Source organism: Pinus tabuliformis, chromosome 6 (assembly GCF_031772625.1).
Source record: "Pinus tabuliformis cultivar Carrire ecotype Pingquan chromosome 6, CPIR1, whole genome shotgun sequence".
NCBI classification, from domain to species: Eukaryota; Viridiplantae; Streptophyta; class Pinopsida; order Pinales; family Pinaceae; genus Pinus; species Pinus tabuliformis.
The window spans coordinates 1785510554-1785582642 of NC_142292.1; positions in this window are offsets into that span (position 1 = coordinate 1785510554).

Genomic DNA, 72089 nt, shown 5'->3' on the forward strand with positions numbered 1-72089 from the left:
AATTAGTTATGATAACATAAAGTTATTTGACATTATATATATATATATATATATATATATATATAAAACATAGTGTGACATATACATTGTGCATAATTATAACATAATATAACTATAACATTTAACATAGCATAATTATTTAAAACATTATATGTGTATGTGTGTTTTTTAATATTTCAACAATGCTTCATTCATAGATACATTAAGTATTTCGTGACAAGTGCATTTGGTCTAGTGAGTAAAAGCATTTACACTCTCTACTAATTTGTACCATATTGTTTCATTATTTAGTGTGTTGAACAAGAAACATTGTCTTCATGTGCTTGAACCTAGTACATGTGATGTGTCAAAGTCAAACATTAAGAACGTAAAGTTTATTGTAGTATTTGGTTGGCATGAAATTTTATTAGTTTTATAAATAGGTTTATTTCAATCTTTTACATATATATTTACATATTTATGTACTATGAATAAAATGCATTATTTAGAAATGAGAAAAAATGTGTGGGAAGATTTGATTACTTCTTTTGATTGTGTTTACATGGAACTCAATGTACTTTGATTGATAAATTATCAAAAAATGGACTCTAAAGTTTATGACTTTAGTTTAGATTATTTTGCTTGAGTTTAAAAATATTTTTTTTGTCAACATTTTTTTTCTTGGATTAGTTTATATGTATTATATGTAATATGCTGAGGCATTCCATATATGTGACCCAACTGTAGGCCATCGTAGTGAGAGAGGTTTTGTTATACGTGGTTTGGCTCATGATAGATCATGTAGCCCACCGAGAGTTCATGTTCCCTTCATAGATCCTGCCTCTGACACTAGTCAGAGTGTCAAACCCAGTGTTTTTGTCTTTTTTGTCTCTGTTGATGACCATGCTACATCTAGTGGACCTTATTTGCCCATTTCAAGCACACTTCCTCCACTTTTAAATCCTCTTTAAACTTTATGTGTTTATGTATTGAAATTGTCTTTATTTTTAAATTATCTTCAATTAATGAATTTGAATATAATGTATATGTTATTATTCTTATAGTTTGTTAATTATATATATGTTAAATTATATTTATGATTTACAAGCCCTCAACAGGTCGAAGTTGAGGATCAGAGTGCAACATCGATCCCTCTATGGGATGATGCTACATCTCAGATCACATTAGAGGATGTTACAACCCTTCATACATGGATTACAACAGAGATAGAGAAGATCCATGCCAATTCACCGACACATCTTGCATTGTCTTTAATGTTTTTCCCAATGGAAAAATCGTAATATTATTCATATTGAGTAAAATTACATATTGTAGAGTCTTTGATGTTGAATAACATCAATAGGTTAATCGAGACATACCAGAGGTCGAGTTCACATATATTACAGTCCATACAAAGGTTTAAGAGGCATGAGGTTAGAGGCCTAGATTCTTGGGAGGTGGTGAAAGAGGCCACCAAGGACATTGATGTTCATGGGGAGTTTCTTGACATCCCTCCAGATTTCCCTGCTAGATATAGAGCTCTAATTCCACTGAAATACTTTAGGAATGTTAATGCAGCCCTTTTGTCTATGATAGATTCATTGGAGTTTGGGGCCAATTCATCCACCATAACTAGGTCGCTATTTATTTTGCCAAGCATTTATATTCAGAGTTCGTGTTACATATGAGGTAGGATTACACTGATACCGGATCTCATTTTTATGGACTCGACATGGGACATACCTATGAGTGTGAGGGGGCTCGTAGGGACCCTGGGCATGTACCACCACCTCTGAGATTCTTTCCACTACCGTCTTAGAGCTTGGTATTACCAAAAGAGCTAGAGGAGTTGTCACAACTCAGTGGTGAGACTCGGGAGACTATTGCAGATAACATGTAGACGTTATTGGCTAGTGTGTGTGTTGCATTAGATGGAGAGATTAGGATACCACCACCATTCCTCGTGACCTGCCAGTGCCCTTATATGATGATGCATTTCTCGCAAGTTTACCCTTTGACTAACTTTTGACATATGCATATATGTATCATGATGCCATTCATGAGACTTGGAGGGTGCATTGCCTACGTGACACAAACCAGGTATATATATATATATATATATATATATATATAGATATACAAAGCTTTTGACTCTTATTTTCAAATTATGAATAATTATTTATATTAAAATTTCTAGTTCGTATTAGATTTCATTTATATTAATGAGTTCATAATAACATGTAGACATGTCTCGGCTACATGGATGAGTTTATGAGGTCATCCAAGGGGGCAGTTACTCGCCTAGGCCATACTTGACTAGAGCATGTTTCCATGTGTTAGGGTCCCACCCTAACCCCCTTATTTATGTATGGGATCGAGTCTTCTTCAAGAGTCAATAAAGCCCATATTAATAATTGTAAGTGGTTAACCCGCAATTAATGACGGGACCACAGTTAGTTGCAAATGGGTCGTAGTATTAGATAGATGGTATTAATAAAACCCATGGTATTGATCCTTGGTATTGCATGTATGAGTCATATATAAAGGATAGAGACTCCCTGCGAGGAGCATCATGTCTTATTTTTGTATCGAGCTCTGCTCTATTGGAGGTTGCCCCCTCGAAGAGGCCAGTGAACATTGCTTTCTGAATAATAAAATATTTGTTGTTGTCTCTCACTGTTCTATGTTCTGGGTATCTTTCTTCGCATATTCTGTATTTGGGTATCTTTTTGCAGGTTAAGAGCATAACAAGTGGTATCAGAGCACTTTCCAGGGTCAGTGGGATCTTCATTTCGTAGCAATTTTTTTTTTTGGCTAGAGACGTGTTCCGGTGTCTTTAAACCACGGGATCTGTCGTTAAGCGCATAAACCTGCGGATTTGGGGAGGCATGCACGCAGGAAATACAAGAGGTGGTCACGCTTGTTGGACTCCCTTGTAACCCCTGTGGGTACCCCTTCGAGTAGTAGCGCATTAGACAGAACCGCGTACGGACTATCTTCCAAGTACCTTATGGGTATATCGGAAGCCCCTTAGCTCCTCTGCAACCTCGCCATAGATAAACCTTCGGCCGTCTTGCTGCTACAGTACACCGAGAACAGCACTCGGAGATATTACTCGCCCGTACGATAGGGTAGTCGGGTTGTAAGGCTAAGGGTACGGTTGATCCTCCTTAGTTAGAGCCCTGAAACATTGGGCTGAGTACTACTGTCAGACCCTTATGTATATTGTGATTTGTAGCACCTGACACTCCTCGAGACCATAGTTCCCTTTTCTATCTGGGGATCACGCATCATATCTGCCAGATCAGCGCGCAAAGAGGTGCAGCAGCAGCAGACATCAGTCCCGCAATTCTGAGTTAGCAGACCAGCCATTCCGATCTATTAGATCCATCAGATCCGCAGCAGCAGTCTGTTCCGCCGCCCAGAGCTATCCGATCTGCCATTCAGATCTCTCAGATCCACCAGATCTGAATAGTTGTGTGGGGTTCGTATACCGGGGTATAATTTTCGCAGGACTTTTGGCCGCATTGACATTTTGAGGATTTGGCAACTGCAGTACTCATAAGGAAGGAGTAAAACTCCATTAGGAGTTTTCAAGAAAAAAAGAAGAAGAAGAAGAAGAAGAAGTCTGAGATATTCCGGGGCGCTTATTGGTGATCTAGCCCATCAGAATCAGGACGACGAGCTAAGCACGGTGATACCATTCAATTCTTAGTGAATTTTTTTTTTAAGCGGTCCCAATTTTCAAAAACATCAGGTCGGTGCATGGTAGAAACTAGAGCTCAAGCTATGGCCAATGAAAAGATGGAAAAACTTGAAGAATCCTTGCAATCCCTCCACATTCAGCTTGACCGACTAAATAGCCTGATCCCAATCATAATCCCAAAGGGCAAGGAGGAAGACCACGAGGAGGCGTATAACGGCAATGGACACAGTGAGGGTGAGTCTAGCCACTCTCCTCACATTTGGTGCACCCACCAACAATCCCGTCAGCGACCTGCCAAGTTGGATATGCATAAATTTGACGGTTCTCACCCGGTAGCATGGATAGCACAAATGGAGCAGTATTTCAATCTGAATAACATCTTAGATGATGCGACTCAGCTTATGGTGGGGAGCATGTACTTGGACAATGAAAGGTGGCAATGGTGGGAATGGCATCAACGTTGCAATGGACCTTTTCTGGCTTGGACCAAATTCAAAAAAGCTCTTACAGACCGCTTTGACCAGGAATCTTCTTTTTTGGGTCGTCTTACTAAGCTCCGACAGACTGGCACAGTGGATGAATATATTACAGCTTTTGAAGCCTTAGCCTTCCGCACTTGGGGTCTCTCAGATGTGTTCTACACGGAATGTTTTATCAGCGGTCTTAAAGAAGCCATCAAAGCCCAAGTCCTACTACACCACCCTCCCACATGGATGGAGGCTTGCAAGGTAGCTCATAACGTGGAACGTGCATTAGCAGCCCAGTACAGTCACCCAAATTTCTCCGCTAAAGGTCGCCCCCCACAGGCTCACAACACGACTGAAACACTTAAGGTCCAAAAGGTGTCACCTACGAAAATGGCTGAAAGAAGAAAGCAAGGATTATGTTACTACTGTGATGAAAAATACTCCCCAGGTCATAAATGCAAGGAGCCCAAATTTTTTCAAATTGATGCCACTGACTACAGCTCAACAGAGGAAGATCCACCACTTGAGGAACATGAGGCTCTAGAAGAGGACAACCAAAAGGACAATGTCTCCGACGAACCAGTTATTTCGTTGCATGCTTTGGCAGGGATTTCTTCACCTCAAACTCTCAAAATCAGAGGTTTTATTAAACATCGCCCATTAGTAATCTTGATTGATAATGGAAGTACTCATAATTTCATCCATCAAAAAGTCGCAGAAGCAGTGCATTGTTTTGTATGAGCAGTTTCTAACTTCCAAGTCCAAATTATGGATGGGGGCACAATGAAATGTGAAGGCCGCTGTGAAAATGTCAAACTTCAAATGGGGGATTATTAGTTGAAAACCCACATGTTTGCCATACATATGGGAGGTTGCAACATTATCCTCGGCACTGAATGGCTCCGCACCCTTGGGCCAATCACAATGGATTTCCAGGAGTTATATATGAGTTTTAAGCAGAACAACTACACACATACCCTCCGTGGACTCCAGGCGGGAGCTCCCTCTATCATCAACTCGCATAGGAAGGAAAAATTGCTAAAAAAGGGCCATCATGGAGTTATAGCTCAATTTAATGCCATCCAGACAGTCGAAACCAAGTCCTGCCAATTCATCCTGAGATGCAACAGATTTTAAATAACCATCTGCCGGTCTTTGACAAGCCTCATGAGCTTCCACCCTCGAGAGGGGAACATGATCATAGCATCACCTTGGTTCCAGGGGCCCAACCCCCAAATGTGCCCCCATACCGATATCTGTTCACCCAAAAGAATGAAATAGAAAAAATAATCAAGGAACTTTTGGAAGCAAGTGTCATTCGTCCCAGCATTAGTCCTTATTCATCACCGGTGGTCATGGTGCTCAAGAAAGATGGGGAGTGGCGGATGTGTCCAGACTTCAGGGCCCTCAATAAGTTGACAGTCGAAGATAAATTTCCCATCCCGATGGTTGACGATTTGCTAGATGAACTCAATGGGGCTCAATTCTTCACTAAGCTAGATCTTCGATCAGGCTACCACCAAATTCGTATGAAGGAAGTCGACATTCCAAAGACTGCTTTCAGAACTCATGAAGGCCATTATGAGTTCCTGGTCATATCATTCAGTCTTTGGAATGCCCCCTCTACTTTTCAGAGCCTTATGAACCACATTCTCAAACCATGTCTCAGGAAATTTGTCCTTGTCTTCTTCGATGACATCCTCATCTATAGTTGCACTTGGGCCGCACATCTTCAACATGTAGATCTACTCTTGCAACTGCTCCGCAAGCATAAATTATTTGTCAAGATGTCCAAGTGTTCGTTTGGCATGGAAGAAGTTGAGTATTTGGGCCACATTGTGGGGCGTGAAGGTGTCAAGGTGGACCCCAAAAAGATCCAGGCAATGCAGGATTGGCCTCAACCTAAGACCTTGAAGAGCTTGAGAGGATTTTTGGGTCTCACAGGCTATTATCGTAAATTTGTCCACAACTATGGTCGCATAGCGAAGCCCCTCACTCAACTCCTAAAGAAAAATTCATTCTTCTGGAATGAGGAAGCACAACAGGCATTTACAGCTCTAAAAAATGCCATGTGTTCCACTCCAGTCTTAGCACTACCTGACTTCACCAAATATTTTGTCATTGAATGTGATGCTTCGGGTACAGGTATTGGGGCGGTCTTAATGCAGGAAGGGCGACCTTTGGCCTTCACAAGCCAACAACTAAGTGGGAAGAATCTGGGCCAATCTACCTACGAGAAGGAAATGATGGCCATCTTACATGCAGTAGAGACCTGGCGACCTTACTTATTGGGGCGACGTTTCCAAATCCGCACAGATCATCACAGTCTTAAATATTTTTTGGAGCAACGCCTATCCTCCCCACAACAAAATAAATGGCTCGCCAAAATGCTGGGATATGATTATGAGATCATTTACAAGAAAGGGAAAGACAATAGTGTAGTAGATGCATTATCTCGCCAATTTGAGGAGGAAAGTACTCTGCTAGAAATTTCCCTCCCCATTCCAGAATGGATTGAAGAGGCTCACAGGGAATGGTTTTCACATCCTGGGCTCTCCCAACTCATTTCTCAATTGCAGGTAGATCTAAATTCCACCAAGGGCTACTCGTGGCAGGATGATATTCTTCGATACAGGGACAGAGTCTTAATATCACCAACATCCACCCTCAAAAGTCGCATTTTGGCAGAATTGCACTCATCCCCCATTGCAGGACATTCAGGCTTTCAGAAGACGTATGCTCGCACCAGAAGATCATTTTTTTGGACAGGCATGAAAAAGGACATCTTTACTTTCGTAGCAGAATGCGATGTCTGTCAACACCACAAAGGGGAGACCGTCAACACACTAGGCACATTACAGCCATTGCCCATCCCGGCATCAATTTGGACAGAGGTTTCTATGGATTTCATTACAGGTCTTCCAAAGTCAGGAAACAAGTCAGTCATCATGGTGGTTATGGACAGACTTTCGAAGTATGCTCATTTCTGCGCCCTACCCCACCCGTTTACACCAAATTTGGTCGCTGAATCTTTCATGGATCAGATCTTCAGATTGCATGGCATGCCCACTTCTATTGTGTCCGATCGCGACCCGATCTTCACCAGTAATTTTTGGCAGGAACTCTTCAGGATACAAGGTACTCAACTACAACTCAGTACTTCCTATCATCCGCAAACGGATGGTCAAACTGAAGCCGTCAACACATGTCTGGAAACCTACCTTAGGTGTTTCACTTCAGAAAAGCAACATCTTTGGGTACAGTGGTTACCTCTGGCTGAATGGTGGTATAGCACCAACTATCATGCCACCACCAAAATGGCTCCCTATGAAGCAGTATATGGTCAACTCCCTCCTTCCCCTACTTCTTATCTCAAGGGGTGCTCAAAAGTACAAGCAGTGGATTAACTCCTACAACACCGCGCAACCATGCTCGCCCATCTTAGAGAGAATCTTCATCAAGCTCAAAATCGCATGAAGCAACAGGTAGACCAGCATCGCTCAGAGCGCCAATTTCAAGAAGGGGATCAGGTCTTTTTGACGCTGCAACCATATAAGAAAACATCACTCAAAGACAAGGGTTGTCAGAAACTATCTCCAAAATTCTACAGACCATATCAAGTACTTCAGCGCATTGGAGAAGTGGCTTACAAGTTGGCTTTGCCACCTACTGCAAAAATCCATCCAGTTTTCCATGTCTCATGCCTCAAGAAAGTGATTGGGAACAATTGCAGAATTCAAACCAGTCTACCTGAATTGGACGAAGAAGGGTGAATTTGCCTCCAACCTGAACAGGTCCTATACACACGAGACAGGCACTTGCGGGGCCGCATGATCAGGGAAGTCCTCGTCAAGTGGAAAGACACCTCTCCGGAAGATGCAACTTGGGAACCAACCACTATTCTTCAACAGTTTCCGCAGCTTCAGCCTTGAGGACAAGGCTAGTCTTAAGGGGGAGAGCATGTTAGGGTCCCACCCTAACCCCCTTATTTATGTAATGGGATCGAGTCTTAGTCAAGAGTCAATAAAGCCCATATTAATAATTGTAAGTGGTTAACCCGCAATTAATGACGGGACCACAGTTAGTTGCAAATGGGCCGTAGTATTAGATAGATGGTATAAATAAAACCCATGGTATTGATCCTTGGTATTGCATGTATGAGTCATATATAAAGGATAGAGACTCCCTGCGAGGAGCATCGTGTCTTATTTTTGTATCGAGCTCTGCTCTATTGGAGGTTGCCCCTCGAAGAGGCCAGTGAACATTGCTTTCTGAATAATAAAATATTTGCTGTTGTCTCTCACTGTTCTATGTTCTGGGTATCTTTCTTCGCATATTCTGTATTTGGGTATCTTTTTGCAGGTTAAGAGCATAACACCATGGATTCTCCTCCACCTTCACCTCCACCTTATATGTTCACTAATGTGTAGGAGAGTCAGTATGTACAACCACATGGACCAATAATTGAGGTAAACATTTTTATTCCTAATATTTTAACATTTTCTTTTTTTAAGTTACACAAATATGCTAATTAATTTGTAGACTATTATAATTTGTCCTTACCATTGTGTACACATGCCCATATACAAAGTGATGTTGATACCACTGTTACATGGAGACATGAATGGTCGATGTTGGGTTTAGAGGCACTAATGATGTGGGTCCATCGACGCAGGCCCAAATCATAAAGCCACAAGTAGGGGAGTACCAAACCCAAATTCATGATCAGACCCCCATCCTATCTGACTTGCATTTCGACTCAACTGAGGTTAGTATATTCATATATATGTAATTACAAATGTGGTTCAATATCATTTATTTGCATATTTTTTATTTTGTACAAATAATGATCTAATTAGTTTGAATTTAAATGTGTTATATTACAATACTAGCTTATGGACACTTACTTTGCGCGGTAGAATTCACATAGGAATTTTGGTGGTATTTAGAGTGTCATATTTTATATATTTTTAGGCTCATTTCATAGGGCATATTCACATGTGCGATACATACTTTGTATATTTTCATACTTAGACATCTTATTGATGTACATCATAGACATTATTTTAGTTTATGGATGCTTATTATTGCAGGTTACACATGTTCATGTGATATTTGTAATTTGTATAATATTTCATATGGATAATTTATTGATACATGTATTCACTATTTTAGTTTATATATTTGTATTAATCTTGCTTATGAATGCTCATTAAATTTTGAAGTTTATGGATATGTTAAAATTATTATTCTAATTTAATAATTTTGCTATATATTATATACGATAACTTTCATTAGTAAAATATATGTTCAATTTTGATTCCGAGTTTCATAGAATAAGAAAATAAGTACAATCTTAAGTTATGATGCAAGTCACTTTGATAACATGTATGTTATTACAATTCAATTTTAATAATAAATTATTTGAATTATAAAATCACACACACACACACACACACACATATATATATATATATATATATATATATATGAAAAATTTTGTGACCCGCCCATATACCATTGCATGGAAAACCTTTTTAAGCATTTCAATCAATTTCTTATCTCAAGCTTCAATTAAAAGACACAAATATGACTGAAATAAGTTTTATTCAATTTTAATATTAAAAGATGTCATGTAAACAACAAATAGGTTTTATTCAGCGTTATTTATTTTGATATTATCTACATGAGCTTAGTCATAACATGATATAAGTGAATCGTATTGAAATTTAATCTACAAGACAAACAACAATATATGACAACATTTCTATAATTTTATATAATGTTATCAACTTTCTTAAATTTACAAGTAGTTATCCAATTATTTCAATCAATTCCTTATGATGGAAATTTAAGTTTTATTCCATTTAAAAAAACTAAAATATGATTGAAATAAGTTATATATTCAATTTCAAAAAATGTGGAGATGTACAAGTTACAAATACAAGTTTTATTCGATTTTATTTTGTTTGAGGTTATCTACAAAAGCTTAGTCATAGTGCACATTGTCAATAATTTTTTTGTGCTTACACTGAAATCAATGCACAATGTTAAACTAATTACCTTGAAATTAATGCACACCATATATCTAGTTACATCTTTGATAAAAAATCAACCTCTTCGCTGAAATCGATGCATCTAATGCAAGCAATCAAATAGGATGAAAAATAACACATCTACACTAAAATCAATGCATCTAATGCAAACAATCAAATAGGATTAGAAATCAACATTTACACCAAAATTAATGCGTCTAATGCTGCAAGCAATCAAATAGGATTAGAAATCAACATCTACACTGAAATCATTACATATAGTGCTAGCAATAAAATAGGACTATGAATTAACATCTACACTAAAATCAATGCATCTAATGCAAGCTCAATCAAACAAGATTATACATTAACATTTTTAATGAAATGAATGCATATAATGTAAGCAATGAAATAAAATTAGAAATCAACATCTACACAAAAATATATAGATCTAATTTGCAAGAAATAAAATAGGATTAGAAATCAACATTTGTAATTGACATCAATGCATCTAGTGAAAGCAATGTTTTCCCCTTTCTCTCCCCCCTCCATCTACATCGATATCTCTCTCCATCTCTCCTTCTTTGTCTCTCTACCTCACCCCCAAGAAACACACACACACTCTCTCTCCATATCTATCTATCTCTCTCTCCCTCCCTCTATCTCTCTCTTCTTTCCTCTCTCCCCCTTCCATCTATATCTCTATCTCCCTCTATCTCTCCTTCTTCATCTCTCTATATCACCCCACAAACATACACATTGCTTCTCCATATCTATCTATATCTCCCTCCATCTCTCTCTCTCTCTCTCTTCCCCTTCTCTCCCTTTGTCTCCCCTTCTATCTCTCTTCCCTCCTACTCTCTCTCTCTCTCTCTCGCCACCCCCTCTCTCTCTCTCCACCTTTATCTCTCTATATTTATTTCTTCTTACCTCCCTCTCTCTCCCCATTCAACTCCATCTCTCTCTCTCCCTCCCTCTCAAGCCCTCTCTCTCTTCATTTCTCTCCCACCTCCCTCTCAAGCCCTCTCTTTCTTCCTTTCTCTCCCACCTCTCTCTGTCTCTCCCCCATGTCACTCACTCTCTCTCTCTCTCAAGCTTTATCCTGCAACTCTGTTGACTATCTCCCTCCCTCTCTGATTCTCTGTCCCCATTCTCTCTGTCTCTCCTCCTTTGTCTTTCTATCTCACCCCAAACATACACACTCTCTTTCCATCTCTCCCTTGTCACTCCCCCCCTCTCTCTTTTACCCTTCTCTCCCATTCTCTCTCACTCTATATTTCAAAAATTTTAAAATACTTTGATAATATATATATATATATCTATATCTATATATATATATATATATATAGATATTATTTTGATGACAAACAACAATTTAATTTTTTATATAATACATATTTAAAATGCAAGATTTCAAATATGTGTCAAGTACATTCACCTGAAGGGAAGATAATTTTCCATGGAAATGTTATCTAAAATTTTCCAAAATATTAAAGTTCCAGCTACCTCCATCAAAGATACATATTGCACTTCTTGTATTCCAATTGAAACTGTTTAGGTTTTATTTCTTTAAAGGTAGCTTTAGGTTATGATTAATTCAAGATTTTAAAAATATTATATATTTTCTTATGTTATATTTATAAATAAACAATTAATTTAAATAAAATTAACATATTGAGTCAATTTGTATGACTATTTTTGTGTTAATGACTCTTTTGTTGATGCCTATGGCTTATATCAACCACATTTATTAATATGATTGTGCCAGCATATATTATAATATAAGAATTTTTATATTATATTAAAGTCAATAATATTATATTAATCCAAAAATTAATAAATTTAATATTAACAAAAAAATATATTAATATTAATTTTTTATATTAATCTCATTTCATTATTTAATTTAATAATAATAATAATCTTTTAATATTAATATTTAGTGACATTGCCCTGGCCTTAAATTTGATCCAATTGTGTTGTGCTTAAGAAAGTATCTAACTTACAAAAAAAAAAAAAAAAACTCAATTGGTTGTAAAATATTAAACTTATATTTTGGATCAATCATGTCAAATAAAATACAATAATGAAAAACTTTAAAAAATCATGCACTATTTTTCCTCTATTGTTAGTTCTATGTTGGTTCTTGATAATATTATTTATATTATATATATTTCACAACTTTAAATATAAAAGTATTTTCATTTCTAATTTTATTAAAACTTTAATTTAACATTTATGAGAATATTTTTAGTAGTCTTTAGAGGGTTTAGATATATCTCAAAAATAATTATAACCTTTTTCCTTTTAGCTTCTATTAAAAAAATGCTATAAAATTAAAATAAAATAATTTTATTGTAAAATAAGTTACGGTTTTTTGGGTATGTGGCACTGATAAACCATGATATTGTAACAAAGCCTATTTACAAGTTAATAATATCCATGGTAAAGTGGGGGTGAATATCCATGGTTAATAATCTTGTCATATTTTTATAAAATATTTTGATTGTGAAATAAGTTGTGATTTTTTGGCATGTGGTATTGGCATTTGCTCATGGTATTGAAACAAAGCCTATTAACAAATTCATAATATCAATTGCAAAGTGGTGGTGAATATCCATAGTTAAGAATCTTATCATATTGTTATAAAATATTTTCATTGTGAAATAAGTTATGTTTTTTTGGCATGTGATATTGATAAGCCATGGTATTGGCCAATGGTATTGTAACAAAGCCTATTTACCAATTAATAATATATATGGTAAAGTGGGTATGAATTAAGAATATTTTCTTATTGTTATAAAATATTTTGATTATTAAATAAGTTATGTTTTCCTAGGCATGTGGTATTGATAAGTCATGATATTGGCTTATTGTATTGTAACAAAGCCTAGCTTTTACAAAGAAGATGAATAACCATGGTTAAGAATCTTGTCATATTTTTATAAAATATTTTGGTTGTGAAATAAATTATAGTTTTTGGGCATGTGGTATTGAGAAAACAGGGTATTTCAACAAAACCTATTCACAAATTAATAAATAAATCAAAATATAACAAATTAAATTTTTATTAATTTTATTGCTTTAACTTTTTATTATTAATTGAGCCAACATTTAAATGTTTACACTCATCTAGCTTTTAATTTTTTTTAATTAAACTTACATTTCAAATTATTTACATCCTTATATTTTGTCTAACCTCCCAATTTCAATATACAGAAATTTAACAACAAAACGCTAAATATGATTGATGCCTTTAGATACGTACAGTAGTACAACCAATATTGAAACATGTACTGCGTACAGTAGTACAAGCAATATTGAAACACGTACAGTACAGTACAAAATGAAGTGCCAGCTTGCAAGTATGCAAATATTTTAATGCGTAAAGCAACGATCCGTACGGAAAAGATATGGAAATATTTTAATGCGTGACGCAACGCCCCGTACGGAAAAGATACTGCAGTTGGCATTTAGTAATGTGAAAAAGAAATCGCCGACGTGATATTCCACTATGTACACGCAACCATAGTGTAATCTTCTTGGAATGGCAATCTTTAATCTATTTAATATGTAATTGTCCTAATTATAATTTTCTATTTATTTTTTATTTTTTTTATGATATTGAGTTTATTTATTCCCCAATGTGGTGTGTATACAGTGCTTAAAATTTTCTATTTATTTTTTATTTTTTTATGATATTGAATTTATTTATTCCCCCAATGTGGTGTGTATATAGTGCTTAATTTCAAAGTATATAGTGTTTAATTTTTTTTTAAATGTATATAGTGTTTAATTCTGGTTTAAATATGTGGATTAAATATATCAATTGTTTATTTATAGCTTTTATATATATGGTTACTCTAAGTCTTTCTAAGTCAATGTAACTAATATCTAGTCATATTAAATATAAGAAGGAAGAGGTGCGTTGTGGAGTCTTAAGGTTATTATTGGTATGTAGGTTTTTTAATTTTTAGAGAAGATGAATGGTGGTGATGTGTAGGGATTGGGTCTTTCTCTAGAGGCGTTAGGTTATAGTTGTTGTGCCTGTAGGGATCTCATTGATGAAAGGGTGTACTAGACAAAGAATGTCGGTCTCAGGATGTGTGCCTAGATATACACTTGTCCTTTCCAGGTTTGAGGGTGTTATAAAAACCCTTGGCTTAACCTACGTCATTCTCCTCAGTGCTTTAACTATAAATGTATGGGATAGGGTTCACGATGCTGGTGGTATGTTGTAAACTAGGGTGGTGGGGAGCAGGACTCCTCACCTTGTTGCCTATATTCTTCTAAGCTCGAATATTTGATAACTAGGGTTAATCTGTATCTTTGTGGTAGTAATTCTAGGCGTTCTTGGTGTTCTGAGGGAGACCCAAAATTGGTCCCACTATTTCCCATAGTTGCGAACATTTCACCACAGGGTCAATGTTTTTTATCTCGTTCCTCCATAATACTGCTACGGGGCCAGTGTTCAAGTTGGTTGTGCTTCTACCCACATCAATGCTCCATGGCATTGAATCTACAACTATTTCATACCTTCTCTTTCTTTTATTTATCTTTATAGTCTTGTTTTTAATTCCTCTCATGCTAATTTAACTTACTATTTTTAATTATTTATTTAACATAAAACTTTTATTTATTTATTAATAATTTTTAGCTAACTATTATCATTAAATTATTTTTATTTATTTTATTGCTCCCCCTAGGATAATTTTTAATTTTTTAATTTTAATTTTAATTTTTTAATTTTTATTTATTTATTTATTTTTTTCCATATATATAATTTTTAATTATTTATTTTAACTAATAAATTATTAATTTACATAACATTTCAACTATCATCATAATTTACATAACATTTCAACTATCATCATAAAATTATTGATAATTTTTACTAAATTAATAATTATTTATTAATAATTTTATTCATAAAATTATTTTTATTTAATTTATTTTAGGGATTGGTCCCCCTAGGGTAATTTTCTCCCTTAAATATAATTTTTAATTATTTATTTTAACTAACTATTATCATGAATTAATTATTTATTAATATTTTTAACTAACTATTATCATAATATTATTTTTATTTATTTTATTTTAAGGGATTGGTCCCCCTAGGGTAACTTTTTCCTTAAATTATTAAAAAATGGGTTTTTGATCCCGCTACCTAGTTCTAAGTAGCTGTTGGTCTTTTTAGCCGTTGAAGGCTCTGTTCCGTCTATTTAACTTGCTAAGCTGGATCTGTGTCGACAAATGATGTTTCATGTGATCTTCGCCAAAAAATCTTTTGTAAACTTATTTAAATACTTTTTTTTCCTAACGTCCCGACTCCAACATACACAAATTTAACAACAAAACCCTAAAATATGATTGATGCCTTTAGATACGTACATTAGTACAACCAATATTGAAACATGTGCAGTACAGTACAGAAAACGAAGTAAAGTAGAGTACCAAATGAAGTGCCAGCTTGCAAGTATGGAGAAATTTTAATGCGTCACGCAACTTTCCGTACGGAAAGATACTCCAGTTGGCATTTAGCGTACGGAAAGGTACTCCAGTTGGCATTTAGTAATGTGAAAAAGAACTTCCCTACGTGATATTCCACAACGTATACGCAGCCTTAGTGTAATTTTAACGTTTTTTATATTTTTTTTGTTGATTGATTTGTTCTAAAATCTTCTTGGAATGGCAATCTTTAATCTATTTAATATGTAATTGGCCTAATTATAATTTTCTATTTTTTTAATGATATTAAATTTATTTATTCCCCAATGTGGTGTGGTGTGTATATAGTGCTTAATTTTTGATGTATATAGTACTTAATTTTTGATGTATATAGGGTTTAATACACATTTCATTAAAATTGGAATTATATAATGGATCTAGAATTTTTTTTACTTTAACTAGATTGAGTTTTTCCAAAATGAGAAATTAGAAAATTGTTTAATTCACTACTTTGAAAGAATATATTCATTATTTTGTGATAAAATTATCATAATAAATTATATAACAGAGATTGACATAAACTTGGAGAATAAAATATTGCATGTCTTAATGAATAATAATAAGTTAATGTTAATTATTATTATTAACTATTAAAAACAATTTAGTAATTATTATTAAGTGATTTATAACTTAATAAATTATTATTAAATAACTAAGAAACTAATTTAATTAATTAATTAATAATTAAATAATGGGGTGATTTTGCACCTTATTGATAAACTAGAAATCAAATTTGGGGGGGGGGGCTTGGACAAAACAACTAATAATCAAGCAAAGGCTTACGACCTTTTGCAAGGCCTATCCCTTGGGACTCCAGTATTGTTTTCAATCATTTGATCCAAAATATCACCATGTGTTGTGATAAAATTGTGAGGATAAACTCCATGAAACAAATTTATATAAACTTATAGAAGCAAATCATTGATGTCTTAATCTTAGACTTGGTTATGGTTCATATTAAAAATTTGATTAATATTATTTGATGAAAATAATATTTTATATGTTAATATTATTAACCAATTTAATTATAATTTGATATAGTATATACCACACTATGTGTTGAGATACTATTCTAGTAGAAGGTTGACATAATTTTAAAGTGTCCATAAAATTTATTTAATGATAGAATTATACTAGTAATATGTTTGTTACTGTAATAATTTTAATTTTAGATACTGCTGTTAGTTAAAAAAATTGCATTGAGTACCACATTTTATTATATTAGGAGGTAGATAACATTTTATAATCGACAAGAGAAAATGTTATATAAGACTCATATTATGTTTAAATTTATTCTTTTAACAATCAAAACCAATTGTAAAATAGAAATTATAACAACATAATTTATGTCTATTAGTATTATTTATTGTTTTATATTAACTTAATGATCAAAGACTACATAAGCAATAAGTTTTTCAAAAAAGAATTTGCATATAAAGCTATATAATGACATTAATAATAATCGATACTATTATTAACCTATATTTTAGTTATCTTTTGATATTATGGTGATTATCCTATCTAGATTGACTTATTATAGTAAACCTAAGAGATGGTACTATTTTAGAGTGCTAGATTTATAAAACTATTAAATGGCATAATACCAATTTTTGTTATTGCTATAATTTACAACAATTTCAATTATTGTTATGGTAACTTATTTTGTTTATGTTGAGATTTAAGGAAATATGCCCTTAGTATCGTATTCTCTTCATTGAAGCATATCTTTCTCCCATTCGGTGCATGGCATCGATATCTTATGTATAAAAAGGTAAATAACATGGAAGACAAGATGTTTCCTAAAATTGCTTGTAACTCTAGCCAAAACCACCTTAAATTCAAGTGAGGGTGGCATAAGGATGAGCAAGTTTGGCTAGGCTATTGGGAGATAAATCTGGAGATCATTTGCAGAATAAAGATATTAATATTAAATATATTATTGCATCAAAGTTAAATTATTATTAAATAGAAGTGTGATAATGAGTTAGAGGGTAAAAAGAAACTAAGATATTATATTAAGGAGGTGATCAACCCAAACCTTGAAAGCTAGAAGTATCTAGACTTTGTTTTGAGTAGTGTAAAGAAGAAAATAAACATTCTTAAAATAAAAACAAACTCTCATGATCTCCATAGTGAAACTAAGCATAACTGGTAAATTTCAAAAACATCATGGGAGGAAAGTGTATGTCACCTTTGTAACACTAAGAGGGTTGAATATGAAAAACACTAAGTTCTATTAGATTTTCTAACTCATACTCACATTGCATCAACATTTTAAGATATATGTGATACTACCAACTTTCTTAACCTTTTAACTCAACAAAACTATGTTGATCTTGAAATACTTCTCTTAATTTTTTTCGAGCGTAGAAATAAAATTCTAAAAAAATATGAGTAATCACTTTATGACCTAGAAATGTCCAAGATACCATATTCACTCTTAGTGGATGTTAATCATCATCATCATCATCATCATTGCCATCATCATTATATATTATTATAAGAAATTTACACCACTTTATAAGTGACAATATAAAAATAAATTATGAATTGAAATAGTAACATTATTTATATTTTTGTGTTAAAAGCTAAGTTGATTGAGGCTTGTTTCATGAATAATAGATTAATGTGTGAGAAATCATTTACTTATAAAACTATTTAATGACAATGACATTAGTAATGTCCAATATCCATTATTAATGATTTTAACAATCACAATCAATTATAAATAAAAATAGCAATAGAGTAGCATAAATTGGTTTTTTCAGGGCCTGAAGTATGCCCTAAAACTGCTTCTGCTTGGCTAAGAGCTCGTCTTCCTCGGACGTAAGGAAATAGGTTAACGGCCCAAGACCCAGAGGCATCTGGCAGGAGTGATAGCCTGCTCCCTTACGGACCACCAGCGGGTTATTTCAGGTGGCGTGGTTTTCCTTGATAACAGTGATGTGTCAACTGACATTCGCGGATAGCAGCCAGAGATGGCTGTCCTCACTGTTGGTTTGACAAACTGAGTTTGATAGGTTTTTCCACCTTTTGAAAAAAAAAAAAGAAAAAAAAAAGAAAAAAAGAAAAAAAGAAAATTGGTTTTTTCTAATATTAGAGGAAAGAGGGTAAAATAACTAAACTAGTCATTGTAAGTGTTCAAATATATTATATCGAAAAAGGAAAAAAAAAACAATAATTGATATTCCTTGAAAAACTTAGATTGCTTACATTATTTCTATTATAATTAATATTTACATTTTTGTAATAAAACCAAGTTCATTAAGATCTACCTCATGTGTAATAGATTGCACATGAAATTTCTTACCTATTATATATTATTATAGGAAATTTGCACCACTTTATAGATGACAAGACATTTAAGAAAATAAAAATAAAAAATTATGAGTTGGAATAGCAACAATTTATTTTTATTATTTATATTTTGTGTTAAAAACTAAGTTGATTGAGGCTTACTTCATGAATAATAGAGTAATGTGTGAGAAATATCTCACTTATAAAGTTATTTAATGACAATGACATTAGTAATGTCCAATATCTATTATTAATCATTTTAACAATCAAAATCAATTATGAATAAAAATAGCAATGGTACATGGTATAGATTGATTTCTTTCAAATAGAAGAGGAAAGAGGATATAGTAACTAAACTTATTATTTTAAGTGGTCAACATTTATTCTTGAACTATTTGCATATGTTCAATTGAAAAGAACATATAACTCATATTCTTTAAAACTTAGATTGTTACATTATTTCAATTATAATTAATATTTATATTTCTGTATTAAAACCATGTTCATCAAACTTTAACTCATGAGTAGTAGATACATAAGAAATTTCTTACCTATAAAGCTATTTAACGACATAAATATTGTGTTTGTTACAATTATTAACTATTTTAATGTTGACACTAAGTAATTACTTTCTCTATGTTTAGTATAAGTATTATACTAGTACAATGTTGGCATGCCTTCAAAGTCTAGAAGAAAAAATATTTTGCAAGTCTACTTGTGTCATTTGATGATCAAAATTATCTTTTTATGAATTAGAATGTGATAGAATAGTATTATTTGATTTATATCAAATATGAGAAGAAATATTAAGGAAATCGCATTTCAAACTATATTTCAATTGTTTATCATTTATTCATCAAGTGTTTAAATGATTTATATGAAAATAGCTACTCCAATATTCTTTTAATATACCAAGTGTAAAAGTTATTGTTTTTAAGTGCATTATTAAATTTGATTATGTGCATTTGATATAGTCAGAAGTTTGTTAGGTTAAAAAAAATCTTTGAATGTAAAAATTGAATGAAAGTGCCATGTAATTTGCATAAAGTATGGTCACATGATTACATTGAAGTTGAACCAAAATTTGCATGTGTACTAAATAATACAAAAATCCTCAAAAAATAATAAAAATGGAATATTTGATATACAACAAACATTGAAAATTATTTTTGAAATATATTAATAGATCATTCAAAAGACAAAATTACATCATGAATCATCTCCACCTAATCTCAAGATATTTTCTCAAGTAGATCAAGAAATTTATTTATATTTGGAAATTAGTGTTTTTTGGAAGAGACTTTCTAGAAATTTACCAAAGATCTAATCAAGAAATATTTATACTTATTCCCAATCCTACATATTTGGCAATTTCTATCTCTTCCTTAGAAACACCAAATTCCATTTCACATAGTCTTTTACCCTCAACCATGTCATCCTCACGGACATTAAATATTGTTTCATTGGCAATGCACAAGCTTGTTCCTTTAAAATCATGTGTAAGATAAACCTTTGTGCATATGAAGGTAACCCTATCTTGGGGAAAATTTATGGCATGATCATGATAGTAAGGTTCCAACCTGATTCTAGCTAAATCTGATAAGATTCCAATACACCCCCTAGTGTATACTCAAATCCTGTTGGATGTGGTATAAACGCATCATGTTTTAACACCTCAATTCTAACCATTATGCATCATTTATTTAACATCTTCCATGCAATTTACACCCCATCTTTGTATTGAATATGGAGCCATGGCGCACTCTCACTCCATCTTTCTAATGATGTACGTTGCTTCCAAGAGAAAATGTAGAAGAACCATGTGCATCTGTAAAACAAAGTAAATAAGCTTAGTATTTTCTCAAACAAAACATTTAGTACTTTAGATAATACTTAACACATGCTTCAAGATTTTGATTTACCTATCTTGGGTCTCAAACCCATGATCTTCCATTGATGAATGTCTCCTTCGTCAACATCCTCCACGATCAAATGTGGTTGAGTAACATCAATTATCAACATTGTATCATAGTCTACATTAACCCTTTCTCATGCATAAAAAGTTCCAATTATGTAGATTCAACCCTTCCGAGCCTAATAACTTGACCACTAATTAAGATGTCAATGTATTCTCCTTTTTTCAAATTTACTTTTTCCATTGTAATTCTTACTAACTCTATAAAAAATCAATATTTTGTAATTTTGTCAAACCATGTAAAGTGTGATTTTTTATTTTAGTCAAAACACAACTTTCAAAAAAGAATATGGATGAAATAATTTAGGATATTATGGTAGCTATTTTGTATTTACTAAAACATTGTTCCCCGTGAAATAAATCTAGCACGTGTAAGATTTCCTTATAATGTATACTTAAATGCTATTGGGTGTGGTATAGACACATCATGTTTTAACACCTCAATTCTAACCATTATGCATCATTTATTTACCATCTTTCCATGCACTTTATACCCCATCTTTGTATTGACTATGGAGACCTGAACCACTTTCACTCCATCTTGCTAATGATCTACCTTGCTTCCAAGAGAAAATGTAGAAGCACCATTTGCACCTGTAAAACAAAGTAAATAAGCTTAGTATTTTCTCAAACAAAACATTTAGTATACTCTAGATAATAGTTAACACATGCTTCAAGATTTTGATTTACCTATCTTTGGTCTCAAACCCATGATCTTCCATTGATGAGTGTCCCCTTCGTCAACATCGTCCACAATCAAAATGTGGTTGAGTGACGTCAATTATCAACATTGTATCATAGTCTACATTAACCCTTTCACATGCATAAAAAGTTCCAAATTATGTAGATTCAACCATTCCAAGCCCAATAACTTGACCACTAATTAAGATGTCAATGTATTATCCTTTTGTCAAATTTACTTTTTCCATTGTAATTCTTACTCATTCTGTAAAAAATCAATAGTTTGTAATTAAGGTTAAACCATGTAAAGTGTTATTTTATATTTTAGTCAAAACACAACTTTCAAAAAAAGAATATGGATGAGATAATTTAGGATATTATGGTAGCTATTTTGTATTTACTAAAACATTGTTCCCCGTAATTTAGTGCTTGGTACCAAAATGTACTCTACATATGTGTGTTGTGTGTGTGAAGTCTTAACAATTAGATATCTAGGTAGCATTATAGAATGATAGATATTAACTCATATCAAAGTACCAAAGTTCCTATTTAACTTTGGAAATGGCACTTGTATTTTTGATGTATGTGTACAAATAATGTTCCTAAGAAAATTGTAGAACTTGTTGGAGAACTACAACATGGTCCTTTAGAACATCAAAGAATGTCCAAAATTGATGCTACTTAAGATTTTAAAAATACCTAAGTGAAGTAGAATTTGTATTTATATCTCACTTAGTGAGGATATTTGATGTATAAACTTGATATTTGGAAGTCATTCTAGAAGTTTTCTTCCAAATAAAAATTCTAGTACTAGATAATTATCATTTTTATTTTGAAAGTTTTGAAATTACATTTCAAAACATTAGTTCCAATGTTAGGACTTGCTACCATTACATAAATGAGGACATACTATTTAGGATGAATACATAGGGATGTTAACCTCTAGGTCCCCGAAAAGTGTAAATTTTAATTTTGTCAAATATGTGTGTTGATGAAGAAAAAAATGACCTTATGCATTTAGAAAATAGTGAAATTGATTTTGTAAGTTCATAGCTATATATTAGAGAGGAAAGAAAACTAATACATGTTGCTAAAAAGGTTGTGCTTGTCACTTTATAGTTGCATATTTGTGCATTGAAAGCAAAAGCACAACATACTTCAATAATATATTTATTCATAAACTCCAACATTGGACAAAGATTGTATTTTCTACATGGCATAGTCCCTATAATATGTGTTAAGTTTAATTCTATCACAAACATATTGCCAACAACAACATTATAGAGCAAAAGAAGTCCAACACATTGTAGATTTCCTTAGAGCAAAAGAAGTCCAAAACATTGTAGATTTCCTACTAAATCAAACACAAGCACATTGCCAATGACAACACTACAAGGTGAAATAAATCTAAAATGTGTAATATTTCCTTATAGCACAAACATAAGTAAATAACAATATTGTAGGGTGAAACAAATATAGTGAATGCCAAATTAACTTCTAGCACAAACACAAGCATGTTGTCAATAACAACATTCCAATGCAAAACTAATCCAGTGCATCCTAGATTTCCTTCCAGTAAAACAAAAGCAAAATGCAAGGTGAAATAAATCTAAAGCATACATTGTTCTTGTGTTTGTGCAAAAATAAAATCTAGTGGCATGCTCGATTTGTTTTACTTTGCAATACATGTGTTTATGCTGAAAGGAAATTTAACGCAAGTTAGATTTGTTTTACTTTGCAATGTTGGTGTTTGTGCTAGAAACAAATCTAGCACACACTATATTTGTTTTACCCTTCAATGCTTGTGTTTGTGATTTTGTTTTACCCTTCAATTATTTTGTATTTTCTTTACACTAGATTCGTTTTACCTTACGATTCTTGTGTTTGTGATAGAAACAAATATAGTGTGCACTAAATTTGTTTTACCATATAATGCTTTTGTTTGTGCTAGAAACAAATCTAATGCGTGTTGGATTTGTTTTACCATGCAATGTTTTGTTTGTGCTTTTGTTCTACCTAACATTGCTTTTGTTTGTGTTTTGCCTTACATTAGAGTTGTTTTACCTTACAATGACCAGGTCTATGTTAGAAACAAATCTAGCACAAGCTAGATTTGTTTTACCTTGAAATGTATGTGTTTACATTAGAAGGAAATTTAGTTCGTGTTAGATTTGTTTTACTTTGAAATGTTGGTGTTTGTGCTAGAAAGAAACATAGCGTGCACTAAATTTGATTTATTTTGCAATGCTTTTGTGTTTGTGCTAGACACAAACCTAACCCATGCTAAATTTGTTTTACCTTGCAATATATGTATTTATGCTATAAGGAAATCTACCATGAGTTAGATTATTTACTTTGCAATGTTGGTGTTTGTGCTAGAAACAAATTTAGCACATGCTAGATTTGTGTGTTAGATTTATGTCACCTTACAATGTTTTTGTTTGTGCTAGATTTGTTTTATCCTACAAAGCTTTGTGTTTAAGCTTTTGTTTTACCCTACAATGATTTTGTGTTTTTCCTTACACCAGATTTGTTTTACCTTGCAATGTTTGTGTTTGTACTGGCAACAAATCTAGTGTGCACTAGATTGAACACTAGATTTGTTTTACCCTAAAATGCTTATTTTTATGCTAAAATCATTTATCTAGTGCATGCTAGATTTGTTACAATGTTTTTGTTTGTACGTTTGTTTTACTCTGCAATGCTCTTGTGTTTTGCATTACACTGTTTATTTTCCCTTATAATGCATGTGTCCATGTTAAAAACAAATCTAACACGCCTAGATTTATTTTACCTTGCAATACTTTTGTTTATGCTAAAAGGAAATCTAACGCGTGTTATATTTTTTTTACTCTACAATGATTGTGATTGTGCTATAAACAAATTTAGTGCATGCAAGATTTGCTTTACCTCCTAGTCCTTTTTTTTTTGCTATAAGAAAATCTAACATTTGTGCTAGAAGGAAATCTAGCACACACTAGATGTGTTTGACCTTGCAATGCTTGTGTTTGTGCTAGAAGGAAATATAACATGCGCTAGATGACTTTTGTCTTACAATGCTTGCGTTTGTGATAGAAGAAAATCTAACGAACACTAGATTTATTTTACCTTGCAATGTTTGTGTTTGTGCTAGAAATAAATCTAGCATGTGCTAGATTTATTTTACCATACAATGTTTTTGTTTGTTCTATAAACAAATCTAGCACACAGTAGATATTTTTTACCCTGCAATTCTTGTGATTATTCTAGAAACAAATCTAGCATGCACTAGATTTGTTTTACCTTACAATGCTTGTATTTATGATAGAAACAAATCTAGCATGCCCTATATTTGTTTTACCTTACAATGCTTCCATTTAGGATAGAAACAAATCTAGTGTGCACTAGATTTGTTTTACCCTGCAATGTTTTTGTTTGTGCTAGAAACAAATCTAGCGTGCACTATATTTGTTTTACCCTGCAATGTTTTTGCTCCAAAAAATAATTTTAAATTAGGCATTGGTGCAACCAGTAGCTCTCTAGAGTAGGTCAATTGATACTCTGCAAAGCAGTAATAGAAGCAATTCATGTTTATTGGGCATTGCTTTCTTGTGTTCCTCTGGGAATAATACACAAAATTAAACAAATCTATCTAAGATACTTGTGGTCAAGGGAACAATATTGTCACCAATTTTCACTTACAACATGGTCTTCCATAGCCATTCCCAAGCAAATGGGATGATGGGGCTTAAAAAATCTGATTTGGTTCTTTAAGGCTATAGCTAAAAAAGGTGTCTGGAAATTGATTAAGAATATGGGGTTGTGGCTGCAAGGCATAGCAAACAAATATATTTCCCCCTATTCAACACTGGATTTGATTCATAGTCCTAGGTGATTTCCAGACTTTGGATCATTGGTTTGGAAAGCTCTTAAAAATTATGCTCCAGTCATACTACAAGGTTTCATATTGCGAATTGGAGATGGTAAAAAACTTCTTGTAGGGAAAGATCCATGAATAGGTTGTGGGGATTCTCATATACTCTTTGATCAACTCATTCAAGCTCCTTCACATTCAAGCTTCACACTCAAGGAATCTTCTTCTTAAATTAGGCCTTTGATCATATGGGTTTGATGGGTCGCCTAGCTTGGAGGCAGTCTGTTGACCTGCTATTGGAAGGGGCTCTAACTGAAGAATGGAACAAATATATTGAAACTCTTAGTCATAATCTGGTATCTCTCTCAAATTCTAAAGACACGCTAGTTTGGTCAAACACCCCCTCGAGTAGCTACAATCCCAAGTTTGGTTATTTGTCTTTAGCCCATTAACCTTGGGCTTGCCCTCTTCCCTGGTGGGTTAAAAAGATATAGAATCAAAACTATCTGCCTAAAACTAAATTATTCATGTGGTTGCTCCTTAAAAACAAAGTGCCAACATGGGATATCTTGCAAAAAAAGTTTTTCTTTGTGCCGAGTAGATGCCTACTTTGCATGGAACATGTTGAGGACATCCCACATCTCTTCATAAATTTCCCCTTCACTATCAGAGTATAGCTTGGAATTTAGAAATATATAGGTAACTCACATAAATGGCATGGGGACTCTATGGATATTTGTAAAAAATTGGCTATAAAGAAAACATCCAAAAAACATATGAGCTCTCCCTTTGATTGTCACCTGAGGCATATGGATGGAAAGGAACAACTCCATGTTCGAAAATTAAGGATAATCCTTTCTCAAAGTCCCTCCTAATATTGCCTCCAAGTGTCTTAAAATGAAAAACAAAATTCAAACATCATCCTTGAACATCTCCCTTAAATATAACGTTGGACCATAAATTATTCATTTTTATTCCTATCGACTCTGGAATGATTTTTCTATATGCGATTATATAATAAAATATGTATGCGCTAATGAAAAAACATTAAGTTTCATTTTTCATAATCACAAACAATGAAAAAAGAATCACACCTAACTAGCATCATTTTGGAAATTTTATATTTATTAAAAATCCTTAACATGTTTTCCTCCTATATCTCATTAAAAAGGTGTAAAAATTTTGATATACCATCCAATAGGCCCAAGGATCTCATACCTTTTAAAACTTTTCATTACCATTATATGTTTCTCCTTGAAGATATATACTATGTTTCTTCTTTAACATATATATTATGTTTTGCATTTTCTCAATATTTGGAAAAATACTAAAGTTGAAAAGAATATAAAATCTCACTTTTTAGAATATTTTATGATATAGGAGATTGATTTAAGTGATGTTTTGGGTTGGGAGAGGTTAGCTTAATATAAAAAAATCTTAACAATTTTAAAATCTAAATTTTCACAATTGAACATAATTTGGCTTTGCATAATAAAAAAAGAAATTAAGAATTTTTATTTCATATATCTTATTCATAACATTTTAATGGTTTATTCATATAATTAAAAAGGTTCATATTTATAGGAATTTGAAAATGATAATTTCAAGAGTCTTTACATCTAAAAGGCTAGGGAATAGTTTGAGATACGGTAGCACACACTATCCCATCATTGTGAGTTTTTAATACCATGTTTGTTAACTACTGAGAAAAAATCACATGGAGAGAACATAAATTAGAGTATTGAAAAAAATGTTAGAAAAATAACTAAATGTAAAGAATATAAATGAAAAGATTAATAAAATTTGTGAGAAAAATTCATAAAACAAATGCTATATGATTAACAAAATTTGTGGGAAAAATTCATTAAAAAAATGTTACATACTTTTAGATTTTGTATTCCTAATTTAACTAGGAAACAAAAAACACTTCGAGAGAAATCGCTAATTTCTTTGGAGATATTTCCGGGTCTCTAAAGCCATCACTTACATTTGTTATTTTATAAATAAATAAACAATTAACACTTTAACTCATAAATTGTTACACAATTAACACAATTAATATTATATAAAAAGGGCTAAAATTTTATCTATGATTTAGCATTAATGTTTTAAGATGGTCTACGATGAAGCCATTATCACCTAAATCAATTTAAACTATTTATGATATCATATTCAATAATCCATCAAAACTACAATGAACATCTTCCACAAGCTTATCATCTTTATAACATATATTGCTTCTGCTGAGATTCGAGTGTGTTGATTTTGTTTCTTAACTGTTGGTTATCGCTTTGTATAATTATATTGGTATTAACGTGACCTTAGATAATTTTTCTGATGGAAGAATGGGAAAACCGCTATGATCGAGGGATGGTAACATATTCATAGAAACCATTGGGAAAAGTCATTTGGGTATGAGGATTTTCAAGATTTCAATGGAAATCTAGATGTGGGATGCAATGTTACGATGTGGGTCGAAGAGATTGAGCTCTTTCTTTTGCTGGATTATGGTCTTTGAATGCAGAAATTGCTTCTCTGGATGATAAACTTGTGCATTTTTTATAAACAGATGTGGGTATTCTCCTAATTTTTTATTGATTTCTCTTTTGTGTATCATTCTTGTCATTGTCAACCCCATTATCATATCAATCTCTGGGATGGATGAGCAAGATAGGGATGGGATCAGTGAGAGCTCAATGTCTTTGTTTTCATCAGAGTCAAGGTGGGTTGATGGCAGTGAAATGGAAGAAGAATCCCTAAAGTGGTTTGTTGACAATGATCATACTAGACACAAAAGGAGGTGCAGGCTCATTCATAAGACTAAGATAGTGGATTCTTTTGCTGTGGAGGCCATGAAGGTGCCTAGTGTTCACAAGGGCCATGATAAGGACCTTTCATTAGGATATCTGCTCGGCTTGGCATTCCAAACACTTGCAGTGGTCTGTGGTGATAAGAGATAGAGTTGTTAACTCACATTAATGAATTTGTAGGGTACACTTTCTTCTACTCGGTCCTCCAATTGCTCCCAAGATACATGGCCACATTCCAATCTTCATGGACTCAGAATGATCAATGGTGATGAGGGAACTAAAATCCAACCGTTGTTGTTGACCATTGAGATATGAGTGAGTGAGGGGCGAGGAAGAGGAACCAAACAGAATGATTTGGGTGATTCAAGAAATTGATATTTTTAAAGTCCAGGAACTTTGGGAATTCTGGGTTGTTTGAGACAAAGTACAAGCATCGCCACACTAATTGACCAAAGCTTATTTGAAAGGATAGGCTTAATTAGCATGGCATTGAAGGAATAAATTATGTTTGGTTTTCATAGCCATATACAATTGAGACTAAATGCCAACATGATGTGGTAGCCAAGTTGCTTTAGTTCCCTGATAAGATATTCTTGAAATATCTTTGTCAATTCAAGATCTTTATTAATAAATGGTTTTCGTTATTAGTATAACTTTTCTTTTGTGATCCTTGATTGTTGAGAGCATGAGAAGAAGATTGATACGGTAGATAACGAAATAGAAATAAGAAATAAGAATAATTTCATTAATATAACCCACTTTGATAAGACAAAATACTCACCCAATACGGAAGGGAGATTTTGAAAGAATTTTGCAGATTTGAATGATACAGATTGATGCAGAGATTCGTCAATTGGATATAAAAGGAATTTGAATGCGATGGATCCAGAAGAAGAGCTACACAAACATGAGACTCACAGAAACCTCAAAGACAAAATACTCACCCAATACGGAAGGGAGATTTTGAAAGAAGTTCGCAGATTTGAACGATACAGATTGATGCAGAGATTCGTCAATTGGATATAAAAAGAATTTGAATGTGATGGATCTGGAAGAAAAACTACACAAACATGAGACTCGCAGAAACCTCAAAGACAAAATACTCACCCAATACGAAAGGGAGATTTTGAAAGAAGTTCGCAAATTTGAACAATACAGATTGATGCAGAGATTCGTCAATTGGATATAAAAAGAATTTGAATGCGATGGATCCGGAAGAAAAGCTACACAAACATGAGACTCGTAGAAACCTCAAAGACAAATAACCCACTTTCTTTTGTCTGACAATGACGTGAGGTGAATTTTAGGAATGAGGGACAGTTGCTTTTATTTAATGTTCCATCTAATTTTAAATGAGATACTTAGTTTTCAAAGAGAGGGAAAGTTTTTTTATTTTAGTGAGGATTTTATTTTAATCTAATTTTAAATGAAATATTTGGTTTTCGCCAGAGGTGTTTTATTTTTTTTGCACATAGAAGTGGCAATAGTAATTTTCTTCCCTTTTTTAAATACTACATATGCACATATTGTTAAAAAATTCAGATCCATGTTGGAAGACTTTTTACAAAATGTAAATAAGTAACAAAAATGAGATCAGAATTTGTTCCTCGAATCTGAAAAAAATAAGAGTCGGAATATAATATATAAAACAATTTAGAAGAATCATTACTACCAAAATGTCAAGCATTAAATGCCACCAAGGAAGGGGTTCATTTAAATTTCATACTAGTGACTGTTGCAATAAACAATGTCTTCCTGTGTTTCCAGAAGTGATAGAATAACTGACGCTACATTTCAACTGACATTCATAATTGTTCCACCTGATAGACCATAGAAAATTCCCTTCTATTCGAGGGGATTCTAAGGAGTGGACGATATAAGATAGGGAAATACTATAGGAAATCCTCGTTCACAATAAGCAGGATAATTTGTTCTCTAGCTCACCATTTTGACGATATTGGCTACATATGGAATAATATACGAGTATTTACAAACCAAACTTTTTGAACATGCAATTAGGTGTTTTAAGACCTTAACAGTTTGACAAATCCAAACAGTGTGATGCAAGAAGCCTATACATGTGATGACACAGTACAAGAATAGCAGAAGCTTTTTGCTAAGGAAAATTCTTATGAATCCATACCATGAGAATCTATAACATCCTTCCTGCCTGAACTTTGAAATTCTAATCACAAATCTCTGATGACCAAAGCACATTTACATTATTCTTCCCTTTTCCAGATCATACTAAAAACACATCATGATGCCAAAACGATTCCATACGAGACTCAGAAAACAATGACAAATTTCACAGAAGGCACTTCTTAAGAAAGAGTCAAGGATCATGTAAAGATTCTAAATCTTTCTTCTCCTTTTTATTTCATTTGTGTTCCTCTTACAAACGATTTTGTTTATACCAAACAGCAACGTTGTTATTTGTGGAAAGAAAGTTCCTCTCGTCAACTTCTTGCATTTCATTTTTTCAAACAGTAATGGTGTTATTTGTGGAAGGAAAGTTCCTCCAGTCAACTTCTTGCATTTAAACCAAAATGGTTGGAAATAAAGTGCAGGCCTTGAATAACTTTCACTTGTGTTAAACATATAGGTTGCTTGATATCTTTTTTAAAACCATCCCACTGGGACTCCATCCAACACCTCGTGGAAAATGGTTTCCAACGATTTTTCTCATCTCAATGTTCTCTGGGAAGTGAACCATTGGCATTATAAAGCTATCTATACAAAAATATTACATTCATTGTTACCACATTATTTTCCAGAATAGCAGATTGTTAAACAATGGAAGATTGATTATACCTCCAAATCATTCTGCGTGACCTGAACTAGACCTAATTGAAATGACGTGGTAAAGAAACAATGTTGAGGACAGGATAAACATTGAAAAATCCTATTGCCTTGTTAGAATTGTGGATAATGAGTTGTCCCTCAGATGAGGGAAGAGGTAGAGGTAAACTTCATGTAAACCATGACTAGAAATCTATGGCCAAGATATTTTTAATCCATTTAACAATTATCAGCAAAATCAAGGTACTTCTATAGCCTTGGTAATGATAATACCTTACAAACGAGGTTGTGGATTCATGTCCTTTGGAACAAGTTGGCTATGGAGAATTTTCTATTAGTTGCCATTGTACGAAAATTGCACACTAGGACAATGGTGCATGGAAGCATATCGACCTACCTACAACAATAAAATTGCCATACCTTATTAAAAAAATTGTACAGTAGAGAATTCAGATGAATTAGTATACCATTATTTATTTTCTTTATTTTGTCCTTGAGTGTTGCCTTCATTTTACATGAACGCCCATTATTCTTGATCATTGGAACAAAATGTTTGGATTGGGCATAGAAAAGAATATTTCTTAGTTCTTTGCTCTCGAACTTGGCATTTTTGGTATACATCATCTCCATATTTTTATGTAATTTTAAAACAACGCCATCCATTTCCATGTTTCTTTGAGTTTTGGTTCATTTCCATGTTTCTTTGAGTTTTGGTTCAAGATTATGCAAGAACGTTTGAAACCAGGTTTGGAAATTAAATCTTAATATTTGTGATTTACTTCTTCTTTCATGACATATAGTTGAGAATTGTGTTATATTAGCTACTATTTATAATAATGATGATAATAATAATCTAATTTTAAGGTCATGGCCAAGCCAGAAATCAAATTGGTGTAAGACACAACCAAAGTAAACACCAAATGGGTGCATGAGACCCCCTATTTGTGAGACAAGGGATCCACCTCCGCCCAACGATTTGACCACTAAAGTCTACAGGACATCACATTCTCTACCCTTAGATTTGAACTTGGGACCTCTTAGGAGGAAACACAAGCTCTTAACCTTTAACCTTTAGGCCCACTCAAGCTATATAAAAATGGAACATCATATGCAAACCAATAACAAGATATAGTTGATTGGAAAGTAATATGGTAACATTAAACATCTACTTCTTGTTGTGGTCCCTTGCATTCTAGTTGCTCTCTCTTTGATGTATAGTGTTTTGGTTGGCAAGCTTCAGTTTTCTTGGCATATGATTTTTTGTGTTAGGGATTTCCTTGTTTGACAGTATTGAAATTTGGTGTGTACTTAAGGTTACCAATAGTGTTGCAACTTTTAATCTTTGGACAGTAATGTTAAGGTGCAATGCACTGATTTTTACAATAATAATTGTCTAGTTTCACTGTGTAGTGGCCTTTGCCTACACCTCTCAAGTCCCTTGGCATTTTCCCTCTTGAGAAAAATCCAAATACAAATAAAATGTGAAATTGGACCTCTTACCAAGCTATGTTTCATCTAAACCATGTTGCTACTAGAAACTTTCCCAAATAAAGTTCTGATTGAAGATATGTGCAGTATGTGGCGACATTAACCTGTTTTACCATGTGATGACAATTCTCCACCGATGGATGCTACTTGATGATTTATTACCTATTAGTTGATAAACAACATTTGCTTGTCAGTGGGGATGTATAAGAGCGCTATTACAATTTCTTGTTTACTGCATTGACAAAATGCGGGCTAGGTGATTGCAAATTTGCAAAAGGCTAGAAACTATGCTAGTTATTGTTTAGATCTTTTGCTGGCCCAGGATCAATATTTAGGTTAGCCATAGTTCAGATCGTCTTTTGGGTCTCTTCTATTTGTTGGTTCTCAGGGATTTCACACTGATACTCACCTTTGTATAAATTGATATCTTATGCTCGTTGATATAACAATCAAAATAACTTTCAATATAGCAAAATCTGAATAATTGGGCAACAAATTTCATTCACTTAGTAATAACCGAAAATAAATAGATATTGAAATAAAAAATATATGGAATGCCATATAAGATCCTAACAAATGTGGATAGGCTCTAAATTTTTCTTTCTTGGAGATTGCCACTTGGTGGGGGCTTCTAAGATGAAAATTATGGCCGCTTCCACTACCTCCCATTCCAGAAAATTTGTTGTTGTCCCATTTTTGCCCTATCTAGGCCATGCACTCACTCCCTGTATTTGAGGATGTCTGCTCGATGGACCAATTGCCCGGTCCATGAAATCCCGAGGACTAATGCACCTTCGCATTGTGATTGCTATTACTGCAATGAGTATTATTGCTACTAGCTATTGAAAATGAAACAAGATGATGGAGCTTAGTGAAAAGAAGTCACCTTCACTAAGTGGGCCCGCAGGCTATTTTTGGCGCAAAGTCTATTTTTAGACATATGGATCATGGTCTATGAGTTGCAGGATGCTATTTGTGGATGATTGGTCATGCTGGTAAAAATAGATGGACTTCTATTTTTAGACATATGGGTGGAGTCTATTTTTAGACTGCCAGGCTAAAAATAGAACAGTCGAATATTATTAGCTCTTAATAATATTTGGACTATAAACATTATCTTATCCTCTTGGAGCACTTCAGTTCGAGCTACGGATGTGGTACATGCAACTGCCAGAAGGAAATACACTTTTCTTATGGTTTAGTTGAGCTATTGCATGATGGACTTTAGTTAGAACTCAAGTGATTGATTTTGGTGGAGTTGATTGAGGAGTTGATGGAGTTGTGTTCAGTTTGACTTGGTTGAACTAGTTGTATTTAGTCTAACTACAAATACACTAGTGATGAGTGATGTGAGTTAATTATTAATTAATTCACTAATTATTAACTCATAAAGCAACTAAGGAATACATCAGTGAACTCAGTGCATGGACCGTTTAGTGGAGACAGGTGTTAGAGGTGGAGACTACTATCAGTTGTGACTATAGCTGTGCATGAGATTTGCACAATCAATGATGGAGATTGCCAATGAGGATTGCGCAGTACAAGCCAAGGAAAATGAGCTTGGATCATTCCTATTCTCATATTGGATTACGCAATAGAGGCAGGCACACAACGGAGGAGATTTGAACCTATGACTTGATTCAGATCTGAGCTAGTTTGTGTGTAACAGGTGCAGATAGTACTAAGTACTTGTGAGGAGTATTGTACTATGTATTGTTACATGTTCTCTATAATTATAATATACAGATAGTGCGGGTTTTTCAGCTGTATGCTTTCCCCATTACATACTGTGTTAATGTGCGCATGCGATTGATGTTTCATTGTTTTTAATTCTGCAAAATTGATGATCAACATAGAGGAGGTTACGTATTATGCATGCATTCCGCAAATAGTGTATAATCAGGATAATCTCTGTGAATAAGTGCCATATTATTCAAAATTTCTACATGGTATTAGAGGAGAGTTGATCATCAGATCTATTATTCAGAAAGTGATTACATTTTATTTCTTCAGGCAGAGTCTATAATCGGGCCAGGTAGTCTCTGGATTCATCCTTCTTTTGGAAGGTGAGATATCCAGTAAAAGCCCATACAGTCAATCTCTGTATGAGAAATACTTTGTTCTCACGAATTTTAGATCAGAACTGGTTGAGTTTTGATTTGGTGGAATTTGAATTTGCAGCAGTGTTTTCTTGGTGTCAAAGTTGAAATGTCTTTCAATGGATTGCGTGTTAGGCCCCTATACTACTAGTGTAACCCCTTATTGTTATTAGTATAACCCACTTATTATATTGATGTACCCATGTAGTGCCCATATTGTTACTATTGTGCCCCATAGAAGCCCACTATTGTTATTATTGTGCCCTTACATTATTATTGTTATGTCGGCTCTGATTATGTTATGACCCCTCAGACTCCTATATATAGAACGGAGGTCTTTTCATTTGTATCATCCAAGAATTGTTCATTTATGTAATGTAAAGGAGGTTGCACCCTCGAAGAGGCTAAATTCTAAGGCGTGGATCTATCTTTTCTTGAGCTGGTTTCATAACATTTGGTATCAGAGCTTTGGATTCTAGGGTTTCGCTGCTCCAAACAGGTCATCGTGGAATTTTCGCTATAATTTTTTTTCTGTGACGTTTCAGAAGTCGCAAAAAAAACCCATTTGAGAAGAAATCGTGGTGAACCTTGGGTACAAATTTCAGAGCTTTTCGCACGATATTTGCAAAGATATGATCTGAGGAATTTGGTCTTTTTGCAGACTCTCGAATTACATTCAAAACAGGTGACCTGGGTAAAATCGTCATAACTTTCTCTCTGGGGATTGGATTTAAATTTTGTACGAAGTTACAGAAATAGGACGGACTGTAGTTTATTTTATGCATTTTTCAGATCCAAAGGTTGAAACAGTGATTCGTGGCACGTCATACAAGTTGGCTCTACTGAACTAGTATATAAGAAGGTCACTGTGGGAGATTTTGCATAACTATTCCTTGGAGAATCCAATTTGGATCAGATTGGTGGCATTGAAAAGAGGACACAGAGGGCTAATACAAGTCAGAATTTCAAAACTTAAAGATCTGAAAGTACAGAGTTACATTCATTTCAATATCGAGCTCCTAAAATCAAGAAAAAGCAAGATGAGGAAGTTTGATGGCAAGGATCCGGTAAATTGGACACTTCAGATGGAGCAATATTTTGATCTACATGGTGTAAAACTATTACAGAAGGTATGTATTGCATCTTCATATTTAGAACCAGATCAATTTTTATGGTATGAAGGGCTTTCTTCTCGTAAACAACTTGTTACGTGGTCAATTTTCACGGAGGAAATGATAGCACATTATGAGGATACACATAGCAACACCTTCTTTAGAGCAACACCACAACAATTGGAAAGAGTAAAAGGGCTTTGTGACATAGTGGAAAGCAAAATTATGGAAACCAGGAAGCATACCCCTCACAACTATAAAGATGGAAGTGTTGTTTCTCCTAGTCTTCCACAACCTACAAGAGTTACACCACAACAATTGGAAGAAAAAAGAGAAAAAGGGCTTTGTTACAATTGTGATAGCAAATGCACTAAGGGTCATAAGTGTGCTGAGAAGAAATTATTTTACATAGAATATGAAGAGGAGGAAGAAAAGGATCAAGAAACATCAAAAGAAGAAGATATACGCCAGGACCCCACCCCAGAGAAAGAAGAAATGAATCAAACCATATCTTGTAAAGCATTGGCAAGAATTATCACTCCTCAAACTCTTAAGATAGAAGGACATATCAAGAAGAAAATGGTGCAAGAAGTGAAAGATCACATTGAGAAAGAAGAAATGAATCCAACCATATCTTGTAATTCATTGTTTGAAATTACCACTCCTCAAACTATCAAGATAGAAGGACGTATCAAGAAGAAAAATGTTCAAGAAGTGAAAGATCACATCGAGCATCAAGAAATGAATCCGACCATATCTTGTAAAGGATTGGAAGAAATTACCACTCCTCAAACTCTAGAGATAGAAGTACATATCGAGAAGAAAAAGGTTCAAGCAGTGAAAGATCACATCGAGCATCAACAAAAAGTTCTCCAACTTTTAAAGGATAACGCCACTTTGGTGCAAAATCAAATGAAACAACAGGGAGATCAACATCGTAGTGAAAAATGTTTTGATGTAGGTGATTGGGTATTTTTACTGCTACATCTCAAGCAAGCTATTTATGAGAAGGAAATGTTGGCAATACTACATGCACTTAAAAAATGGCGACCTTACCGAATGGGAAGACTCTTCAAGGATGAGGATGTGGAAGCATTGTTTTGTGCTATTTATATTATCCAACTAGATTGGATAAACAAAGAAAGGGATGAATGGAAGAAGGACGAAGAAGTATGGTCACTTATTCAAAAGTTGCAAAAGATCCCAATTCAAACAATATTGCGAGAAATTGAAGAGGAAGGAGAAATCATATTGGAACCTGGAGCAGTCACAGAAACAAGAACCCGACAGCTACGAAATCAATCAATTTCAGAGTATCTCATCAAGTGGAAGAACTTACCCGCTGAATATTCCACATGGGAGGACAAGAATTTTATACAGAAGCATCAAGAACTACTCAAGCGTTGAGGACAACGATTTTTGAAGGAGAGGGGCATGTTAGGCCCCTATACTACTAGTGTAACCCCTTATTGTTATTAGTATAACCCACTTATTATATTGATGTACCCATGTAGTGCCCATATTGTTACTATTGTGCCCCATAGAAGCCAACTATTGTTATTATTGTGCCCTTACATTATTATTGTTATGTCGGCTCTGATTATGTTATGACCCCTCAGACTCCTATATATAGAACGGAGGTCTTTTCATTTGTATCATCCAAGAATTGTTCATTTATGTAATGTAAAGGAGGTTGCCCTCTCGAAGAGGCTGAATTCTAAGGCGTGGATCTATCTTTTCTATCTTTTCTTGAGCTGGTTTCATAACATTTGGTATCAGAGCTTTGGATTCTAGGGTTTCGCTGCTCCAAACAGGTCATCGTGGAATTTTCGCTATAACTTTTTTCTGTGATGTTTCAGAAGTCGTAAAAAAAACCCATTTGTGAAGAAATCATGCTGAACCTTGGGTACAAATTTCAGAGCTTTTCGCACGATATTTGTGAAGATATGATCTGAGGAATTTGGTCTTTTTGCAAACTCCTGAATTACATTCAAAACAGGTGACCTGGGTAAAATCGTCATAACTTTCTCTCTGGGATTGGATTGAAATTTTGTAAGAAGTTACAGAAAGAGGACGGACTATAGTTTATTGTATGCATTTTTCAGATCCAAAGGTTGAAACAGTGATTCGTGGCACGTCATACAAGTTGGCTCTACTGAACTAGTCTATAAGCAGGTCACTGTGGGAGATTTTGCATAACTATTCCTTGGAGAATCCAATTTGGATCAGATTGGTGGCATTGGAAAGAGGACACAGAGGGCTAATACAAGTCATAATTTCAGAACTTAAAGATCTGAAAGTATAGAGTTACAGTCGTTTCAATATCGAGCTCCTAAAATCAAGAAAAAGCAAGATGAGGAAGTTTGATGGCAAGGATCCGGTAAATTGGATACTTCAGATGGAGCAATATTTTGATCTACATGGTGTACAAATATTACAGAAGGTATGTATTGCATCTTCATATTTAGAACCAGATCAATTTTTATGGTATGAAGGGCTTTGTTCTCGTAAACAACTTGTTACGTGGTCAATTTTCATGGAGGAATGATAGCACATTATGAGGATACACAGAGCAACACCTTCTTTAGAGCAACACCACAAAAATTGGAAAGAGTAAAAGGGCTTTGTGACATAGTGGAAAGCAAAATTATGGAAACCAGGAAGCATACCCCTCACAACTATAAAGATGGAAGTGTTGTTTCTCCTAGTCTTCCACAACCTAAAAGGGTTACACCACAACAATTGGAAGAAGAAAGAGAAAAAGGGCTTTGTTACAATTGTGATAGCAAATGCACTAAGGGTCATAAGTGTGCTGAGAAGAAATTATTTTACATAGAATATGAAGAGGAGGAAGAAAAGGATCAAGAAGCATCAAAAGAAGAAGATATATGCCAGGACCCCACCCCAGAGAAAGAAGAAATGAATCAAACCATATCTTGTAAAGCATTGGCAAGAATTATCAGTCCTCAAACTCTCAAGATAGAATGACATATAAAGAAGAAAATGGTGCAAGAAGTGAAAGATCACATTGAGAAAGAAGAAATGAATCCAACCATATCTTGTAATTCATTGTTTGAAATTACCACTCCTCAAACTATCAAGACAGAAGGACGTATCAAGAAGAAAAATGTTCAAGAAGTGAAAGATCACATCGAGCATCAAGAAATGAATCCGACCATATCTTGTAAAGGATTGGAAGAAATTACCACTCCTCAAACTCTAGAGATAGAAGGACATATCAAGAAGAAAAAGGTTCAATCAGTGAAAGATCACATCTAGCATCAACAACAAGTTCTCCAACTTTTAAAGGATAACGCCACTTCGGTGCAAAATCAAACGAAACAACAGGGAGATCAACATCGTAGTGAAAAATGTTTTGATGTAGGTGATTGGGTATTTTTATTGCTACATCTCAAGCAAGCTATTTATGAGAAGGAAATGTTGGCAATACTACATGCACTTAAAAAATGGCGACCTTACCGAATGGGAAGACTCTTCAAGGATGAGGATGTGGAAGCATTGTTTTGTGCTATTTATATTATCCAACCAGATTGGATAAACGAAGCAAGGGATGAATGGAAGAAGGACGAAGAAGTATGGCCACTTATTCAAAAGTTGCAAAAGATCCCACTTCAAACAATATTGCCAGAAATTGAAGAGGAAGGAGAAATCATATTGGAACTTGGAGCAGTCACAGAAACAAGAACCCGACAGTTACGAAATCAATCAATTTCAGAGTATCTCATCAAGTGGAAGAAGTTACCCGCTGAATATTCCACATGGGAGGACAAGAATTTTATACAGAAGCATCAAGAACTACTCAAGCATTGAGGACAACGCTTTTTGAAGGAGAGGGGCATGTTAGGTCCCTATACTACTAGTGTAACCCCTTATTGTTATTAGTATAACCCACTTATTATATTGATGTACCCATGTAGTGCCCATATTGTTACTATTGTGCCCCATAGAAGCCCACTATTGTTATTATTGTGCCCTTACATTATTATTGTTATGTCGGCTCTGATTATGTTATGACCCCTTAGACTCCTATATATAGAACGAAGGTCTTTTCATTTGTATAATCCAAGAATTGTTCATTTATGTAATGTAAAGGAGGTTGCCCCCTCGAAGAGGCTGAATTTCTAAGGCGTGGATCTATCTTTCTATCTTTTCTTGAGCTGGTTTCATAACATTGCAATTGGAGTATGCTCTTGAAGGCAACTCGAATTATATTGCATGGAAAGACATGATGGAGGCGGTGTTAGATGACAATGGGTTGAAGGAGTTCATAGAGGCTGAGGTCCCAAAGCCTACTGATGCTGCTCACGTTGAGGCTTGGCAAAAGAAGACAGTAAAGTGTCGAAGGATTCTGTTGGAGGGCATGAAGGATCACATTGTATCCAGCCTGCATGGAAAGGCTTCTCCATACTTGATGTGGAAAGCATTGAAAGATTTATTCCAAAGCAAGAGTGACTAGAGGAAGTTGGCGCTCAATGATAAACTCAGAAACATTAAGTGTGAGAATGGAGACAGTATGCCCGAGTATCTCATGAAGGTCACCCAATGCCGGGATGAGCTGGGAAGTGTCGGGGTGACTGTCGATGATGAGGACTTGGTGAGCTTGGCTCTCCTTGGTCTTCTGAAGAGTTGGCATTCCTATCAGGACTATGTCAATGGTCGGGAGAAATTGCGAGGATGGGAGAGACTTTGGTCGGATCTTGTGCAAGAGGAGATCAGGCGGAATACCAGGGACAGATCTTCATCAAAGGCATCTGATGAAGAAAATTGCGCTTTGGCTGCCAAAGCAAAGAAGGGGAAGGAGAAGGTTTCTCTTTCCGAATCCAATTCTTCCAATGATGGGAAGAAGGTTGACAAATCGAAAGTGCGATGCTTTCGTTGTAATGAGGTGGGCCATTATTCTTCAAATTGTCCACGAAGGAAATCCAAGAAGGGATCCGGGGAAGGATCTGAAGGTGAGGCACTTGCTTCACAGTTTGAGTTGGATTTCACACTCTTTTCATGCATGGTTTCATCCATGGTGGGAAGTGGTTGGTTTCTTGACAGTGGAGCTTCTTTCCACATGACTGGTGACAAGAGTTTGTTCAATACTTTGGAGGAGAAAGATCTCCAGATACTCATAGTGATGGGTAATGATGAGAAGTATAGTGTCTTAGGTGTAGGCACAGTTATTTTTCAGAGGGAGCATGGAGCTTGCCTTACCTTGACTGATGTCAAGTATATACCAGGACTGAAGAGAAACTTGGTGTTGATTGTGATGCTGGAAGATAGAGGCTATGATGTAGTCTTCAGTAAGGGAAAAGTTTTCCTTGGACACATCATCACTAGATAGGTGAAGCAGATTGGTTCAAGGGTCAAGAACCTGTATGCTCTTGAGGTTCAAGATGCATGCAAAGCCTTGAGCAGTGAGGCAACTGATGGAGACTTGGTGGTTGAGAGGGAGCGTATATTACCCCTCAATATGCAGAGCCAGAAGAAGTCTCAGACGATTGTGGAGGAGCCACGATTAGTGCAGCAGCTTCAGGAGGTTGTGGAGCAGCCACAACAAGGGAAGCTGAGAGGAGATCGAGTAGAGACATCTACTCATGCAGAGACCTCCAGTAGGGGGAAAATTCGAGCCAGGTGGGTTGAGGGATCACATGCAGCCATACCTCCAGGTAGGAGGTGGGGCGATATAGAGTGATTGTCCCAAGGAGGAGGGGTAGTATCCTTGAGGTACCCAACCTCTTGGATGAGGCCTTGCTATAGGAGCCCCGATGTGGAGTAGCAGGAACTAACTAGTTGGGTAGAGACAGATGCAGATGGAGCAGCAGAGAGAGCGACAATGTAGGGAATCCTAGGACAGCGCATAGCTAGCAGGCTGCAGCAATGCGAGAGGCACAAGTGTTTTTCACAGTGCTAGGTGGCACAGAGAAGTGTGCAATGGTGCGAGATGCATGGAGATGTTGCAGTAGTGCAGATGTCAAAGAGGGAGCACTTGTCAGCAACAGGTAGAGCTTTAGCATTAGAGTATGTTCCTAGCCCAACGGAGTGGTCAGTTGGGAGTGTTTTTGTTCCAAGTGTTGTTGGAGCAAGTGGACCGGGCAAATGTGTTGCATGCAAAACATTCCAGAGTTGCAGGATAGGGGTTGCAGATAATCCATATCTTGTTGAGAGGGAGTGTTGAAAATGCAACAATATGATGGAGCTTAGTGAAAAGAAGTCGCCTTCACTAAGTGGGCTCGCAAGCTATTTTTGGCGCAAAGTCTATTTTTAGACATATGGATCATGGTCTATGAGTTGTAGGATGTTATTTGTGGATGATTGGTCATGTTGGTAAAAATATATGGACTTCTATTTTTAGACATATGGGCAGAATCTATTTTTAGACTGCCAGGCTAAAAATAGAACAGTCGAATATTATTAGCTCTTAATAATATTTGGATTATAAACATTATCTTATCCTCTTGGAGCACTTCAGTTCGAGCTACGGATGTGGCACATGCAACTGCCAGAAGGAAATACGCTTTTCTTATGGCTTAGTTGAGCTATTGCATGATGGACTTCAGTTAGAACTCAAGTGATTGAGTTTGGTGGAGTTGATTGAGGAGTTGATGGAGTTGTGTTCAGTTTGACTTGGTTGAACTAGTTGTATTTAGTCTAAATGCAAATACACTAGTGATGAGCGATGTGAATTAATTATTAATTAATTCACTAATTATTAACTCATAAAGCAAGTAAAGAATACATCAGTTAACTCAGTGCATGGAAAGTTCAGTGGAGACATGTTTTAGAGGTGGAGACTACTATCAGTTGTGACTATAGCTATGCATGAGATTTGCACAATCAATGATGGAGATTGCCAATGAGGATTTCACAATACAAGCCAAGGAAAACGAGCTTGGATCATTCCTATTCTCACATTGGATTACGCAGTAGAGGTAGGCAGACAACGGAGGATATTTGAACCTGTGACTTGATTCAGATTTGAGCTAGTTTGTGTGTAACAGGTGGAGATAGTACTGAGTACTTGTGAGGAGTATTGTACTATGTATTGTTACATGTTCTCTATCATTATAATATACAGATAGTGCGGGGTTTTCAGCTGTATGCTTTCCCCATTACATACTGTGTTAATGTGCGCATGCGATTGATGTTTCATTGTTTTTAATTCCGCAAAATTGATGATCAACGTAGAGGAGGTTATGTATTATGCATGCATTCTGCAAATAGTGTATAATCAGGATAATCTCTATGAATAAGTGTCATATTATTCAAAATTTCTACACTAGTCCCCTGTTGCGGCTTCCCTCTTCCTCCCATAGGAAAAAACATCATTGGATACCTAGAAAAAGACGGGGTCCAGGAACAATGGCTTATGACGAAATCTAATAATTTCTTGGTCTTTGCATACCCACTAGAGCTTAACGAGCTCGGTAAAACTCAGGATTGAGAGAAAATATATTTAGTAAAAACCCTAATGCTGAGGGTTTGACATTGAAATTATGGACAAATCCTGCGAAATAAAGATCGACAGATAGGGGAGAAGGAGGCTAGCTCAAAGCTATGGCTGAATCCAAACGACTTGAACAAATTTCCATAGTAATGAAGCTTCAATGTCCCAGACTGAGAAAAGTCGAGTAAGCGATCTATAAAAGCCTTTGAGTTTATTTTCGTGGTTTTTTTAAGACTTTGTAATTTTCACCGATGAAAAGATATTAAGCGTTCACCTACTGCAATTAGTAGCACTTTCGTTCAAAGTTCATCCAAGAAATTAATTTAAATTTTATAGTTTAATGTTATTAAAAATCTATCCTTCATGGGTTGGATGACTATGGTGATATTTCTACCTAGGGTCATTCTCTCTCTGGTTGGAAAGGAGTATTGTGCTGGAATTAATAAGGCTTTGGTTCAAAGTTTATTTGAGCAATTATTTATTTATTTATTTTTACTTTAATGTTATTAAAAATCTACCCTTCATGGGTTGGATGATTGGTGATATTTCTACCCATGGTCATTCTCTCTTGGATCCTTTGGAAAAGGGTATTGTTGTGTATTGGAGGTATAATATATATATATATATATATATATATATATATATATATATATATATATATATATATATATATATATATATAATTGATTAAGTAATATGAAAATTAAAAATTTAAAGAATTTGAGAGTGTTTGTGAAATGAGCTCGATAGGCAGAGGGAGGTGATATCGGAGCGGGCAAACAACTAGGGTTATAGACTTCAGCAGGCGTCGATCTCCATGGAAGGGCGAAAAGGGGGGAGCTCCACTTCCTCCTTTAAGCAGGCTGTGGCTAGCAGAGGCTAGAAACCATTAGAAAATGTTAGAGGTCCCTCAGAAGAAGGGAAAAGGAACATTGAAGGGGAGCAAAATTGTACCAAATCAAGGGAGAATAATAGCACAAAAGAAAATGAGGAAGAAGACAAGGAACAGGGAGAAAAAGATAAAGCACAAAAGGGACCATGCAAACCCAAAGCTGAGATCACACCAAGAGTGATTTTAAATTATCCTTCTCTGCAGGCACATAGGGACCACATGCGGACATATGCAATCATTTGCAAATTCATGGGAATATGGCCCACTGAAAAAGCTTTGCAGACATGGATTAAATACCACTGGAAACATAAAGGAAGCATAGACCTACATCTTGGGTCAAAGGGATTCTTCACTGTGGTCTTTACAAATATTGAGGATAAAGACAGAGTGCTTGAAGGAGGGCCCTACTTCTATGCAGCAGCAGGCCTCTATATGTGGCCATGGATTATGAATTTTGTCCCAGACCATGAGACGTTCACTTTGGTCCCGGTCTGGGTAAGACTCTACTCTCTACCTCTTGATTAATGACAAACGAAATCATTATCTGCCATAGGAAATAAACTAGGGCATTTTGTTAAAGCTTCTGAGGCCACCAAAAGGGGAAAATATACTTCCTTTGCAAGAATATGTGTGGAGATGGATCTCTCTGGGGCTTTACCGGATGAGGTAATCTTGGAAGTTTTTGATGAAGAATGGGTGCAAACAGTAGATTATGAACATATTCCTTTCAGATGCCACAGATGCCATGAGCATGGACACCTTTTCAGAGATTTTCCTCTCAGTAAAGTAGAGAATAAGAGTAAAGCTAACACTATGAAAGATACTGAAAGCTTTCACAAAGTGGTACACAAAGGAAAAGGGGGCAAAAGGGGGCCAAAGCCACATCAAACAGAAGGACAACAGGTCAATTAGAACAGGTTCCAAGTACTTGAAGAAGAAGAAGAGATAGAAAAAGTAGATCAGACAATGGGAGGAAGTCCAGTGGAGAAGGAAAAAGAAGAAGAACATGAACAAACACGGGGTATTAATAAACAAAAAGAGCCCATGATGAGCGATGCAGAACTGGAAATGGACTAGGAAATGACCCAGAGTGAGATGGAAATGGAGGACCATGAACTACATGAGATTCTTGATAGAGAACACCTAGATCTGGAAGGGTTCTTGAAACAGGGAACTTTGGGAGGGGTAGATTGTTACCTCAGGAAGAATGCAATAGAGTTCAAAAACTGTTAATATGGAAAACTCAGGATAAAGGGCTGGAGAGGAAAAGAAACAATGAAAGGTAGGGCAACGAAGGTGTGAAAACTATGAAAACCACATCAGGATTAGAACCTAGAAACCCAGGAAAGAAAAGAAGCAGGAAAAATCAGAACGAGCTATTGATAGAATGTGGAAAGCTAATTATTGATTCAAGTAAGATGAAAGACCTAAACAATTACTCCTTTCCAAATCTTTAATGATGAAGTTCACATCTTGGAATATCAGAGGTCTAGGCAGTAAAAGAAAACAAAGATTACTTAGTAATAGAATGAAACAAGCAGCGCTGGATATTATCTTTATCCAAGAAACTAAAAGTTCCATTCAAAGAATAAAAGAAATACATAGCAAATGGCTCAATCGATTTGAGTTTCTAGAAGTCAAAGCAGAGAATACAGTAGGAGGCATTCTCACTCTTTGGAACCCCCAAAAGATTGACATAATAGATGCTGAGGCATCGAGGAATTATTTATCAGTGGTTATTCAGCCTGTGGGAGATAGGGAGAACTATCTGGTCATGAATGTTTATGGACGCCAAAGAATGGATGATAAACATAGGTTTCTAGATTCTCTTGTGGATCTCAGAGATAGACATGTAGGAATACCATGGATCATGGGAGGGGACTTCAACATGATCAAATCACTTTCGGAGAAAAAAGGAGGAACCAGTACTCTAAGCAAAGACTATTTAGCATTTCAATCTTTTATAGATAATATGAAGCTAGTTGACACTAAGACGAGTCATGGTCTCTTTACTTGGAACAATAAAAGAGGAGGAGAGTCTCAATTAGCCTTAAAGTTGGACAAATTCTTAATCTCAAAAGACCTAATGCTCATTGACAAGGAAATGATAGAGAGAGTTCTCCACTTTGGAGGATCAGATCATTGGACGATTCAACTAGAGGTTCAAGATATTGGTACCACTAGGAATAGACCTTTTAGATTTGAGAATATTTGGCTTACCCACCCATATTTCATTAGCAACATTACAAATTGGTGGACAAAATATGTGCATATTTAGGGTGCAAGAATGTTCATTCTACACAAAATACTAAAGCATATCAAGCTCAGGCTCAAAGAATGGAACAAGAATGAATTTGCCAATATTTTTGAAGAAAAGAAATCTGTTGAAGCCAAAATGCAAGAACTCAACCGAGCCCTTATCATAGATGGCTTTGATAAATTCAAAAGTGATCAAGTCACCAAACATCAGCAAGACTGGGAGAATTTATGTAAACAAGAGGAAATATTTTGGAGACAAAAATCTGGAGTTCAATGGCTGAAAGAAGGAGAGCGAAACACTAGATTTTTCCATAAATCCACCATGGCGAATAGAGCTTACAATAGGATCTCTTTGATCAAGGACGAGGGAGGGAATCTTCTCAATACCCATGGAGATATAGAAGCTGTGCTAGTCCAACACTTTCGAGGTATAACAAAGGAAACCATTTCAGATAGAGAGCACTCCATCAGGGAATTAACAAGACACATACCTAGGCTGGTGTCTAGATAGGATAATTTCAACCTTAATAGGCTAGTGACTGAAGAGGAGGTTAGTGAGGTCCTCAAAGAAATGCATAATGGCAAAGCACCTGGCCCTGATGGTTTCAATGTGGATTTCTTTAAAGATTGCTGGAATATTGTTAAACATGATATTCTGAATGTAGTGGAAGATTCTAAAATGAATAGAACTATTTTGAAAGGGCTCAATACCTCCTTCATATCCCTGATCCCTAAATAGGACAATGCTCAAACTCTATACAGGTTTAGACCCATAGCCTTGTGCAATGTGGTATGTAAGATAATATCCAAGGTTGCGGCCAATAGACTCAAACCTCTTCTTCCTACACTAATCTCTGTAGAACAATCTGGTTATGTGGAAGGTAGACAAATTCTAGATAACATCATTCAAGCACATGAGGTGGTGCACTCATTGACTAGCAATAGGAAGGCTGGAATGATCATGCAATTGGACCTTACCAAAGCTTATGATAAGTTGAATTGGATCTACATTAGGAAAGTTCTTATTGCTTTTGGGTTTGATCATAATTGGGTTCGATGGGTCATGGCCCTGGTAACCTCTTCCAGCTTTTCTATATTGGTTAATGGTTCTCCCTCCAAGACTTTTATTCCTTCAAGAGGTCTTAGGTAGGGAGACCCGCTCTCTCCCTTTCTTTTCATCCTCATGATGGAAGGACTTGGTCCGTCTATCAAGCATGCAAAAGAAGTTAGTAAGATTAAGGGTCTCCAACTTTCTGAGAATGGACAGGCCTTGACTCATCAACAATTTGTTGATGATACCATGCTACAAGGAATCCCCACGGTCAAGGAAGCTCTTGTGTATAAACAAATCTTGAACGATTTTGCCATGGCTACAGGTATGGATGTTAATCTCTCCAAATCTAAGATTTTTTCCTTCAATACAAATATTTCTATTCAGAGGAATATCTCCAGAATTATGGGCTTTCAAAGGGATGTCCTCCCTTCAAAATATTTGGGAGTTCCTTTAACTGCTAAACCTTTACACAAGAGCATTTGGGAGCCGGTGATTAATAAGTTGCACGATAAAATTAGGAAGTGGACTATTAGATCTTTAAACTTGGCTGGTAGGTTAATGCTTACAAAGGTTGTGCTTCAATCAATCCCAGTCTTCATGCTATCAGCTCTCCCAGCACCAAAAGGAGTCCTGTAACAATTCAGAACTTTACAAAGAGACTTTCTTTGGGGTAAGGGGGAAGAAAGAAAGAAATGGGCCTTAGTAGCCTGGGAAAAAATCTACAAACCTAAAAACCATGGAGGTCTTAGATTGGATGATCCAGAGATTCTAAGCAAGGTTTTAGGGGCAAAATTATGGTGGTGTTGGGTAAAAGACCCAAAGGCTCAGTGGGCTATTATTTGGAAAGAAAAATATGCCAGCACTTGGCAAAATAATGATCACATAAGGATGTTTGGAAATATAAAGGGTTCACACATCTGGAATAAAGCCTAGGAGAACAGGGGCTTAGTACAAAAAAATAGCTTCTGGGAAATCAGAGAGGGAGACTTAGCTTTATTCTGGGAGGATAAATGGCAACAAGAACCTATATTGTTAAAAGAGGACTTGGGGGACCTCAAGAAAGAGATAGATACTAAAGGGTTATCTAAAGTAGAAGATTTTTGGGACCAAACCAACAGTATAGGAAAATGGAGAACTTGGAGGAACTTTGATTATAGGGATGACAGCCCCCTGAAAGCTAAAGAAGAGGCACTTATGAAAATGTTAGAACAAAGGAAGATTTTAGTGTCAGGGGGGCATGACCAACTGAGATGGGGCAACAATAATGAGGGTACCTTTAATCTTAAGGAAGAAAAACTCATACTCCTTGAACTGGATTCCCATATTCTGGATAGGATTTGGCAGGACCTATGGAGGCATCAAGGTTGGATGAAGATTAAACTCTTCATGTGGCTGGTTCAGCATAAGAAAATTTTGACCTAGGATAATATTCGGAAGAGGGGTGTCTTGGGGCCTTCCAGATGCCAACTCTGTGAAGCCCAAGAGGAAACAATGGAGCACCTTCTCAACAATTGCATTTTTACCTCCAGGTTGTGGGATTCTTTTGCCAACATATTCCAACAGACTGATAGGGACAAAGGGAGTATTATCAACACCCTTAAAAACTTGAGAAGAAACTTTTCAGATTATGAAATTCTTGGCTCAGCATGGACTCTTAAGCCAAGCTTCATTATATGGAATGTCTGGAAAGAAACGAACAATAGAATCTTCAAAAATGAAAAGAAGCCCTCCTAATGCCTTTATGAGAAGATATTAATACAGCTTAAGGAGACGGTTGGCACTATAGTGCGAAATCCACCTAAGAACCCACCTTCAGTAGCAGAATTGAGGATTCTTAGTCAGTTGGGTTTGCAAGGACTTATTCGTCAAGGTCTGGATAGGAAGGTAATAAAAATGGATTTTGAGTAGGATTTCTGGCTTCCTCCCCCTAAGGGGTTTTTGAAATTCAACATTGATGGGGCTTCAAAAGGCAACTCTAGCACTCTTGGTTATGGAGGGGTGTTAAGGGATGAGAACAAAAGTATTCTTTTTATCTTCCATTGCCAGTTAGGAAGAGCCACCAACAATATGGCAGAATTAATGGATATGGAGAAATGTTTAGATTTCCTGAAATAGGATAACCACCAAAATGTGATTGTTGAAGCTGATTTTGTGTTAATCTTTAACTCAGTCAAGAGAATAAGCTAGGGTATGATGCTGGAAAATGCCTCAAGAAACTGGAGGCTGATCTAGGTCTTTCAATGGATTCAACTTCACCTCCAGGGCCTTTGAACAGTGAGTTTTAAACATGTGCGAAGAACGACCAAAAAATTGGCAGATATTTTGGCCAATCAAGGAGTGATCTGTACAGAAAATAGGGTTACAATGGGTTGGCAAGAGTTGCCTCAGAATAGATTAAGGGCGAATTGTTAGGACCAGGCAGATGAAGACAGGATGGTGTTTCGGAACAGGGCCATGGAGGCGGGGTCTATATGACTTAGTTTCTTTATGATTAGCAGTTTTTTCACAGTCTGGTCTTTAGTGGGATGCAGGCCATTGTTGGCCTTCACAACCCTGGTAAGTACATTCATTGAGGCTCCAGGTGGAAGCACCTCAGGAGACTCTATTTTTTGGATGGTCGACAGGATGGCGGGAGTCACTTATTCCATTAGTTTAGGTAGGGGAGATGTTGCGAGGGGCCGGAATACGGGATCTCATGGCGGCCTCAAAACCCTTGGTTTTCCTTCTTTGGATGCAATACCATGTTTGGGGTGGTTTATCAGTGATCGTAGGCCTTGCAAGCGGGAAGTGGTTTTTATGATATGGGAGTGATTCCATTCAATGAGCTACACGTGGCCTAGGGGTCAGAGAATACCGCCCTCATCGCACGCTATTGTTCGATGCTGTAGACCTGTGCGATATGATCCTCAGCCGTTGGATTAAGCAAGGCGGATCTATGGTCAAGAACAGTCGAGCATGTTGGTGGGTCCATGTGGGTAAGCATCGAGCTTTTAAGTACTACAAAATCGTCCACTGCTGTGGGATAGGGCGAGGTGGTTGGACGGTTGAGATTAAAGAAGCAAGTCAGGATGATGGCAGGAATCGTTGATGCATTTTATTCTTGGCGGGAATCATCGTTTTTCGTACGTTCTACAGGGTCGAGGGATCATGAGTTATTCGGACTTGAAATCCTTATAGATTGGTACCTTTTTTCCTCTTTGGGTCCGATTCTTTATTCTCGTTAGTTGGCTTCAGCTTTGTTTTTCCTTTGAGAGTTTTGAGGTTTTGTTGGTAGGGGATGGGGCTTTTACCTTGGGCTCGTTGGCAGTTTGAGATTGGTTTTTTCCTTGGTCTATAGCTCCTAGTGGAATGTTGTATTGTATTTTATTTACAGATTAATGAAATAGAAGGTTCGACTCTTGCTTCTGCAAAAAAAAATAAAATTAAAAGAAGTAATTAAAAATTTGGAATATTTCACGAATATGGAAGGAGGGTATATCTCGAACCATGTGCATGTTGTTTTTAAGAAGGTTTTATAGTCTTTTTTTATATGTGTATTGAATCAATTTTAATATGAGAAAGACAAGAAACAATACATTGTATTGAAAGGGATATGGTTTGTTTAGATGGATAAAGTTTGAGAAAGGGATTATGGGAGAGCAAAGCAAGTTTACCACAATGTCATGTAATCCTAATAAGTTATTGGTTTTTCAACTTGACATTTCAAAAGAAGAAAAGCAATGAGATAATTGTGGTTGGAAAGTTGTTGAACTGAATATGGAGCTATAGAATGAGAGGTGGAGTGGGCCATTAAAAAATGATAAAGAATACCTACCACTTGCATTTGTTTTGATCCATGTTATTTCATAATTGTTTGATGTATGATTCTACTACTCAATGTTGTGTATGTCTACATAGCGCTTGTTTTTTTACACTCGAATCTTTATTAAAGTTGTTAAATAGTCATAAATCTTTGTATTGATATTTATCAACAGGGCTTGTTTTTCTTATATGTGTGTGTGTGTGTGTGTAATATGTTGTTGCCTAATCAATACCAAAGAAGAAATTTGTTACCACTCAAGCTAAGAACTTTGTACATCATTATATATGTCAACTTTGTGCATCCATGACGAGCTACAAGGACTAACTTGTACTAGGGGGAATAGAATCTTGGTGAGAGAATATCACCACCCTCACTTCTCCAGTGATCAGGGCCCATTTACTATGTGTATATATTATATATATTAATAGTTAAAGAAACAAATATAATAATAAAAGATAAAAAAATATATATGTATTAACACCTAAGTTGTTTTAGTGCATGCACCATAATTCATATGCTAGAGTTGAGCTCCACACTTGTGTTTAATCGTAGATATCTACTTGACCACGGTGAAAAATAATCATGCCAACAATCAAGACTTATTAGTGCCCACAACTCATTGGGTTAACCCACACATGTGCCACATCATCTAATTTATTCTCACTAAGTTAATAATGGTCCTAATCCAAAATTGTTATTCAAAATTGACTTCATTGCTAGGTGTCTTCCTCCTATGCTAGTTGATTCATAGGCCAATGTCCCCTATTATATGGTTGTGTCGATATCCCTCAACCTCATGCTAGTTCATGGGATTGAAGTTGTAAGTACCATGACAAATAGAAAGATGATAATGAGCATAGACAAATGCACTAAGCAATAAATCCTAGAGCATTCATAGTGTATTGTTGCATTGAAAATTTCTCCACATGTTTCACTATATAAGTAGATATGTCCCTCCAATGCTTTACCTTGTACAGCCATCTGGAAGTAACCACAGATTTGCCCTCAGGCCACGACACCACCTCCCAAACATCATTCTTCATGATAGAAGAATACTCCTCCTGCATGGCCTCTCTCCAGACCTGCTGGCTAGCTGCAAGTTTCTACTGAAAGAGGAACCAAAGTTGATCCTAATTCATGGAATAAAGTAGTAATCAACCATAAGCATAATGCTTAAGATCAATTGTTAAGAATCACCTTGGACAAGGTACCTAAAGTAACTATGTGAAACAAATCTTTAAGCTACACAAAAATGACTTAACACAATATATAGATTGAGTTTTATTCCTAGCCTATATAATTCTCGACAAAAATGTGATTTTACATCCAATATAGATTCTAGATTTTACAACTTGGTTTGAACATATTTTGTTGTTTGGTTACATGGGTGGCATTTTATAACATGAAAAAACAGTGTTTCATTCAAAAGATTCTTTTTTACCATAACTATTTTATCCCCCAAAACTAGGTCTTCCTTTCTCTTTGTCCTCGATAAAAATCTCAAACATTAGTTTAAATAAATCTAGACAAATAATGTCCACAATTTATAGGGTTTGCCTACAAAATATACTTTACTTGTGAAATAAAGCAACAAAAGTATTAATTTATGAAAAAAATTCCTTTCAGTAATAACTTTACATTAATAAAAAACAAAATTGAATGAATAGGACATACTACAAAATAAAAGGCTTGACAAGGATTGTTAAAAAAGACAAATATGAAGAGAGAGAAACATGGATAGTGGCCAAACAAAGATGGAAGGTACACTTATGTGAGTGGCCTAAAGAACATGATAGATTTGATATGACCTAATGACCTCAAAGATATCTGAGAACTGTATCCTTCTCACTCTCCCTCTCTCTCCCATGCTTTCCCACTCTCTAGATCTCTCGCTACCTCCCTCTCCCTCTCTCTCCCTCACTCCCTCTCTCCTTCTCCCTTCCTTCCTCTCTATCTCTTCCTCTGCTTCTCTCTTTATCTCCTACTCTTTCATGCCCACTCTCCCTTTATATCTTTATCTCTATCCCTCCCTCTATACATATCCTTATCCCTCTCACTCCCTCTTTATATCTCTATATCTAAAGTTATTTTAGTACATGCACCATAATTCATACACTAGTGTTGAGCTCCACAATTGTGTTTAAGCATAGATCTCTACTTAAACATGATGACAAATCATCAAACCACAATCAATACTTATTAGTGCACACAATGCATTGGGTTAACCCACACATTTCCCACATCATCTAATTTATTCTCACTAAGCTAATAATGGTCATAAGCCATAACCATTATTCAAAATTGACCTAATCGCTAGGTGTCTTCCTCCTATGCTATCCCCATTGTGGGCCAATATCCCCTATATATGGCTCAACCAATATCCCCTATCCTCATGCTAGTTCTTGGGCTCAAAGTTGTGAGTACCACGACGAATAGAAAGATAATATTGAGCATAGATAAATGCATTAAGAAATAAATACTAATGCATTGGGATTATATTGTTTTGGATTAAATATTCCTTTATGCATTTCATTATAGAAGCCGATATGTCCCTCCAAAGTTGCTTGAGTGTCTACTAAAAGAGGACCCAAAGTTTATCCTAATTCATGGAGCAAGGTAGTAATCAACCTTAAGCACAAATATACTAGTAGACACTTGATCAACTTTAGAGGGACATATCTACTTCTATAGTGAAACGTGTAGAGGAATATTTAATCCAAAACAATATGCTTTGAATGCATTAAGATTTATTGTTCAATGTATTAGGATGTTGTGGGTTGTCTCTTCGCTGTCTAGTTGAATTTTTGGATCCCCTTATTTTCTTAAGATCCCTCCAACTTCAGTTAGAGTTCTTAGATGACTGTAAGGAGGAAGCCCCTTTCGGAAAGGGACATACAGTTTGAATTTGTCTAGCTTGTTGGTAATTCCTACATCAAAATGTTGTATTTTCGTAGTCCAAGGGTTGGGAATACACAATGCCCATCCATTTGAGCTCTATTTTATCTGGTAGACCTTCATTGAGATCTACGTAAACACATATGTAGACATAGCTGAAAATGCCTTTCAAAAGTCTTTCCCCATTTACTTTGATGAATCTTCCATTTAAATTGCCCACTTTTTCTAAGAGATCTGGATGGGTAAAGTGAATGGGAAAACTAGGCAATCTTACCCATACTGGAGTAGTCATTGACGACATAGTGAGAGGATTGTAGTTGGGAAACCATGGCTTCACTGGAAGACCAACTCATCCCAAAAACCATGGACCTTGGTCAAGGATTTTTTGCTTATCCTCAAGAAATTTGAAGATCACCACAAAAAAAACATTAATAAAAATATCAATTCTAGGTTATGAGCCTAGTTTTGATAGATCCAGTCCCTAAGGGCATATGATGAGGTTCAAAAACCGTTGAAACAACATATGATTGCTTGATTAAGTTAGTATGCAGCCCTCAAATTGACACCAACCTCTATTAGTTCCAGGCTAGGAGTGGCTAGAGAGTGCTCAACCACAAAACCCAAGCCTGAATAATCCTTAAAATTTGAAGAGTTGGGACCAGGCTTGCGGGCTTCCTGACTTGGTGGTAGAAGGAACCTCCTCTCCCTTAGCTTCCCCTTTCATCTCTACAATGAGGGAGATTAAAGCCTCATTTTGAATGCCATAGTCACTTAGACGGAATTCCTCTTGTAGCATCCTACCTTTCTACATAAGCCTCAAAAGCACAACTAGAATTCTTGTATGTTCATGGAGTTTGGTAGCAAGCATGACTACCAAGTTAGCTACTAACATCGTGATACAGGTAGTCCCTTGTGATAGAGGTTTTACAAATATTATGAAAAGGGGTGGTTATGAATTTGAAGATCCATGCTTTACTAGTTTTTTCCGCAGGAAGTGAGGGATATATTCATGCCTACCCTCTTCATCATGGCGAAACATTTTGACAAACATATCCCAAATGCCCCAAGCGCTGCCCCACTTAGCTCATTCATGTGTTTATTCAAACACTTTGCGAGCAACCAAAGAACTTGCAGATTTGGGAAGTAACTTGGCAGATTGGACAACTACATTGTAGTAGCTCCCATACCCCGAGCGACCAAATCAATCCAAGAAATGATTTTTTTACAATTAGTACATAGGGTTTTAACTCCCTAAAGATTCACTCAAGAGCATACTCTACACTACAATGTCATCAATTGTTCTAATATCAAACTAAGCCTAATACTTTTGTAATTATAAGGTATTTGGCTTACAACACCACCTTCATCTCAAAATAAAATGCCAAGATTAGTACCCCACTATGACTAAGTACACCATATCTTCCTCTATCCACTTAGACAATACTTGAGAGGTATTTAACTAGTCCAATTACCATCATGGCTTAGTGAAAAAATCATCTTTTCCGAGGTAAAAATTGTACACTAACATAGCCAAAAAATTTCCTAGAAGTAATATTTCTTTTCCATTTTTCCCAAAGCCATTAAAATAGATTTTTTCTTGAAGCACCTCTTCTTAATGTCACCTTCTACCTTTCCAACCCATTTCCAAGTAATTTAGCATCCCTAAATAAGATCATTTTGTAGGTTAAGCCTACCCCCTCAATCACTAAACACTAATTTAACTTATCTAACATAGTTCAAAGATTTTAGACAATTATTTCCCATTATTTTATGTTGCCTCTATGATACACTCAAAGTTAATGGAATGTTTCCAAACATGTCCTATTATTGTCTAATTTCCTAACATATTCCATCTTCTAGGGGCAAGAAGGTCTCACTTGAGGCACATATAATCATTCCCATTAAGTAATGCTCAAAATGTCAAATATTTTAGCAGGGATCACATTTATTATGATATTATTGGTACCAATTTAAACCATTAGAACTAACATCATTCAAATGAATAAAAACATGCATATATCACCCAAATATAATACAAATACAAACACATCAGTAGAATAGTATTTCATTATACTAATAACATGCATGGTATTACATAACTTTAATGTAGAGTGAACACCAAAAATTGATAAAAAATGTAACCCCTCTTACAAATTATCCCTAATATTGAATTTGAATCTATTTAAGTACCTTACAAACCTCGTATATATAGGAAACTAGAGTAGCTGCAAAAGATTCAAAATTATAATAGAGAATCAACCAACCATAAGCCACTTAACAAAAAAAAAAGAGTACAAAAGAGTTTATTTCTTTAGAGAGATACACAGATTATCCATAAAAGTAGGGGCAAAGAATATATGAGATGACTCATTAGCCTTGTGTACTTAGCCTTATATAAATCCACATATTCAACCTTCTACATGTTTACTTCTACAAATTCATATTTTTTCAAGTTTTGTTGAGCTTCTCTCTGTGCCAAAACTTAGTAAAAGATGGTACACAAAAATGCCTCGGTCATGCCTTCCAACTCATCCTTTAGTTGGGTTCTATGCTTCATATATGTCCTCCTCTTGTGACCAATATTTGAATCGCATGGCACATATCAAACTTTCACCTAGTAAGTATGGTTTGTACCTATGATAACTCCCCTTGTCTAAATATTGGATTATGAGATCAAACGTAGATAACTTTCTTTATGAAGCCTTTACATGTGTAACTTTATTATGGTAGGACTAGCATACATAGGTAGATCTCTAATATTCTTGTGGATTTTTTATTACAATCGCACATGATGATAACTAGAATAACCATGGGGAAATGTATACACGTGCAACATACCTACTTTAGGCAATCATAACCCTCATCTTAGCCACATTACTAGATACTCTTCCCAAAATATGTTTGATATCTCCTCCTAATTGTAGTTCTCAACTAAAAGGATCTATCAAAGCTTGTCTCAGTTTCACGTTGTCTTTCTCAATTTAAATGTACAACTACCTTAAAAATGGTGATGTTGAAAAATTGGACCAAAATTATAGGAAAGACCAGTGGCCAAATCCTTCACTTACTTTACCTTCATTGTCCATACCTAACTAATGAGAGCACAAGAACACCTACTTCTCTAGAAGAACCTATGATACTTTTGTGGATTTAGCTAAATACCCTTTGGTTAGTGTTTGCACATCACTCTAGATACTAAAGTGATGTGCCTACAATCATAATCCAGTAGGTGTATTTTCTCTTAAAAAATTATGAAAATATAGATGTCCATTTTATGGCCAAGTTCCACCAAAATGGTTCCTCCTCCCTACCTTGTACCTCAACTTATTTTTTCACAAGACTATCCCACAATCTACCAAATGTTCATCATATCCACGATTTCAACAACAATTTGTGATTCAAGATATAACTAAGTTGGAACAAACTTAACTCTACAGTCGAGGTTATTTTTCCACCTCTAATATTTATGGATAGAGAGATGTCAATTTTTCAAAGCATGTGGGAGTTGAAATATCACCTTTCCCACGTTGATTCCCTATATTAAACATCATGGAAAATCTCCATAGATTAGTTTTTTTTCCCAAGAACAAAACGGTAGTTTTCATTAGTAAAATAAGACATGTTGTATCATCTACATGTGATTATGCATAATCACAGGCAATGGACCACGCCATCCTATCCAGATCAATGTTCATATAGATCATCCAATATATACAATAAAAGACAAAATATATACAAACAAAAACAAAGTTGTCCATATAGATCAAAACAGATAAAATAAAAAATGCCTCTAGCCACCGAATGATCTTGGCAAATCATTCAGATGTAAACCCATCATGTTCAATGAATGGCTGGTGGAAGAACTAATAGAACTCTCGGTCTCAAAATTCTTGAATCAACCAGTGCCCCCTGTGTTGCTACGGGGCCTCCTTGGAAAGAAAGTTAGCGATTAGATTCCTTTCCCAGTATGTATGTGAGCATACAATAAAATCAAATGTGATTTTAAAGTGATGACTTCATCCAGTAAACCCCTCAGTGTGTGCACTGACAATGATATGCAGGGTTGATCCAGTTTAGAACAAGCTCAGAGTCCTCAAAGATCTGAATCCTATGGTAGTTTTGTTCAAGAGAAAAAATGAGAGATAATTCTTCAGGGTTCAAATGATATATAGCAGCAATATGGTTACAAGTGGCTGGCTATAGTATGGGGGCATCTTGAAAAATAGTATGATTCCTAGTCAGCTAGATACCCCAACATACTAGCAAAGGGAGGCTACTAATTTTTGGTGTTGCTGCAGAGTTCCACTAGGTTTTCCAGGCATCCGATAGATGAGACCCATCCCATCTGAGCACTATGTTGAGGGAGCGAGTAATCTGTAGCCACACCTGACTAGTCACAGGGAAATGAAGGAATAGGTGATCAATATCTTCGGCTCAGTCTTTGTAAAGTCAACATATAGATGGACCATGATAGGCATGACACTTTAGATTATCATCCGTGGGCACTTTATTTGATAGTATACACCACATGAATAGGCGGGCTTTGTGAGGTGCTTTAAGCTTCCAAAGCGGTCTCCACCACCAAATGACCTCCACTGGATCCTGTGCAGATATTAGAGCTGAGTATCCTTCCCTGGGGGTGTATCGACCATGTGATGTTGCCACCCATATGATTTCATCCTCCTCTTCAATAATCCTAATGTGTTCTTCTTCCAAAGAACCCATGAAACGATGCCAAACCCTACTCCACCTATCTGGTATTCTGAGTTCCTGTGCATTAAACCATTTCTGTGAGACCTAGGATGCTTTTCTTCCATTTCCTATTTGTGAGAGTTGAGTGATGTCATCGAGTGCAAGTGTCTGTCTGATCTCCTATTATAGAATGTGTGTATTACCACATCCCGACCAAGCATCAATGCCTAGTCGCACCAGCTCAACATTTCCAATACGCTAGGCTACTCCATTCTTAATGACATTGATGAATGAGTGATAACTTTCCATATGATAGAGGCTCTATAATTGCCCCAACTCGGCCTAGAATCCTCACAATGGCTAAGAAAACCGATTCTATGTAGGCTCTATCATGGTCAAGATAGATACCAAGGTGACCCCCAATGCACCTGAAGATTTCCTCCTACCAGAATTGTAACGACAGTCGTGAGAGTCTAACCCATATCAGACTCGCCCTCAATTTCTCCGTTTCTGGTTCAAAGAGTGGTGACCACCTCTCGAGTAGCATCAGGCTCATCTCTATATGCCAATATTTTGACAGGACCCAATTTTCTTGGTTTGGTTGCGTGAAGATGAGTGCAAACCAACCTCTTGTCATGGTAATAACCGCCAACAATTGGTCCAATAAATGTCCCCAAATTTCCACAGTCCAATGCTTCAATCATCTAGGGGTATAATTTCGACCACGAACCCTTCCAACAAGCACAATACTCTTAGTAAATGCAACTTGGGCCATACTGATACCTTCTCCGAATACCAACAGATGCCCCTTCTCATGCACCTTGGTGCATTTTGTTTTTTTCTTCCCCCCCATTCTCTGTGCGTGTTCTATCGGGTGTTGTTTGTCCTCTACTAACTCATTCTCATCCGAATCTGATGCTCTAGTATCCTCAATACCAGGTTCTTGACGAGTGATGCCATCAAAACATCCTGAAGTGTGAGCCGCAGGAGCAGGTCGCTAGCCTTGGGGGTCTACTCCTGATGAGCATGGTACATTATTCCCAGTATTTACGATGCCATATGTATCAGTCCCGTGAACGCTAGTGCCCCAACCGCCACATAAGACGCCTCTTGTACATTTGTTGCGAGACCCTATTGTTCGAGTTCCTAGTACTGTAACTCCGATGGTGATGGGATATTCGAGGACCGGTTGAGCCTGGTCCTCTTGTAGTTGAACAAAGTTTAGATTTACCATTGAGCCCGAGTGGGAAAACCCTAGGGCATTTAGGGCAACCTTCACATCATCCATCTCTGAGGTAAATGCATCGACCTAGACTTTCGGTTCATGGTGTATCGCCAGTGAAACCCTAGTTTGGTGTTGATGTGGCCCCTCAACCCAAATTTGGGAAGCTTCCATAGAATCAGAAGAATAATCCACAAGTTCCTCGTCGATACAAAATGATGTTCACATGTACTCCGTTATACTATCCCTATGTGATGCTGTGCACTGCACCCACCGAGAGACATTGGCCCAATTGAACAAAATGTTCACCTCCACTGTTTGATCCTCTTACTAGTTGACCGAGAAAACCCGCGAGACCATAAGTTGCCAAACCGCCATAGATAAATATAAACTAGGTGTACTGACCCTTGTTTACTAGCATTGTGACCATTCCCTCACCCTGTTATCGCTCCCGGGTGTAGGTGAAAGGCCATCTTCGCACCAGAAAAAACCCTAGGGTTAGACCGCCATGGAAATTCCTCTTAGATTCTTCCGTATGATCTTCTCCAGACAAATTCTTTATTTCCATTTGATTTCTATTCTATCTGCAATTTCTTATATAATATTGGAGCATCTCCATAGATTAGTTAGCCTTACTAAACCAAACATTTTATCAGAAATAATCATTAATCTTATAACATTACGACTTCACTGCACTTTTTGACCACACACAACTTATTTTTATGTCACCATAATTCACATTTAATGTAACATGATTACATTGAAAAATCAACCAAAATCCCATAAAATAATTTTTCCTACATAGAATGAAGCATCATATGGTTGATAATTCTTTACCATAAGCAATACCTCCCTATTAAGCCAAAGAAAAAACTTACACATTTCATTTAATGGAATTTAATTCCAATTGAAAAACACAAAAGCATTTCATTTAAGTTCCATTCAAGGTTTCACCACATTTCTGCTTTTCAAAGATCAAAATTTGTTTATTTCCCTCGTGTTCCAGGGTTTTTCAAATATCAAAATTTGTTCATTTCCCTCGTGTTCCTGGGTTTTTCCAGGGAAGCAGGAGGAAGGTCACTATATCATCACATTCTGTTTCTTAAATATTAAAATTTATTCATTTCCCTCACATTGCAAGGTTTTTCCAGGGAAGAAAGAGGAAGGTCGCGGCCATGTTGTCGCAGGTTTGAGTTGATACATTTGGTTGAATACAAGAAATTGGATTCTAGGTGCCTCCAATTGTGGTGGTTTCATTCTACGAAGAGATCTACACAATGTTCCCCACACTCCTGTGCGATGGCCCATCCCCAAGCCTCCATCACTCTTTGCAACTTTAAAATACTTCTAGGCAAGTGCAAGAGGAACTTAAGAGGCTGTATGTACAAGATTCCACAGAGGAAGATGGAGCCGAAGGTATGGGTTATGTGCCAAAGAAGACGACAGGTGTCTTTCCGACCTCGAAATCAATGAAGAAATTAAGCAGAAAAGAGAGCAAAAATGCATTGATTAAGACAAGGAAATAAAATGCCCAAGACTGTAGGAGGTCACCATCTAGATGCTCTGCCATAGGTGCATTTTGATGATCCAATCGTCCCTATAAATGTGAGAGACACAAAATAGGCCTCAAATTTGCCTGTACCACGGGGTTCCGAGAGTTTCAGAGCAATGAAATTAGATGCTGAGGAAATGGATGTGAGCTCAGACAAGTAGGATTGAGGCTTTGTGCCAGAGGATAATTTTCCAGAGGATACTAAACCCACTCAAGATGTAGGTAACTACATTTTATTTTTATTGTTTAATTATAAGAATTAATGCAAGAAACTTTCCCATGAGTGACTTCCGTTGGTTTAGGTGATAAGTCTGGATGGTAATTTTTCTACCAAAATTGCCTGGTGCTTTCCTGTTATGCCATTTAGGTGGTGTGGACAATAGTGATAGTGAAGCCTGGTGGTTGGGTTAAAATCTACTGACCTCATTAGTGAACCAATGCCTTATTGGTGGCTTATGTAGAGATTTTCACTTTTGAAATAACTAATAGCTTGCCATATGTCATTCAATAGAATGGTTTAGGTTGGAGGTCAACATTCCCAAGTAATTTTTTGTTAAAACTACGATGGGCAATGAATGGAAGATTAGATCTACCCATGACCGATGGACTTATCTATCCTATGCTACATGCCCATTCGGTGACAGGCAACATTGTTCAGATCAATGTCAGTAGAGGCGTGACTAGTATACCTCTTTTACATTCAGTTTTTGTTACTATTATCATTTCCATTCCTCTGTTGGGATTACACTTCTACAACACCACCAGTTTTTAAGTGCATGATATACGCAGGGAGATGGGTGGGTTCAAGTTGCTTATTTTTCTAAACTCTATAGTCACGATTCTAGTTTTGTTTTGTTTCTTGTTATGTTTATGTTTCCTATTTCTAGTAAAATAGGTTTTGTATCTCCAAAATTCAATTTTATAGTGGTAATGTACGCCATTAGGGAGCGCTTATTATTCCCCAGAAACCTTGAGTCCTATTTCTTGTTCTATTCACCATGTAGTCATGTCTCTTGTTTTGTTTATGTTTTACCCTTTTTGGTAAAATACGCTTGGACTGTGGAGTGATATTTTAATAATGCTATAACAAATTTCGTATGAATATAAGGCAAAGTAATGCACAGGACTTGAGTAGGTCATGAAATTTTCAAATAGAAAAATCATCTTTGAAGTTGGTGTAGCCCTAATCGTTTTGGGTGAAAATCCAAATATTTTGATTTGATTTTTCTTAAAATTATGTTATCGAACTTTTTTTTACTATTTTACATATATGGAAAAACGTCAGCCCTATTGAGTAAGTTCATGCAGGTTCTCTACTTTACAATCTATTTTTGCTGGCTTGACCAAATGATATTTTTCTTACAATTATAAAACCTTAATCTTTGTTTTTTACAAAAAGGCTATATGTTACTTCCAGTTTCTAAAAGCGCGGCATGCTAGACATACTAATGTAAAAGCAAAGATGGGAATGTGCCTTTTTTTAGTCTATTGTGTGGGTTTTTTGAGCCATTGCACAACCTTGCAACAGGTTACTCATTATCCAGTTCTCCTTCTTGTCAACTTGTCGCTCTCAAAGATGAGGTCTTCATTGTTTTTGTTGAATCTAGTGTCATGAGTGATCTCCTTAAGGGTCTCAGAGTCTCCTAGCTTGGAGCTCTCACTTTTACTGCGGAATCTTCATTCTCACACCCTCTTACTCCCCCTTACTTCTCTGTACATTTGTGTATTCTATATTACTTTTTCTATAACTCTTTATTTTGTTTCTAATTTCCATATTTTCCTGTTGTCTTACTTGAGTGAAATATTTGGAATTAGTTAACAATAGACTCTAGCCTAATAAATCTATGCATTTTTATGGAAAGGACTCGTAGAAATAGATTATTAGTTAACAATAGACTCTAGTCTAATAAATCTATGCATTTTTATGGAAAGGACTCGCATAAATAGATTTATCTGTTTTGGGGTTCTGGTTTTGACATGCAAGTAAAATCATAATTTTATTTATTGTGTATGTTTTTTTAAAGAGTTATTCTCAAATGTGTTTGTCACTAAAATTTGGGAAAAATCCCCAGTTAGAGGGACAATATGTATTCTTTTTGGCAAAAGGATGGATTTAAGGTTGCAATAAATGAAATTGAGATTATATAACAGATTGTTTCATTAGAGCAAGTGGCTCTGAGAATCTGGGTATTGTTTTTGGTAAAGATTTGATTTTTAATGTGAGTTAGACCATAAGAGTAATCTAGTTAGACCGTTAGCATGCTCTGTAACCATGCTTGATTAATACCTTGACTCTGTAACCATGCTTAATTAATGCCTTGATATGTATTATCAGCTCATCATAAAAAAGGGTTAGTAACCTTACCAAAGGCTATCTAGGCTAAATAGTGTATTGCTTATCTATGTCGTAATGCTTACCTATTTAGAACACTAGCACTACCTATGGTTAGTCTAGTAAATCCTGGTTGTTAGTTAAATACATAGTAATAACACCAGCTACATCTTACTTGCTAGTGTAGCATGGAGTTAATATCACTCTTATGGATTAACTTTATCTAATCACACTAGTCTGGCCATTTACAGAGGCATAATTATCTAACAACAATTTGAATATGATAAGATATATGTCTTATGTAATTACAGTCCTATCTTCAAGATGATTGATAGTCTTGTACATGTGTAAGAGTCTATTTTTCAATTACACTTGTTGAGCTTAATCAAGCTTATTACTTGCACTAAGCTCGAGTGGTTTACTCATGATACATAAAATTAAGTCTAGCTAGAATTATAGGCATGACTTAGTCTATTACATCGCAGTAAGTGATATAAGGAAAAGTACAACATAGTGAGTGATATAAGGCAAAGTATATGGTGCTACATTAAGGAACTACACGTGAAGTTCTCAAATCACTCCTGTGTGTCATCTCAGAACTATATTATTATGCTGAGGGAAAAAAACTCATATTTTGGAGGAGGTCTTAAATCGTTTTGATTTGAGAAGCGAGATAGAAATGGATTTAGGGTGGGGATTAATAGGAGGAAAAGGAAGATTGTATGAAATTATAATGATTTTTAGAAAATATATATCTTATTGCAGAGAGGCCAGAGAATGTGCTTACCATGTGGAATACTACTTCGAAGGCATCCACCACGGAAAAGAGGCCACTAGCCCTTTTACTCTCAATGAATTTTAAGCCCTAAAAACATTTTCCTGAAAGTATTTTTGTTAGGTACTTGTTACTATGATTTGCTCATATCACTGGATCCCATTTTTCCATAACCCTTTAAATTCCCATGGTAATATGATTGCTTTTTTCTTCCATTTGATTTGTCTCAAGTGCAAGATTCAAAGAAAGTTTTCAACTTTAATCAATTATTGAGATGCTGACATCTAAATATAATGTAGTTCATTGTTTTTAATTAAACCGTGTGAAATCAACAATAGAAGTCCTAGTGCCAAACAAGATTTTATGGCTTGATCGACAAAATATAATAAAATGGAATAAAATAGAGTACTTCCTCCAAAATTTGTGACCTCAGCGAGTAGCTAGAAAGGACATTTTTACTTTGCAAAATTGGAAAGTGTTCAAGGTTGTAAGTTAAGATATGTATCGAGTGTGATATCTATAAACTGCACACTCTAGGTATAATTACGAGTCAAATATTATAGCTAGTAGTAAATACGATGGTATGGTTAACTAATCTACAGGTTGCTTAATATTTATCCCCAGACCACAAAAACAAAGGTGTGATTTGTTTAACTCTTGAGTGAAAACGATTTTGATAGAACAATAATAAGAAAGAGGCTAGGTACATTTTTGACTCATTTGATAAAAAAATCTCACCACTCTTTATCTTTGTTCTAGCAGTTGATGTTGTATTAACTAACGGTTTATTAAAAAAATCAACAATAGAAATCAAATAGAGAGCAGTATGGTTCAATGCCTAAACAGTGGATATCAAGCTCTACAACATCTTACTTAGATTTTCGATAAACAAATTGCACAATGAAAAGGATGCCAACTTTGATGGCTATTGTACATCCACCATAGAACGTGTCCTGACCCCTTATGTTCTCATTTCTTCTGTCAAAGTCCAATATAAGTGTTTAAACAAATAGTGAAACTTCTCTTGCAAAGTATTTATAGTGGTTAAATTTAATGTGATTGTACATTTTTTTGCATATAGAATATTTTTAAATTTGATTGATAAAAACGATGTCAATTATTTAATATTTTGTTCGTCAAATTTTAAAATAGTTTCGAAATCTAATAAAAATAAAAATAACCAGTGTAAAATAACTTAGATTTTTTTTCCATTTGTTTACTACAATGAGTCTTTTAATATTTTCCTGTGCCTAAAACTGTACTATTGTGACAATATCTACCCCGAAGCTTATCCTGAAAGAGACAAGGTGGCTGCAAATTACATATTAATTCCCAACATTAAGCGAGATGTATGCACTATATGGCAGAGTAATAAAAGCTACGACACACCTGCACATATGTCACTAAATCTGGAGTGGCTTTCAATATAACGGTAGAGTTGGCTCCTGATAACAAAGAGATTCTTTCAAAGTTGGTGCTGGTCCTTAATGTTCATGTTGATACTCTTCTTTCTCCTTAGTTTTCTTCAAATGTTCAATGGTGTTTAATGTAATTAGGTAAATGTTTAATAATAATAATGGTGTACAATGTAATTAGGTAAATGTTTAATAATATTAATGGATTAGGTAAATGTTGAATAATATTAATGGTGTAAAATGTAATTAATTTAATTACATTTTCTTTCATTATTTTTGGGTGAAATGTTTGATATATTATATTATAATTTTTGTTACTTAAAATAAAATAAAAATAACCCTATATTAAAATAAAAAGTTAATTTTTTTAATTAATTTTTATTGGGTAGTTATGGTAAATTTGACTTGGTCAAGTTAGTTTTCGCGCCCTGAGTTTATGAGAACCCATGGTATTGCCCATGGTGATTTAATCCCTTTTCAGTAGATAGAGAGTTAAAATGGATCTAGATTGGTATTAATGATAGACAATTTAACAAATTGTTTAAATTAAATGCTTCTTAACTAAATAAATTATATATAAGAGAGCCTTCTAAGTTATATAAGTTTGAGTTTTTTAATTGAATTGTGTATAAATGTTAATATATTTAAAGTTTTGAAATTTCAATAGTGATTTTAGTAAACATTTGTAAAAATAATTAAAATTTAATATTTAATAAAAAATAATGAAGTTAATATAAGTTAGACAAAATTATCATTAAATCTAAAAAAATTAGATTTAAAATTTAATATAAATGATATATTTAATTATAAATTTTTTAACAAGTATAATATATCAATATATTTTAAATTAAAAGAAATATAAAGTTGAATTATAAGTGATTTAATAACTTTTTATATTAATACAATGTGAATTTCAGTTATTTAAATCATTTAACATATTAGCCTAAATCATTTATCAATTATTGAGAGAGGTAAAATCTTTCGAAGTGAAAACCTCTTCTTTTAGTGAAAAACCTGAAGAAATGTTTGCATGCCAAAAAATTTGATCCCTCTCAGCATTTAATAGATTCAGAATAACGATGGATCTAAACTGGTTCTAATTAGTATACCATGTCATCGCTACTCGACAAGTATTTAATCTTATTTATAAATTAACATAACATTTATTATTAGGCTTACCAATCTAGTTCCAAAATGACAATGGTATGTTTACAACATTTGATTGAGTGATTACACTTGGTACTCAATTGCAAGGTAATATTCAACTATGAAAGACATAATTCCACTCGGAGGGTATGCTATGATTTGGTTCACTTTCCATATACTTCATGATAATTGTTCTTTTTGTGCAAGGTGTTGGTTCTCATTATTACCTTGATTATAAACAACATAGATAATAAATCATTAGACTAGTTCAACATATACCATTCATGAATTTTAGGGTTAGCATTGAATATAGTAGTAATATGTAAGCATACTCTTGTATGCTCCTCATTGTACAATGGTATTTCCCTTAAAGTAAATCTTGTGATTATGTTGGAGTCCTCAACAATAACTACATCCCTTTGCACAATGTCCTTGAGGAACATGACTCCTTGATACATTGTTAGTGCTTCCACTTGCTATTAGTTGCTTATCCCTATCTCTAGGAAAATTTTAATTTCTAGGGACCTCTTCCACTTAGCAAAACACAACACAAGGTCTTGATCTCCATTGAATCCATTCCCTCTAGTTCCATAGTGTTGGCATAAATACTTTTAACTACTGGCTGCTCTTTGGGTATCCCTAAAATTCGTATACCTTGGCTCATTACAGTGATGAATCAGACATGTTCATAATGTGATTTCAAGGACATCCTATCTCATTTGTAGTGAACATTGATTTAAACTAGTGGGTAATGATATTTCATGTTTCTTACTATACAACTCTCTCTTCAGATTTATATTTTCTTTTTCCTTCCTTCCACTTATGCCACAACACCTCTAGCTTGGCACAAAATCACACATATTTCAAGATCATTGGCTTCTTAGGTTGGTTTTATGGAATTCCAACTATGGAGGCATGTGTTCTTTCAGCATGAGGAAGAATGTAAGAATGACAAGGAAAGAAACTCTCCAAGAAAAAGTATATGTTATGTCTCCCATGCATGAGGATCATGTGTCTTCCATATAGTATTTTGAGTTTGTACTTGGAACATATGATCAATAGGGTAGGTGAAAGAGCCTTTAATATAGTGTGGTCAAAAGATAGAACCTCTGCAAGGGATACAGGGTAGCAATGAAATATTGGGTTATGAGAGGAATCCCATCCTTTGATAAGAAAACATCTGTGATGTTTTCATATGGGGTTTCTAGATAACTCATGCTAGATTTTTAAGTAACTCCCTTCTACCAGCTCCATGCAGAGGACCCTCTTTTCAATATGTTTTCAATTCTATGTTTTGAATTTTTTAATTGGAAATGTAAAATCATAAATTTAATTAATTATATGTTTTAATTTTATTTTATTTTTAAATTAAAAATATAAAGTCATAAATTTAAATGGTTCAAATTACATTATAATGCACTTAATATTTATAATATGGGTAGCCCTTTCCAAATTTATACTTTCCATTATATATTAAATATTATCCATTAAAATGAAAATAAATATCTACAAATTTTAATAATAATAAAGAATTTGGTATGTTAATATTTTTTTATTAGTAATTTTAAAATTACAAATTACAAATTTTGAAATTATATTACATTTTTCATGTATCATTGTATATAATATTTATAAAATTAAATAAAATGACCATATATTTAAATTTTTTTATTATTATTATCAATTTTATGGTTTGAAATTTTTCTAAAATAAAAATATAAAATTATAATTTTAAATGGTTCAAATTTCATTGTAATTCACTTGATATTTATAAAGTTTATGGGCTTTTCCAAGTTTATGTTTTCTACTTTATATTAAATATTATTGATTAAAATAAAAATAAATATCTACAAATTTAAATAATTGCATGGAGAGACTTTATTACAACATGAATGATTACATGGAAGACTTTAGCCAAAGTGAATGAAATATTCTAAGGTTATGTAATGTTATTTAAACTTGTTAATTTAGTCAAATTCCATAAATATAAAATAAAATAAAATAAGAATTATAATTATTAATAAATAAATCATTTTAGATTCATCTTAACTCTAAATTTAGATAGCCTACAAAGGGATCAAATTTCTCAAGGTGCAAGATTTTCCTTTAGATCCATCTTAACTCTAGATTTAGTTAGCATAGAGAGGGAATTTTTTCTTGATGATAATGTTAGAGTTTGTTCTATTTTCATAGTTTGGGAAATCTTACAAAGACCCACGATTTCACACGAGTGAGAGAGACAATTTACTTGATGTGGTTTATAAACATGTATATGCATCTCCTAGATGGGGAAGAGAAAGTGGAGGCATATGGAGATGAGTATGCGATTGTTTTGTGTGAGAAATCCATCACAACTTGTTAGAATTTTCACTCTACAATGTTTCTATGTGGTTGATTTTGTGCTAAAAGGAAATCTAACACATGTTAGATTTTCTTTTACATTGCATTGTTGTTAATCAGCACACATTAGACTTATTTAGTCCTAAAATGTTGTTATGTTCTTGTGTTTGTGCTAGAAGGAAATATAGCATGTGCTAGATTTCTTTCAAATTTAAATATGCTTGTGTTTGTGTTGGAAGAAAATTTAACACAAGCTAGATTTCTTATACTCTACAATGTTGTTGTTGGCAATGCGCATGTATTTTTGGTAGACATAAATCTAGCACTTGCTAGATTTTTCACTATACAATGTTTCTATGTGCTCGAGTTTGCGCTAAAAGGAAATCTAACACATGTTAGATTTTATTTTACATTTCAATGTTGTTAATCTAGCACACATTAGACCTATTTAGTCCTACAATGTTGTTATGTTCTTGTGTTTGTTCTCGAAGGAAATATAGCATGTGTTAGATTTATTTCAAATTTAAATGTGCTTGTGTTTGTGTTGGAATAAAATTTAACACAAGCTAGATTTCTTATACTCTACAATGTTGTTGTTGGCAACGTGCTTGTATTTGTGGTAGACATAAATCTAGCACTTGCTAGATTTCTCACTCTACAATGTTTCTATCTGCTCGAGTTTATGCTAAAAGGAAATCCAACACATGTTAGATTTTCTTTTACATTGCAATGTTGTTAATATAGCACATATTAGATTTATTTAGTCCTAAAATGTTGTTATGTTCTTGTGTTTGTGCTAGAAGGAAATATAACATGTGTTAAATTTCATTCAAATTTAAATTTGCTTGTGTTTATGTTCGAAGAAAATTTAACACAAGCTAGATTTCTTATACTCTACAATGTTTTTGTTGGCAATGTGCTTGTATTTGTGGTAAAAAAAAACTAGCACTTGCTAGATTTCTCAATCTACAATTTTTCTATGTGCTTGACTTTGCACTAAAAGGAAATCTAACACATGTTAGATTTTCTTTTACATTGCAATGCTGTTAAAATAGCACACATTAGACTTATTTAGTCCTAAAATATTGTTATGTTCTTGTGTTTGTGCTAGAAGGAAATATAGCATGTGTTAGATTTCTTTCAAATTTAAATGTGCTTGTTTTTGTGTTGGAAGAAAATTTAACACAAGTTAGATTTCTTATACTCTACAATGTTGTTGTTGGCAACGTGTTGTATTTGTGGTAGACATAAATCTAGCACTTGCTAGAATTCTCAATCTATAATGTTTCTATGTGCTTGACTTTGTGCTAAAAGGAAATCTAACACATGTTAGATTTTCTTTTACATTGCAGTGTTGTTAATCTAGCACCCATTAGACTTATTTAGTCCTACAATCTTGTTATGTTCTAGTGTTTGTGCTAGAAGGAAATATAGCACACGTTAGATTTATTTCAAATTAAAATGTACTTGGTTTGTGTTGGAAGAAAATTTAACACAATCTAGAATTCTTATACTGTACAATGTTGTTGTTGGCAATGTGCTTGTATTGGTGGTAGACATAAATCTAGCAGTTGCTAGATGTTGGGTCCCTATAATACTAGTGATTACCCCATTACTATTGTAGTTATACCCCTTATTTATATTGTTGTGCCCCTATTACCCCCATATTGTTATTTCTGTGCCCCATAGAATCCCTCTATTGTTACTTTTGTGGCTTTATATTATTATTGTTAGGTCAGCTGGATTATATTGTGACTCCTTAGACTCCTATATATAGAAAGGAGGTTTTTTCATTTGTATCATCCAAGAATTGTTCATTTATGTAATGTAAAGGAGGTTTCCCCCTCGAAGAGGCTGAATTCTAAGGCGTTGATCTATCTTTTCTATCTTTTCTTGAGTTGGTTTCATAACATTTGGTATCAGAGCTTTGGATTCTAGGGTTTCGCTGCTCCAAATAGGTCATCGTGGAATTTTCGCTATAACTTTTTTTTCTGTGACATTTCAGAAGTCACAAAAAAAAACCCATTTGAGAAGAAATTGTGCTGAACCTTGGGTCCAAATTTCAGAGATTTTCGCGCGATATTTGCTGAGATATGATCTGAGGAAGTTGGTCTTTTTGCAGACTCCTGAATTACATTCAAAACAGGTGACCTGGGGAAAATCGTCATAACTTTCTCTCTGGGGATCGGATTGAAATTTCGTAAGAAGGTACAGAAAGAGGACGGACTGTAGTTTCTTTTGCGCGTGTTTTAGATTCAAAGGTTGAAACAGTGACTCATGGCACGTCGTACAAGTTCGCTCTACTGAACCAGTCTAAAAGCAAGTCACTGTGGGATATTTCACATAACTCTTCCTTGGAGAATCCAATTTGGCTCAGACTTGTGGCATTGGAAAGAGGACGCAGAAGGCTACTACAGGTAGCAATTTCAGAACTAGATGATCCGAAAT